This window comes from Papaver somniferum, chromosome 6, assembly GCF_003573695.1.
Source record: "Papaver somniferum cultivar HN1 chromosome 6, ASM357369v1, whole genome shotgun sequence".
Taxonomy (NCBI): Eukaryota; Viridiplantae; Streptophyta; class Magnoliopsida; order Ranunculales; family Papaveraceae; genus Papaver; species Papaver somniferum.
The window spans coordinates 47,452,083-47,524,171 of record NC_039363.1 but is presented as its reverse complement, the minus strand read 5'-3'; the positions used below and the strand labels follow the sequence as shown (position 1 = coordinate 47,524,171).

The 72,089-nt window shown below is 39.0% G+C and overlaps 3 protein-coding genes across 6 annotated transcripts; 2 read left to right on the top strand and 1 right to left on the bottom strand.

The window, feature by feature from the left end:
• Positions 1-7,750: 7,750 nt before the first annotated feature.
• LOC113287478 lies at positions 7,751-10,463 on the top strand. 2 transcript variants are annotated; one of them, XR_003330089.1, is made up of 3 exons: positions 7,751-8,448; positions 9,539-9,763; positions 10,148-10,463. XR_003330089.1 is itself a non-coding variant. In XM_026536248.1 (2 exons), the coding sequence occupies exons 1-2, from the start codon at positions 7,972-7,974 to the stop codon at positions 9,707-9,709; spliced, it is 648 nt and encodes a 215-aa protein (XP_026392033.1). In that variant the 5' UTR covers positions 7,751-7,971; the 3' UTR covers positions 9,710-10,463. The 2 variants fall into 2 exon arrangements, 1 of the variants encoding a protein (XP_026392033.1); XM_026536248.1 differs by having other exon boundaries at positions 9,539-10,463.
• Positions 10,464-54,410: 43,947 nt separating this feature from the next.
• Positions 54,411-56,730, top strand: LOC113287476 (GDSL esterase/lipase At5g45670-like). Its single transcript, XM_026536243.1, has 5 exons — positions 54,411-54,758; positions 55,364-55,488; positions 55,571-55,816; positions 55,960-56,215; positions 56,326-56,730. The coding sequence occupies exons 1-5, from the start codon at positions 54,491-54,493 to the stop codon at positions 56,547-56,549; spliced, it is 1,119 nt and encodes a 372-aa protein (XP_026392028.1). The 5' UTR covers positions 54,411-54,490; the 3' UTR covers positions 56,550-56,730.
• A 287-nt stretch (positions 56,731-57,017) lies between these two features.
• LOC113287477 (floral homeotic protein AGAMOUS-like) lies at positions 57,018-65,057 on the bottom strand. Of its 3 annotated transcripts, none has more exons than XM_026536247.1 (9): positions 64,643-65,034; positions 64,151-64,434; positions 60,413-60,494; positions 60,141-60,202; positions 59,953-60,058; positions 59,781-59,822; positions 59,157-59,198; positions 58,865-59,034; positions 57,018-57,367 (listed from the first exon to the last, which is right to left on the bottom strand). In XM_026536247.1, the coding sequence occupies exons 2-9, from the start codon at positions 64,330-64,332 to the stop codon at positions 57,364-57,366; spliced, it is 690 nt and encodes a 229-aa protein (XP_026392032.1). In that variant the 5' UTR covers positions 64,333-64,434; positions 64,643-65,034; the 3' UTR covers positions 57,018-57,363. The 3 variants fall into 3 exon arrangements, with proteins under 3 accessions (XP_026392032.1, XP_026392030.1, XP_026392031.1); XM_026536245.1 differs by lacking the exon at positions 57,018-57,367 and adding an exon at positions 57,466-57,800 and having other exon boundaries at positions 64,643-65,057; XM_026536246.1 differs by lacking the exon at positions 57,018-57,367 and adding an exon at positions 57,466-57,800 and having other exon boundaries at positions 59,953-60,052; positions 64,643-65,035.
• Between the last annotated feature and the right edge of the window lie 7,032 nt (positions 65,058-72,089).

The following is a 72,089-nucleotide window of genomic DNA, read 5'->3' as shown; positions in this document are numbered from 1 at the left end:
TTTTAAGGGGACCTAGTGTCCTTACTAAGGGGAGGTTAAAAGAAGGGCGATTTTACTTTAATACCGTTGAGCTAATTAAATCTTAAAAATAAAACAATTTCTTAATTTCATTAACCCTAAAATTAAAAAACTAAACAACTCTTAATATTCTCTTCTTCTTCATCTGCATCTTCCATCAACCAAAGCCATATAAAAATCTTCAACTTTGACTTTCCAAAAAAATTGTTGACTCTACCGGCGAAATCGAAAATTGTTGACTCTAAGGGGAGGTTAAAAAAATTGTTGACTCTAAGGGGAGGTTAAAAAAATTGTGTTGTGTGATTTACTTGTTATATTAGGTTAAAAATCGAAAATTGTGATTTCTGTGTTTTTAGTCGGCAAGGTCGTAACATGTATATCTTGCCGACTTTTCATAACAACCATGGCGACTGTAAATTTTTTCAACAGCCGGAAGGGTATTTTTTGAAGATCTTGCCGACTAACAAATTTTTTCAATATCCGGCAGGGTATTTTTTGAAGACCTTGCCGACTAATAAAAAATTTCAACAGCCGGCAGGGTATTTTTTGAAGACCTTGCCGACTAATACATTTTTCTCAACAGTACGCAGGGTATTTTCAACAGCCGACAGGGTATTTTCAACAACCGGCAGGGTATTTTTTGATGACGTTGTCGACTAATAAATTTTTTATGTCGTCTCTTGTGTGTCAAAAAAATAAAATCGGCATGATCTTCATTCGTCGACCTTGCCGACTTTTCATACTTTCAGAACTGAAAGTGTTGATTTTTGATCTAATTTTGAGTATTATTTCATATAACAGCTTTGCAATCCCCTTTTTAGAAATGTTTGGGTAGGGTGATTTCATTTCCGTTCCAAAAGATTTTTTCAAAACAATTTTTTTTTCATCAAGAAACTTCCCAAAGTTCAATCAAAAACGAAATTTCATTACTCAAATTCATAATTTGAGAAGTTTTAATCTACTCAATTAATTAACCTAATCATATTTTTAGTGTTAATTAAACAAGAGTATATTAGCCATTTAGAAAAATATGGTTAAGGGGTGTGTTGTTTTACTTCAAAATGACCCAAGTTTTGTCTCATTAGGTATACCCCAATCCAGCCAGGGTTATTATTTGACATGCGGTTTTTATGGAACGCGCGATTGGGGGATACTAAAACTAATTAGGAGATATAAATTACTTCCCCCAACCAATAGTGTTGGTTAAGGGGTGTTTTGGGGGGCAAAAATACGAAACTACCCTTTAAAACAATAAAAGCTAAATCAAACATAAGAATACCATACTCCCTTTTAAATTCGAAACATTTCTCACTCCCTTTCAAATTCCCTTCTCTTTCTCTACCGGCTCCTCACTTTGAATTTTTCTTTTTACATTCGGTAGGGATGAAGACCATACTGGTAGTGATGAAGACCATGCCGGTACTGAGTGCCGACATGGTTATTTAGGATGAAGACCATGCCGGTATTGAGTGTCGGCATGGTTATTTAGGATGAAGACCATGTCGATACTGGGTTCCTCAGTACCGGCATGGTTATTTAGGATGAATACCATGCCGATACTTGCTATTTCAGACAAATTTTTTCTGTATGTTTTTGTCCTCAAACCGGCATGGTTCATTTGAGAATCGACCATGCCGGCACCACTACCGGCATGCTCGATAATACTTTTACCATGCCGACACTGAGTTTTTCAGGCGTAACCATGCCGGATTCAATGAAAAAAAATAATCAAATTTCAATACATTAATACCTATGCATGGGTAATTGGAGTACTTGTATGTTCAACTTGTTTACTTTCCTGGGTTGGTTCTTCACATAAAGCTTCATGATCATAAATATCTTGATTTAATGTTGTTGCATCAACAAATTCAACATTAGTGATTTATACTTATCAAACGAACCTATTAACTTAACTAATTATAACATGATTAGTGAGGGACAGATTAGGAATTAGTTAAAATACATGGATAGGGTGACCTTGATTTTACTATGTGAAAAATACTAGAACCCCCTACTATATGGGTTCAATATATAGAAGCCCCACAAAATGGATCCTTCACTATCAACTCCATACTTTAGGAAAATGATATTGCTAGGCCCAAAAAATCAAAATTTTTTCAGATCTGGCCCATAATTAATTATTATGAATTTTAATAATGACAACACTACCCTTTACTATATATACAAGAGGAATCTCAGTAGATATTTTCATTTATCTGTTCTTTTTCTCTCTCTCTTCTCCTTTCATTTTCTCTTTCAGCTCCGGCGGAAAAACCCTAGAAAACTTCTTCGTCGTCTCCAAATTTCACCGATCTTCATTTTTTCATCGATTTCATCTCCGTAATCTCATATTTCGAAATTATTCATCGATTTATCATCATTTTAAGCTTAGATTCATCCATTTCGTAATCCAAAACCTATAAAAATTCAGTGAAATGTCTGTGAAATTAACTCATAATGCGATTTCTGCTATTCTTAGAGGCGATTCAAACTTAAAACCTCTAGTTTGAGTATTTAGATAGAAAATCTACTGGTAAATCACAAGATCGGCTTCAATTACTTGTTTCTGACTCAGTTTCGTCTCAATATGCTGTTTTAGCAACTCAGTTGAATGAGAAAGTGTTCAATGGCGATATTCGTAAAGGATTTGTGGTTCAATTGATTGACTACATGTGTAATATTAAGTTTTCTCTTAATTCCGATCTAATTTTAGGCTTGATTTCAATTTTTTGGTGTTACGAATCTTTGAAATGATTCTTAGTAGGTTTAAACTAATACAGGTGTTGCTTAAACTAGAACTTTATACCGTGTTTTGTTGTGTTTGAATGATTTTATGATTGTGTTTTGTGTTGGATGTGGAATTGTTGCAGGGAAGGTGATACAAAGAGGCTCAAAAATTACTGGAAAAGTTGTTTATCCATTAACAAAGACAGTACACATCGTATATTTGAGAAAATGCATGAATGAGCTCTTCTTCACTATTTCAAGCTCATCTGATTCTTGTTGAGTCTCTATGCAAGTGTTATTCCTGCAATTGTTTTTCCATGAGTTATTGGATTGGATTTGTTTAATCTTAAATTAATAAAATGAACTCAAGCGACAATAACATCTTCAATCATTTACATTTTGTTGGAACAAGAAGCTTGAGAGCCTTGAGGTAAACTAATTCCTCATGATGTATTAATATTTCCTCCTGATTTTATGATTCTTATAACTTTGACTTGCCGTACGTGTTTCGGTGATTGACACTCTAAGCATCATCCTTGACAGGCACTAAAGAACACATTTAAGAAATTGGACCATGACGTAAATATACAAGAGTTTTTTGGCACAAGGTATGTATGACTTTAAGCATTGTCGAGAGACACTCTGTAGACTTACCATCAAGTATCTTTTTTAACACCATTCACCATTTTTTCTTTACCAGACCAAAAACCAGATATCACCCTTTTAATAGGAAAACAAGAGAGAAGGGTCCATTTTTGCAGTACTCAAGCTGTTGAGGTATGCCTCACGAATGACAGTAACTATATCATTCATTTTTATTTTATTTTATGGAATTCAATATGTACTCCATGTTGTCATAAGTAAATGTAATACTGACAGGTGCTGACAAATCAGTCGAGACTCTTGCAAGCTCAACTATCGGAAATGCGTAATAGACTGAGGTGCCACTCCATAAATATTTCTCATCTCAATTATTTGGTTGTTGTTTGTATTAGCGGTCATGTACTTAATTATTTGAATTTCACTTACCTCATTGCACTAGCCCCCAAACTGATGTTTAAATGAATGTAGGGCCCTCTGCCTTCTTGAACTATAAAATTATCCGTTTGTGTCAGCCAACACTGTTTACTTGTTGCAGCTTGCTATACAAATTCAAAATTTGGATAATTATATGATTAAGTTTGCGGTCGGCTGCACTGTTTCGGCTGTTGGAAGGATCCAAATAAGATAAACAATATAGAGGATCTAACAATAATGGAAAATTCTATCAAGGAATCACTTGCTCGGGTCAGATTACATAAGGTATGGTTATATTTTTGATTGATTATGTTTCCTTCACTTAGTTATTTTGTGGTATTATCAGCTATTCATGGTCTAACTGTATTGATATTGACATTTTTTATGTGAAAGGAAAATTTTGGGAAGCAACTACTTACGCCAGTAGATTGTGACCAGGTAGCAATGTGTCGTCAATTTTATTTCTGATCTTAAAAGTATAAATACAGATATGGTTTAATCTTGTTAAGTTATTCCATTTTGTAGCTCCCGAATGGAATGAATCTTCCACCTTGTAGTTACATACTTTCCTTTGGAATTGTTTTAAGCTAGGCATGTAGTTATTGGATTGGATCCAGACGTGGCTTGTGCAGATTCGAATGACTTACATATGTAACTAACAATTACACATGCCATATGCATGTGTAACTGCTGATTACATATGAATTTTTGTATGTATAAGGGTCTTAGAGCAATACTGCTGGTATGTCCTTTTATCAGTTTTCAATAAAAAAATTTCATTGATTGGTTGGTACATTTCATAGTTCATGTTGTTTAGGAACAATGTTAGCATCTTTCATCTGTTTTACTAGTGTATGATCAGTTAGTGGCGGTATGCTGTTGTAACTTTTAAATCCATTGCAGATACCATGGTGTGCGCTTGATGAGATTAATGCTGGAGTTTATAATGGACGTATGCGTGATTCTAACTTGGCAAGCTAAGATTGATCTGTTTTTTACATATCAATTGCTGAGTGTGTTAACTTGGAATTTAAAAGTATGTGTAGCTACTAGTTACACATGCTAATTAGATGTGTAACTTTTAGGTACACTAACTAAATGGATGTGTAGCTACTAGTTACACATGCTAACTGATAGACATTAAGAAGCTTCAAGAAGCAGGAGTTTACACCTGCAATAGATTGACGATGCATACCAAAAAGATAAAACTCACTTTTTGATTTTGAATCTTAAGTTCTTGAGAATGTCATGGTTTTGTCAAAATTTTAAATGATTTTCTCTTATTTTTTGTAGAGTTTAAATGGTCTTTAAAGGATTATTAAAAGCCAAAGTCGATAAAATCTGTGAAGCAGCCGAGAAAATAGTTGTAAGTATTTAAATCATCTTCCTAAACTACTCTGGATTTTGGATTTGTTGATTGTGTGATTTTCTTTTCATTTTTGTTCATTTCTTAATATTGCATATGTAACTCCCAGTTACACATTTCATATCATGTGTAACTCCAAATTACACATGCATTTTATGTGTACCAGCTGATTATACATGCTTGTTTTAAGAGTGTTTAGTTAGTGAATTTCATTTTAGATTGGTAGATGTAATAGCAGCCTAATGATGGATTTGTTACTTTGGTCTTACTATAATGCAGTCCTTGAGCCAAATCCAAATGACCCTGTGTCTGCCTATATGCAAGTAATGGAAATGGTAAATTGTTAGTCATTCTAGTTTTGTTAATAAGAGCTATGTTCGTGGATTTCAGGTGACACGTTTTGTCGGTGATGTTGTCTCTCCGGTAAATCTCGTGACCTGCGTCCTTTCTACTTTGCTTTCTGTATCCTGTCTTAAATGAAGTCCATTGTATTTAGCTCGTATGCTTTCCTTAGTAATTAGGAAACATTTATAGCTCGTATTCGATTTAGATGTTTCCTAGTAGACCTTGTGATATACACAAGTTATTTATATATGTAACTCATGTTATTTATATGTGTAACTTCTGGTTACACATGTTATATGCTTGTGTAACTCCTAATTACACAATTAGGATGCATGTTTAACTGCACATCACACAAGCCATATGCATGACAATTTGCACGTTTAACTAGCATTGGCAGACTATGGATGTGTAACTAGTAGTTACACATGCTAATTAAATATGTAACTTCTAGGTACACAAGCCAAATAAATGTGTATCTACTAGTTACACATGCAAATTAGATGTGTAACTTATAGTTACACATGCTAATTTGATGGGATATGCATATGTAACTTATAGTTACACATGCTAATTTGATGGGATATGTTATAGTGGTTATATTTATGAAATTGAGAAAAGAACATCAAGTCCTATAGTGGAGTAGTAGTGGATGCAAATTAGACTAATTAGATGCAGGTTATACTTATAGTTAACATAATAATTAGATGTGTAATTTCTAGTTACACATGATGATTGTATGTGTAACTTATGCTAATATGCATGTGTAACTATTGTTTACATGTGTAACTACTGATTACACTGCATTGTTTTCCTGGGTTCATATCTATACCCTGTTGAATCAGTTGTGTGATCATTTTTTGCGATATTAATGTGCTAGCACAAGGTTCCCAGGTGTTTGCATTATTCTGCCAGTATAATTACTGTCTGAAGCTTTACTTTCTGTTGCTTAAAATGTCCTTCGTCATCGATAATATGAAAATGGCTTAGGTACATCTAGACTAGCGCTGTAAAACTTCTTTCTGTTAATACAGTGCTAACAACGTCTTTCTGCTGAAGCAGTGATATCTTAATTAAGAGCTTCTCATTCACTTGCAAGGTTAACTGTATTATTTTATGACTGGTAATTGCTTGATAGTCACCTCTCGTTTTTGCTAGTGTTATTCATTTAGAGATGGATTTGCTGATTTTATGTTGACATATCTAAGTCAGATGCATGTGTAACTCCTAGTTACATAATTCAGATGCATGTGTATCTGCAAGTTACACATGTTAATTAAATGTGTAACTTTTACTTACACATACTGATTTTGGGTACACATATCAATATGTTGTGTAACTCCTAGTTACACTAGTCATATGCATGTGTAACTGCTAGCTACACTAGCCAGATGAATGTGTATCTCCTAGTTACACATGTTATTGCATGTGTAACTCTCAGTTACACAATTCAGATGCATGTGTAACCGCTAGCTACACTAGTCAGATGCTTGTGAAACTGAAATATACATTGTTTTATGTACTGTTCATTTTAATCGTATAAATACTGATTGCTTGTTGTTATATTTCAGGTTTTAGAAAACTTCATAAAAGCTAATTGCTTAAACGTGGTAATGGTCTCGCTGGAACTGGAGTTGACGCTGAATACACAAGTCAGATGCATGTGTAACTCTCAGTTACACTAGATAGACACATATGTAACTCTCAATTACACTAAACAGATGCGTATGTAACTTCTAGTTACACATGCTAAGAATTATTGTAAATGAATATTAAAGTAATAACTTTTTTTTTGTGTTTTTTTTTTGATGTCTATTTTTTGCATATATATACAAGTGTAACTTTGCATTACACATATCATAAGGATGTGTAACTTCTGGTTACACATGCCATATGCATGTGTAACTTCTGTTTACACCTTCGCACTGTATTTTAATAATTTCGGGCCTAGATTTAATAATTTTGGGCCTAGATTTAAATTTTATTTAATTATGGGCTTGACAATATGCATAAGGATATCAAGGTCTTTTAAAAACTCGGGGCCTAGATTTAAACTTTTTTTAATTAAGGGCCTCATATTATGGGTTATCCATGAGTTGGGCCTGAGCCTAATTTCCCCTTTTACTATTTAAATCCCGTTTTTATCTTTTTCCTCTATTATCCAATTAATTTTAGCATCCCAATAGCACACGTTTTTTTTGTCCCACTTTCTAACGAAAATGTTTTATTATTAAAAATAATATGACTAGAATTGTTCTGCCACAAAGCCTAGGTGTTTCGTCACTAGTTTCGTTTCCGCAAGCAATTTGTACCCGTAATAGTAATCTTGAATTTCCCAAGCATCCCCTTCATCGTTCTCTTTCCTTCTTTACTAAGAAAAAGAAAACCGCCGAAGCTTTCCGCGGACATTGTCATCAATTAATTATTAAAATCGTTACTTCCTTAAAACCCTAACATTTTCTCAATTCAACTGAAGAAGAACCCAAAATCTTACAATTATCATGTCTCGTTTAAACACAACCTCACCTCGTTTATTTCTTGTACTCTGTCTAATTCTCTCAACTTCATTACTACCTGCCGAAGCCGTTTCCTTTGTACAATTAAGAACCCTAATTTCACTAAGCAAGTCACTGATGAATAGAGTGTCAAATCTTCGAGCTTCTAGAGGGGATTATCCAGGATCACAAAGAGCTAAAAAGATAGCTGATCAATTAAAAGGAGGAGGATTAGGGCTTTATAAAGGAATGTGGTCAATGGGTATTGACTATTTGAAGAACTATGCTTGGGGAGATGTGGGTTCATCAACGGACATGTTTAGAGCCATTTCTGAAATCAAAGAAATTTTGATGGGTTTGAATGAGTTGACTCGGTTGAACTCGGATCAAGAGAGAGCTGCTTGGGTTGTTAGAAATTATCAGAAATTGTTTAGTATCTCTAAATCAATCTTGTGGAAACTCCTTCAAGTGTTTCGCCGATCGGTATGTATAATATTTCATCTCTGTAAAAGCATATTTGTTATCAAAATTAGTAGGTGTAGTATAATTACCGCATTTATAACCCAACTTAGAATAATATCTGTTGATTTAGAGAAAATGATATGGAAAGCTAGGGTATGAGGTTGCAACATTAGGAAGCCCCTGACTTGCAAAAATCGATTTGAAGTGGTGCAACTATGGTAATTGAGGTCAAAACTAACTATAAAGAAGTATCAGAGCATTATTTAAGCTGCACAATCACTGTTGACTGGCTTCTGTTAATCAAATTCGTTCTCCTTATATGTGTGTACAATGTGCGTTGTTTCTGTACCAGTGGTGGGTTAGTTAGTGTCCAGAAACTAAGAAAATTTGTTGAGTAAGATATACTAATAGGAATGTCACCAGTGTGTTAGCATCACCTTTTGGCTAGTCGATCACCAAAACTATATGTGGCATCAATATAGAGAAGGACCTATAGTCTATAAAGGATCGAAGTTGTCACCAGTAATGGTGCTTGCTTGACTAAACAGTTTCCATTAGTATGTAACGAACTTACCGAATAGAAGGAATTCGACTTCAAGTACAAAGTTTTTATTACTTCAATATTGCAATTTATAGAATAGGGAAGAAGAGATATGCCAACCATGTTAATTTTCAGTCTGTCATACGATGGTCTTCTGGTCAAAACTAACTATTAAGTATCATCATTTAAGCTGCTCAATAACTGTTGACTGGCTTCTGTTAATCAAATTCATTCTCATTGTATGTGTGTTGTTTCTGTATAAGTGGTGGGTTAGTCAGAGTCTAGAAAGTTAAGAGAATTTGCTGAGTAAAATATGCTAATTGGAATGGCACCAATGTGTTAGCATCGCCTTTTGGTTAGTCAAAACACCAAACTATATGTGGAATCAACATAGAGAAGGACCTAGTATCCTTCATTTCTTTTCCGTGAAATGGTGTAATTATCTGGTCGTAACTTTCAAAATAAATGTTGTACTTGATACAAGTAAGAGTTCTTTTTTTGTGTCAATCCTCTGTATTGCATGGTTGTGAAACTTTGTTTTTGTTTTGCTAATCTGTTGATGGTCTTTAGGGTCCTTTGAGAGAGGTTGTACTGATATTGCAAGAAGAGATCGAAGGGGGCTTGTTGAAGGACTGCCTTGAATTGGGAGCAAATGACTTGAAAGGATTGGTTCAAATAGTAAAAGATCTCGCGTTACAGTATTCTACTGCTTCTTCCAGTAGCAGTCGGGCCGATCTGTAGTTGAATATGAATCACATTGTATCCTCCCGAAAGCGTCTGGGAGGAGCACATATGGTAAGTTTGAACTTCACTTTAGTCAGTTATTGGTTTGACTGTTTTGCCTAGGTGGAAACTATCTTAAAAATGCTTTTTGAGTGGATGCTCCCCAATGGTGAAGATCCGATCCTTGTAATTTTCTGGAAATCTGTAATTTGGCGACCTGTCCTGAATGAGCAATAATTCCACATATCCTCTTGATTGTCGTTCCCGTGAAAACAACACCCTTGATTATTTTGGTTGTGGGGCTCAAATTGATGTAAAATGATCCAGCCTGCCCCCAGTTTATTGGTGCACACAATAGTATAAGTTTTGTTGAGGTGGCACATTGTGAGGGAGAGTGACCAGAAGACTTTAAAGATTTCTGCATTTGCTTCTTGGCTTACTTTTACATATTGTCAGATTTTTGCTCCACCCATTGACGGGAAACTGCGGATGAATGATACATAACTGAGCAACTCAAAACGAGAAGCCATGCAATGAGTGAGGATTTTCATCAAACATCAAGAGGTTTTGGCCCCTTCCGACCCATATAATCAAGTGTAGATTATTTTGTTTGGAATCCTGAATACGAATTATCAGGAACTGTGAATTTGGACCTCAAATCAGTTAACATAATTGGATATTGTATGTGATAGTATTCAATAAATTGAATATCTACATGATTACTGAGAACGGTTTGAATCAATTGATTGATAAAAGAAAGATGAATTGTTTACAGAGATCTCTCCAGGTTATATAGTCGACTCTCATTCTCTAACTCTCTATAAACCACGCGTGCACATGGCACGCCTACACTAACATTCACTCTGCAGCACACACACACTTCATATGCTATTAGTATGAATCCATAACTGGAACTGAAATCAGTTAACTTCATGATGTATATATTAGTTTGATATTTTTATTATGATAATTGATTAGTGATAACAGTTGGGGGTTTATCTACTTGGGGATCTTGGTAGAACCAAGTTCCTGGCATATATTTTGGATTATTTTCAATGTTAATTGTCATTTAAGCATCTCCGGGGAAAAGAAAAAAGTTCCCTGGAAACCGGTCGATGGGTTTTCTACGCGATATCTGATATATTTATGATAAAATTTGCTTAACAAAATGTCTTGGGAGTCGGAATGGCTACTGGTCTATCCAGTTAAGCCACTGTTTACACCCACTACGGACATTTTCTGGATGAAAGTATGGAATTCAATAATCATGACAGCGTTCAAGCAGAATTGTGTCTTCTCAGACCAAAGCCGCTTTAGTGATGTATTTTTCCGATGTCCATACTAATTCCAGTTAGAAAACTTAGTACGTACATCAGTTTATCAGTGAGTTTTGTAATATCAGAGAAGCCTACCTTGAGGAGTAGGTAGAGGCTGGATGAATTGATGGAAGTTGTCTGGAGTTGGGTGAAGAAACATTAGTGTCTAAAAACCACATTGTCAAGATTACAAGCTGTTATCGAATAATCGAAGTGCAAGCTGCGGTGTTGGACTTCTTCTATACATGTTACTCTCGGTAGTAATAAATGACGAGGTGGTAGTTCATGAAAGACGACTAGGGTGGCAAGTGGCATCTATTATAGTTGGTAGTTAAAAACAAGGTCACTTGTCTAGGATTGAAAAATGTGGAGGATCATAAATGACAATGTCATTATGGAATCATTCTGTTTCCCACTCTTGCAGAATATACATGTTCCTTTACATTGTAGGCGAGGCAGGACAATCAACAAAGTAGTAAAAAAACCATCAAGTATTTCTTCGTGTAGGTGAGCAAATCTTGCTTAATTTCCTCTACGTGGGTTTTAAAAAAAATTAGGTGCTAGACAATCATGTGGATGTTGTAACCATTTATGATTCAGAAGGAAATTCTTTTTTTCAGCCCACAGAAATCTTAATCTATACTCTATTTTCCAGCCATGCTAATTCTTGAAAATTTCAAATTAGGGTAATAGTACATAATGGATCAAGTGAGTTAGGGTTTGGTTTGAGTTTTTTATTTATTTAAAAGTTTACTTAATTTCTATTCAAACTTTTTATTGTTTATTTTCATTTATTCAAATTTATATGCTTATTTTGTTATCTTAAAAATCTTCAAACATCAAAAAGTTCAATCAAGGTCAAACATTCAAATTAAAACAAGATCACAATTAAAACAAGATCACAACACTTAATAAGAATTAAAACCGGAAAAACAAGATCAGGGTAGTTGAATTTTGAAGAATTATAATACTTTTTTTTTATAGGTCAAAATGGTTTATTAAAGCAAAAAAACGTAATTACAAGTATTACAAAAAAAGAGGCTTTAGGCCTCCCCACCCCCATAAACTAAGGGGCATAAAACTCTAAAAAGAACTCATAGAATAAGCTCATAAACACTAAAATAAAAGTATAAAGAAGAAAAATAGAAAATTAAAAATGTTTTCGCCCCTTTCCAACTCTAAAATTCTTCTTCTTGGGAATGAGACTAGCAATTATTTGAGTCAAATCATAGTCTTCATAAGTCTCCTTGTATTCATCTTCATAATCATCATAGCCATAATCCTCTTCATTTTCATCTGAAGCATAATTACCACCCGGAACAAGCTTAATAGGAGATTGAGCTTTCTTCTTAGTTGACATTCTATCCATTTGCTCCTTTTTTTCCTTGAAATAGTCTTGTCTAAAAGCTGGATCTCTAATGAAATTAGCACACACTTCATCAATCCGAATAGTACTTGCCTCCTCTAGTTCCTCTTTAGACAAAATATTATCCATATCAGAAATATGTTCCTCCAACCCGGCTTGAATATTCTTGTTATGCTCATGGCTTGGAGTTTCCTCATTGGACTTTGAATTCGTAGCCATGATTTTGGCAGCTTTCTTGGCCACTTTTCTAGCTTGTTTCCTTGCTAGAATATCTGTATCAGCTTCACTCCAATCTTTCGAACCCATACTACCATCTGAGGCACTTGAATCATCTTGTTCCTCCACCTCCACCATAACCTCAGTAGAATTATTATCAAGGCTTAACTCAGAAGCTAGGACGTCATACTTGTTATTCACCACCACTTATGTTTTTAAAAACTCATCCACAAAAGGAGTTTCAAAAGATTTAAATTTAAAAGGAGTACCTTTGTTAGGAGAGTTCTTACCCTTTACTTTTGTCCAATCCTCTTTAGAAATATTATCAGAACCTATCTTGGAATTAGAAGATTCCAAAACTGAGCTAGGTTCGGACATAACTAGATTTGGATTTATATTCAAACCCTGATGAATATTCACTCCCTGAATTCCAGTAGTTTGTTTAGACATATTCTTGGTCACGGACGTTGGCAGAATAGTTGCCAAATTATGCACAGACTGCTTGCCTAATTCAGCACATACTACATGATCTGCAAAACCAACTTTATTCACGGACGTTTGCTTGGGTATTTCCTTTTCCAAATCAGAGTTTGGGCTGGACTTGTCTTCCCTAACTTTTACCGCAACAGTGTTGGCACCGTAATTGTTTGGATTTGCATTCAAACCCTGAGAAGTCACGACTTGAATATTACTATTATGCTTGGATATAAACATGATCTCGGAGTTGTTTTTGAGCACGAATGTTGGCTGAACTTCCACGAGCTGATCAACGGAGTTTTCCATAGTCCCGACTGCTTGCTTCTCTGACCGAACTGCATGATCAGAATTCTTACGTGCATCAAGGTCTTTTTTTGCTGCAATAACATGTTTGCAGCGAATTAATTTGAGCTTAGCTTCTCTATATTCAACAAAAGGGTTATTAAGCTCCTCTTCCAATAGTGTATCATCAACACACTCCTCCAACTGTTTATCATCAGCAAACTCACTACCATTACCATTATTCACCATATATCCTTGAACATTGTCTACTGCAGTATTTGTAACTCTTTTACCATTAGAATTATCACACCTAACTGTAGGAGTTTGTTTACTTTTCTCTTGATTTGAAGAAACCCAAACTCCTGAAGAGGAAACATCCTTGCCCTTATTAGCATCAACATCAACATCAGCTAACCGATCAGATGTAATCACTTTCCCGGACTTAAAACCAACTCTTGCTGCAATATCTTCCTTACTGACGTTATCTGCATGGTCTTCATGGGAAACAATAACGCCAGCATTAGGTTTTTTTAGCTTGCCACTCTTTTTTGCTTTTGGGATTGTTAATTGCAGTATCTTTCAAAACCCGTTTCCCATCCATAACTGAACACCCTAAAATCTTATGAGCTGCCAGACAGTTCTCAAATTTATGACCCATAAGTTTACAATGAGAACAAAACTTAATATTTTTCATATCTTGAACTTCCACATATTGCCAGAACTCCTTACCATTGGCTTTAAGAGGTATTCTCTTAGGAATTTCTTTTGCAAAATCAATGTCAATAAGAACAGTAGCATAATTATCAACGTCATGATCCAATGTTTTCTGGTATATAGCAATTGGCTTACCAAGAATTCTTGCAATAGATAAAAGAATTTTTTTTGTCTGTTAGGACAACTGTTTGAGTATGTGCACACACTGTTTTACGTATGTGCACATGATGTGCACACTGTTAGAGCTTTCCATTCTTGAGTATATTTGCATATATTCTGTTATTAACCTTAGAAGATTCTTTCCTATAATGTAGCTTGTAACCCTAATGTACATGAATAAAAAGAATTCATTTTGGTGTTTCTCATTATCGATTGAGAACCCATCTAAAGCTGTGCTCCAATTGGTATCAGCCTCTCCTCGATCCAATGGCCACTTCTTCCACTTCTGACTCCATTTCCTTATCTACAACCGTTTCTCAACTCTTCTTTCAAAACGGCCATGACAGTCTTGCAGAATGCTATCACCATTAAGCTTGACTCTATGAATCTGTGCTTTGGAAAGCACAGTTTGAACCCTATCTTCAGGGTATGCTCTTGAACACTATTTTACGGGATCTCAAGCGTCTCCACCGGAAGTTCTAAACAATGCTCCTAACCCTGCCTATATCAGCTGGGTACGTGAAGATAAGATTCTTCTTGGATGGCTGTTCTCCTCTCTTTCACCAGCTATTCTTGCTAAAGTGCGTGTCTGCACCACATGTGCTGCTGCGTGGACAAATTGATGAACTTCTTGCCTCAAAATCTGAGGCCAATGTTTAGCAATACGCCGTGAACTTCAGCACCTTCAAAAAGGGAATCGCTCTATGACTGATTATTTAGCCCATGCAAATCGTCTTGCTGACTCTCTTGCTGCAGCCGGACATCCTGTGTCTGATATGGAGCTTCGTCATATCCTCCTTGATGGACTTGATTCCTCTTTTGAAACGATTTATGCATCTCTTCAAACTTCCATGGATCGTTTTACTGTTCAACTTTTGAGACTCACCTTTTATCTTATGAACGTCGTGTTGAAAAACAGAATCAGTCCATCGTGTTACCTCAAGCAAACGCTGTGAAGTCGACTCAAAAATCATGGAAAGGGCTCTTCTTCAGTTGCTGATGTTATCTGTCAGCTGTGTGGTAAGTCTGGTCATGTTGCTCAAGACTGCTTCAAGCGTTTTGATAGAACCTACAAGCCTCCTCGAAAGCAACCATTCCTTAGAAACTCGCGGCCTAATTCTCAAGGATCTACACCAGCAGCTTATGCTGCCACTCCTTCCAGCACATATACATATGACTGGCTTCCTGACAGTGGTGCATCACACCACATGACCAATGCTATATCCAATCTTCATGCTCCTACTGAGTATACCGGACCAGATCAGGTAAAGGTGGCTAGTGGTTCACATCTTGGTATTTCTCATACAGGTTCGGCTCTCTTGCCTACTCCAACTCGAAATTTTCGTCTCTCTAATACCTTATATGTTCCTCATCTTTCACACAATCTTTTATCTGTCTCTCAGTTCTGTCGGGACAATAAAGTTCTGTTTGAGTTTAATGACTCTTGTTGTCTTGTGAAGGATCTGCGAACGGGGAAGGTAGTTCTTCAGGGCATACTTAAGGATGGTTTATATACGCTGAGTCATGTTTTCTCAGTTACTGCTCTAGTAGGGGAACGGACGACCCTACAGTGTTGGCATAATCGTTTAGGACATCCCATGTTAAGAACTGTCAAGTCTGTTCTATCTCGCCATAAGCTTCCAGTATTAAATTCTCGTATTTCTTTTTGTCAATCTTGTCTAGAAAATAAGAGTCATAAACTCCCCTTTCATTCTAGTACCACTGTTTACTCCAAACCTTTGGATTTGGTTATCTCTGATGTTTGGGGGCCTTCACCCTCTCTTTCTAATGAAGGTTATCGATATTATGTTCTTTTTGTGGATGCCTTTAGCCGTTTTACATGGATATATCCCATGCATTCAAAAACAGATGTTGTTTCTATATTCATTTCCTTCTCTAAACATGTGGAAAATCTTTTCAACACTAAAATCAAAATGTTTCAAACTGATAACGGAACCGAGTATCACCGTATTAAACCACTACTTCGTGAAATTGGAACTCTTCATCGGTTATCTTGCCCACACACATCTCCTCAAAATGGCCTAGTAGAGCGACGCCATCGCCACATTGTGGAAACTGGTCTAACCTTGTTATCCATGGCATCTGTTCCGGTGAAATTTTGGTATGATGCATTTTTTACGGCTTTTTTTCTCATGAATAGAGTTCCGTCCTCATCAACAGGGTCTCACTCTCCATATGAGCTGCTTTTTAATAAGGTTCCGGATTACTTATCCCTAAAAACCTTTGGGTGTTTGTGTTTTCCTCACTTACGGGATTACCGCTCCAATAAACTTGAGTCGCGTTCTTCCGCATGTGTCTTTCTTGGGTATGACTCTGCTAGAAAGGGTTACAAATGTTTTCATGTATCTACTGGTCGAATCTATTGGTCTCGACATGTTGTGTTTGTGGAGGACTCGTTTCCTTATGCTGCCACTGAACTACCTTCCTCTTCTCGACCGGACCAGGTACAGTCTTCTATCCCACACTTTGTACCTTTACCTTCTCCGTCCAGCACCATACTTAATCATAGTCCTCCCATAGAACACAGTCTCACAGATGCTCGTCATGGCTCTCCGCTGCATCAGACCGTTTCTTCCAATCCATCCATTGACTCAAATATGCCTGCTGTCATACCTAGTTCAACATCTCCTTCTGATAACTCTTCTGCCTCCTCACCACCCTCACTCCGTTCTACTGCAGACTCCAGTAACTCCCGTTCTGTTCAACCAGTTAATGTCTCACCCTCTACTACCACTTTGCCACCACCTGCTGTTCTCAATAACCATGGCATGGTTACCCGAGCCAAAGATGGTATCTTTAAACCCAAGGTTCTCCTAGCCTCCAAACATGCAAAACTTACTGATGATCTTTTTGAACCTAGCTGTTATACACAGGCTAAAGCGGATCCCAAATGGTGCAGCGCAATGGATGATCAATACAATTCTTTGATGAAAAATGGAACATGGACCAAGGTTCCTTACTCTCCTGGCATGAATGTGGTTGGCAGCAAATGGGTTTTCCGCATAAAGCGCAAAGCAGACGGCACCATTGAACGACGCAAAGCTCGTTTAGTTGCTCAGGGCTTTAAACAACAGTTTGGCATTGATTATGGGGAGACCTTCAGCCCAGTAACTAAACCATGCACCATTCATGTTGTTCTCACACTTGCCTTGACATACAACTGGCCAGTGCAGCAGCTCGACATTCAAGATGCTTTCTTAAATGGCTTTCTTGATGAAGAAGTCTATATGAAGCAGCCACCGGGATATACTGACCCTCTTTTTCCAAAACATGTATGCAAGCTACATCGATCTATTTATGGCTTAAAACAAGCTCCGAGGGCGTGGTACCATCGTTTCAGCTTGTTTTTGCAGAAATTAGGGTTTGTAATCTCTAAAGCTGATACATCTTTGTTTATCCGACACTCTTCTGGGGAAACTGCTTTTCTCCTGGTCTACGTCGATGATATCATTCTTACAGGTTCGAATATCTCTTGTTTAGACAAACTCAAATCATAGCTTCATCAGGAATTTGCTCTAAAGGATTTTGGTCAGCTGTCTTTCTTTCTTGGTGTCGAAGCTACCTGGACTTCCACAGGCTTATTTCTCTCTCAAAGGCGTTACATTGAGGATCTTCTTCAACGTGCAAATATGCATGGTGCTAAGCCTGTTGTGACTCCTCTCAGTACCTCTACTAATCTACATCCAACTGATGGCTCTACTCTCACTGATCCGACATATTACCGTAGTCTTGTTGGCGGTCTGCAATATTTACTCCTTACACGGCCTGAAATTGCCTTTGCCGTAAACAAAGTGTGTCAATTTATGCACGCCCCTACGACTGCACATCTCCTTCTTGTGAAAATAATTCTTCGATACCTGCAGGATACGTCTACTCATGGTATATTTCTTCGACGAGGTTCCTCTTTGCAACTCAACTTCTCAGCTTATACTGATGCGGACTGGGCAGGTGATCCTACGGATCGACGTTCTACAAGTGTCTACTGTGTCTTCCTTGGCCCTAACATCATCTCCTGGAGTTCACGAAAACAGAAGACGGTGTCTAAATCCAGCACGGAATCTGAGTACCGTGGACTGGCAACTGCTACAGCTGAACTCATGTGGGTTGAGTCTCTTCTTCACGAATTACAGACTCCCATTCGTACTCCTCTGGTTCTGTGGTGTGACAACTTAGGTGCAAACTACTTAACTATGAACCCTATTTTTCATGGCAGAACCAAACATATTGAGATAGACTACCATTTCGTTCGAGAACGTGTTCAGAAGGGACAACTTATCGTTCGCTTTGTTTCTTCGACGAACCAGCTTGCTGATATATTCACTAAGGCTCTGCCTAAAGATCGTTTTCTATCCTTGCGTTCCTTGCTTACTGTTTGCCAACACCCGCATGGAACGAGGGGGAATGTTAGGACAACTGTTTGAGTATGTGCACACACTGTTTTACGTATGTGCACATGATGTGCACACTGTTAGAGCTTTCCATTCTTGAGTATATTTGCATATATTCTGTTATTAACCTTAGAAGATTCTTTCCTATAATGTAGCCTGTAACCCTAATGTACATGAATAAAAAGAATTCATTTTGGTGTTTCTCATTATCGATTGAGAACCCATCTAAAGTTGTGCTCCAACTTTGTCCATAATACAATGTATAAGCCAGGGAAGCTCACCCAAACTGTAGCATGAAACGTATTTTGCTTTTCAGGATCAAAGTTAGGGTAAAAGTTCATACCCCTAAGAGTTTGATTCTGTACCTTCCATGAATCACCATGCCATACACGCTCTTTATCTTCCACAGAAATTAATTTGATGATGAAGAACCCCTTAGTCATAGGAACAAGCTTGCATCTTCCATCACCGAAACCCCATTGTTCTTCCAAGATTTTTTGGACCTCATTAAGTTTAGAACCTTTAAAGTTCAGTCTACCAATAAGACTAAACTGGAAAATATCCCGCCTTTCTTTGGTGAATTCAATAGGTAAAACTAGCGCTGGTTCATCAAGATATGAAGACGCCTCTGGAAGGGATAACAAATTAGAATCTGTTATCATATAAGGTTTTTTACCCTTAACTAAATCTGCAAACGTAGCCTTTTGAACCCCATTAGGTTTCATGGAAGAAACAACATTTTCCCCCATCCTAAATCACCAAAAGATGATCCAGGATGAAGGAAATCACGTGAGAAAATTTGAAACCCTAAGAAAAACGCCAATTTTTTTTTTTGTAATCAATTTTGAGATGCCCAATACTGTAGGCAAGAATTATAATACATACACTCTCACATGAACTGCTAACATATACAACCACCCCTAAGTGATATACTAACAATTACAATCCCCTATGTGAATGTTAACATTTATGATAGCCCCACATGTGTCTTAGCAAAATGTTCATTTTCTTTTGCAGATTTAAGATGCATCACTTAACCTTGGCTACTAAATCAAATAATACAAATGATACCATTCAAGAAACTATAGAATATCCTCTAATAGGTGGTTGGATATACTTCCAGAAGTTGCTTTTCAATTTAATTAAGTCGAAAATTTCGGAAGTTAGTTTGGCGATACAATTTCTATATAAATTTTAGAAGAAAAATAATTTACTTATTGTGAAGCGGACTATATTTTCTTATGACTACCGGGTTCGACTTTTGCTTCTGATATCTAGACATGCTGTAAAAGTTATAAGGTTTGACCTAAAACTGATTAATATAGAAAACGACAAAAATAAGCTCGAAAGTTCAGACAGACAAACAATATTTTATTTCATATTTTTGTATGAACTTTAGGATCATTTTTAGTCATTTTCTCATATGAATTAACATTAGTTTAAAACTAAAAAGTTTTAGAGAATCTTCTCCCGTTTCATTCGCATAATTTGTACTAGTCAACGATAGATGATTACTTGCATGATGTGTCTCAAATTTAAATAATAAATTGAATGTCTGCTAAAAATATAAGCAGTGTATGTAGACGTGTACATTATCTAGAAATTTGAGATGACATTCGCATTTCATGCAATGCATTGTTTTTACATGTATGTGAGAATAAATCAACCGCACAAGTAATTTGATCAACGAATCATCAATTGCAACTATATGAGATATACCCTCAATGAGATCCAACAATACTCTCTCCATCTCGAAATAATTGATATCTTTTTCCTCGGTCCCCAAAAAAAGTTTAATTTTTATTTTTATATATGATATATTTTCGAGCAATCTTTTATAACAATTAGTGCTGTGAGATATTGTTCAGGTAAAAAAGATTCTTTTATAATTATTAGTGTTGTGAGATCTTATTCCAGTAAAGATAAATAATTTGATATTCATGTCTCCACTCGTTCTGTAAAGCTTATGTCTGTTACTTTGAAAGACTTGTCACTTTTAAGTTTTGTTATGTTGATACACGTAAGTGTGCATATACAATGAAAAGAAAAAATCATCATTTCTCATATTTCCATGAATATCGCTCAAATAGTTATAAAAGTAATATGGTTGATAATTGCTTGTACCACGAAGTTTTCTACACGGAAAGTGGGTCAAGCAGGTCTCCATCTCAGTGAATCCTAGTCTAACTGGGACAAAACAGATAAAAGGACCCTGGGATATATCTACAAAATATTAGTAGCTCGATCGGATAATGTATTTCCAAAAAGGCCAGATATATTATATCTTCAAGATAAGATTTATATGGATGATAAGTGCATCACGTACTTGCTCAAACTTAAACATATGAATGAACTTCTCCGATTACTAGTCTAGGTACATAGTCATAACATAATTATCATAATATATAGGTTAAATTTTGTTAGTTTCCGATCCAGATACAAAATATTTATTTAATTATCTTTAAATTGAGGATGAACTTGGAAGACAGCTGGTTCAGGTGCATAATCAAAACGAATCCATAAAATTATAAGTATGGATACATATCCTCTACAACCTATAAATGGGGATGAAATCCCATCTTAAAAGATGCACATTTTCTAATCATTTTCTCGTCACAATACCTGAATTGAGCTTTTACTCACTTAAGCATCGGAGAGTCCTTGCAGCCCTCCCCACCCCCCCCCCCCCCACCCCCCACCCAAAAAAAAAAATAAAAAAATCTTCATTCTCCTGCAACCGTTAGAGAGTTAAAGTCACCAATTATTTATGAAAAGTGAAGAAGCATCACCAAATCAAACAAAATCTCGAAGATTTGTAACAATATTTTTTTCAATAAGATCTTTGACGCCCAACATGGGGTAGAATATTCAGGCAAAAAATAGGAATCGAATGATTATATCATAAGAAAGTCTGAGAACTAAAATAAAAATGTAAGAATATGAGGAACTCGAAACACTATTGATCATCCACCTCGATAAGTAGTTGAAACTGAGCATCACTCAGTCGAACTCGGTAGTATCGATATCTCAAGTTTGTTGTTAATGTTAGATGTACAAAACTATATCTTGATTTCTAGTCTACTAAAGTCAAGTCTCGGACTAGGACTAGAGCATGCTAGTTGAGTATCAGATATCACTGAATACACTTGAAGTTTGAAAACTCAAAACAAACAGAGGCATTTGGGAGAACTTCATCAACAAAGAGGTATGTGAAAGACCTATCCTATTTATTCATGGCATCCACCATTACATGTTATGAGAGTATGTCGTATGATCTTAGTAGATTTAATATTGCAAAGAAAAAATTTCGAGCTCAAACTTATCTTGGTTAAACTCTCGAAATATGACTCGGGAAATAATTGTTCATAGATTCTTATCAATTTTAATTAGAACAATTTATTGTTCACAAGTTTTTTGTTTGAGTTGATCATTTGAAAATTTTCTAAGCAAACAATGCAAATTGTCAATGGCCATTGGAAATGATTCAAATTAAGCATGAGAGAATTACAGAACTGCTTGGCGCAAGGGATACATACCCAGTGTGCATACTTATTCGATTAAAATTTCGTGAGCCTGTATAAGTGTTCATACTAGTATGCATTTACATCTGAGTTTGGGAATGAAGGAAAGTACGTATACTCGATATGCATACTGAAAAAACGGGGGTATAACAACCAAACCAATCTGTATGGACTATAGTCCAACTTAATTCCGAGAGTTCCAACTTAAAAGCGAGACTCAATCAAGAATTAATTTAAAGAGTTTATATCTCTTTCTCAATACAATCAGCAAATCAAACAAATAGAAATCTGCGAGCCTGATTGATATGAGAAATAACTTGGACAATACCAAAGACCAACTCCCAAGTGTCAATCAAGTTCTATCCAACAAACAAGGTCGAATTTATCAACAGATTGAACTACGCACAACCTGTGATATTTCAATTTTATAAGAATATGATGCGGAAAAGAAATAACACAGACACCAGAAATTTTGTTAACGAGGAAACCGCAAATGCAGAAAAACCCCGAGACCTAGTCTAGATTTGAACACCACACTGTATTAAGCCGCTACAGAGTCTAGCCTACAAGTTAACTTTGGACTGGAATGTAGTTGAGCCCTAACCAAGTCTCACACCAATTAAGGTACAATTGCGTTCCTTACGCTTCTAGAACCATGCCGGATTCGACGCACTTGATTTCCTTAGATGATCTCACCAACAACGAAGAGTTTCTACGACCCAAAGTCGAAGATTTATAAACAAATCTTTCTCCCACAGATATGTCTATTCTTTAGAGAAGATAAAACTCAATACGATAGAACAAGTAAGATCAGAATACGCAAATATAGAGAAAATAGTTGGATCTGGCTTCATGAATCCCAATAAAGTCTTCAAGTCATTAACCTATAATGGTTTTTGAAAAAACCTATAGGTTAAAGGAGAATCGACTCTAGTACGCAACAAGGAACACACAGAAGTGTGGGGATTAGGTTTTGTAGTTGCTAAAGTTCTCCCTTATATAGTCTTTCAAATCAGGGTTGCGTTCAATCAAATCTAAGATAGCTTAGTAACACCATTCAATATATATTCACCGTTAGATGAAAACTTGATTTAAGATTCAAGCTAAGTCTGCTTAAAAATAAAGCAATCAATATCCACCGTTAAATGGTCTTAGCTTGTTACACACAAATGAAATATACTTTCATTTAGATATGGGTTACCGTACCTAAACGTGTATATTAAGTTGGCTCAATAACAGTTAACCGAAGTTAGGCATATGAACACTTTTGTCTTAACCATATTCATCTAACACTTCTAGGTCAAATATGAATATCAATCAATCATGAAAGATAATCAAATGAATCTAATTGTGTTTCAAATAGAGTTGTTCAATTGTTCACTATCTCGTAGAAATATATATGAATAAATTGAATCGAAATCTGTTTGATTCGTAATCGTACAAAGTACTTATACAAGAATCAATTCATGAACATTAAGCCAGGGTTTGCAAATATTTCATTCCTTAGATCATAAATTTTTTAGTTCATGAGTATGAGAATCATACACGACCGATTCTAGAACTTTACCACTGTGTTCGCCAACCAAGTACGCGAACAACAGCTCCGGACCTTGGCCTATTCAAGCCGTTCGCAAACCCGGTTCACGAACAACTGTTCCGGACCCAACTCAGGTAAACTCGTTCGCATACTAGGTATGAAAACAATAGTTCCGGACCTGAATCATCACAATACAGTTCGCATACTAGGTATGCATACCGTGTTTTATCCAAACATGGGTAATTGTTCTAAACTCTCATTTCAATCATTGAAACATCCTTGGAAGACGACAATGGTTGTCTCACAAAAACCATTAGATTCAAGTATTTTCAAGTGATCGAATGATAAATACGAAACTTCCCAAGCTAACATCAAATGACTGCCTCACACAAATCATATAAGATGTTCAAGGTGATTTTCACATGATCGTCTTTTGACATTATATTTGGTTTCCAACAAATAGATTGTTTCCAACTAAACTTGTCAAGAATATGATGAACATAGCTAAAGCGAAAATCTTCCAACACATATTTCGAGAAATAGATAAGCGAGATAAACTCGGCTTGAAATATCAAATGTGTATAATACAAAAGTAGCTATATGACTTAGTATCATTAGAAGATAGAATAGAATATACTTCTGAGTGATAGATAAGTTTTAGTCTCCACATACCTTTTGTTGATGAAGTTCCTCCAAGCTTCTCAGTAGATCTGCGTCTTCAATTGGTGAACGTCGTGAAATCTAAAACTCAATTACACATTCTATCCTAATACGATACATAGCTATAAGTAGACTAGAAATCAAGTATATAGTTTTGATCAACTAAACTTGATAAACAAGATTGAGATAGCAACGCTTGTGAGCTCGACCGAGAAGTGCTCTAACATATACCCTTCTGATCTGACTTCGCGAACTGCCAGAGGTATGCATACCCGGTAAGCATACCTATTGATCCTGACATCGAGAACTTCCTAGAGATATGCATACCTAGTTTGCAATACCTACCCATTTCCAGATGGCAAAAGCTCATGAACTTCATTGACGATGGATAACTCATGTTTGCTATATCCCTCATAGATACTCCTGAAAAAAATTTGTTCACAAAATCTTATAGGGATTTTGGATTATTGTTTAGGTATTAAGTGTTATTGAACATCGTTATTTCTTGTAGGTTCAAATGCTTACTTAGCCTCTATGGGCTATAATTGTGCATGGTTCAAATTATCTGGACCATAGTGCATATTCTTCTATGTAATTTCAAGGTAAGCTTTTCATATTCTTACATGAATTATCAACAAGGAATTTCATCTAAATTGGGAAAGTGTTTGCTTGAATCTCAAGTAACCTTGGCTTGAATTCAAAGCTATATGTAGCCTTGAAAATCTATAAATAAGAAGACTCTTGCAGCTGGATTTCTCAATTCCTGGCACTCTTGTGTCTAAGTTGCGTAGCTAGAGTCCTCTATAACCTTGGCTTTTATGCGTAACTGTATGAGGTTACTTTGAAGATTTTCACTTAGGGATTTTTGAATCCTGGTCAAACTATATTTTTACGTGATAGTTCTTGTACCCGGATCTTGTTCTACTGGTTATTGAAGCTCACAAATTTCAGAATCAGGAATAAGATAGGTAGAAATTACAAATTTATTTTCGTCTCAGGCTTTGTGATTCCTCAAGATAGATATCTAAAATATTTACTGATTTGTTTGGATTGTTCTTGAGAGGTGTTTCGTGATCTAGGCATCTCTTTGATAAGAGTTTAACTGTTCTGGATCCGTGAGGTTTGCTAGATTTATCTACTACAAATATATTTTCAAATCTTGAAGATATCAAAATAGAGGTTAAATGGGCTTATCTGTTAGAAGAAGATAGGTAACAAATGTATTCACTGAGGATGAAACAACTCTTGTGCTGTAAAGAACTCAACTAAGGGAATCAAGTGTGCAAGAGACATAGAAGAGCATGACTACTGCTAAATTGCTTAGAGGTTTAATTCGGATTCAACTACAGTCTAATCTGAGGTCTGATAGTAGTCTAGTGTCTGTAGTGGTTTAATAAGTATGGTGTTCCAAGCTGGACAAGGTCCCTAGATTTTTCTTCCAAGCGCAGTTTCCCCGTTAACAAAATTATGGTGTTTTATATACTTTCCTTTTCCGCATTTTATTATTTATCTTTGTAATAAGAATATCACAAGTACTGCTAAATTAATCGATAGTTTAAGTCTTTAATGTTTAAGATCAAACTAAGACTTGTTCTTGTTAAATTCATATCTTGAAAGACAAAATACAAGTTTCGTACTTGGTAGAACTTGGATGTTGATATTTGGATACAACTAGCTAGTTTGATTTTGTATATTGATTTTTGAGATCGTCCAAGAACTATTTTACACAATCAGGTACTCGTTCCTTTGATCTATACATATTAATTGTGAAAGAAAAAGACTCTGTATATAATCTAATTCAACGTTTTTTACTATTGACCTACTTGTGATTGTATTAGCTAGGTTTTCCCATGCATTTAGCCTTAAGAAAAAGTTGATGATGTACTTGGTACCCTCTCCTTTTCAGATGTCACCTGAAAAGATAACATCAAGATCTCTTTATGTGAGAACTTATCCCCGTTGGGTAAATAAAGGAAAACATAAGGTTTGTATTACAACTTCTCTTTTAACTGAAGGTGCAGATTTGTACAATCTCTAAGAGTCTTTGATCCACATAAATATGTTGAACTCGAGCCCATACTCCCTTGCCGATGAAGGTTTTCGTTTAGCCTAGTGTATTATGGAAGGGGACAGGACATGAATGACGCCCGTAAATTTAAGCCTATGAAAAATATTTCAAGAAATGGAAAAAGAAAATAGGCTATAGATAATGATGCAAACATATGATGCCCAATCCTATGAAAATGTCATACCAAATCAGCGCGCACACCCTCACCTACGAGTTGGTGGTCGCAACAAGTACGAATTGGTCACAATGGAAGGTATAATTCGTCCAAAAAGCAAGATCTTGAAACAAGTGACTGGAAATAGGGTTGCTGATTTTGTCTTCCGAATATTTATCTTAATTCGCATCCACCTCAATCTCCTCAGTGGATAAAATGTGTACCACATATTAGGCACCACCCATTGAGTCATCTGATATAGTTTAATTTAAGAAAAAGTGAAATACTAATACCCAGTGTGTAGCCGCACATGGTTCAGTATGGATTGACTCCGTTACGTGGTAGGCCAGTTTGTCTGCCACCTGGTTGAATAATGGATGGTCAATCAACCAAACCTTTCATGTGGAAGTGGTTTATGCACGTTCTCCCACTTTTCCATTCTTCCACTCTCTTCAAATGTCACCCTCGCTATCAAAAAGGCTTCAACGAAAGTCCTATAGTTATGTTGTATTTTTTTCTTTTATGAGGATCACATCCTTTGCTTGATATAAATGATCAATGCCATTGAGGTATCAAGGTTGTTTCGTGTTAGAAGTGATAAACAAAACTAGGCTTACCGGATCAGTTTCGCTGTTGATGTGACCGTCGTAATTGTAATTGCTCCATCCATCTCCCTCATTAATGAAGTGAGTTGCAGTGATTATCTGTAATGGTTGTGTGATTGATGTAACTGTACATCGTTGCCGAGGATTCTCCGCAGTGACGAAACTAGAGGTGCCCTTAAAACATATTTTTTCGGAGGTAATTTGTGGCATATATAGAGACCCGCTTAAATTTTGATTGTTAACTCAATATATTGTTTTATCCCACTTATGTTTTTAATCCTACTTCCGCAGTTGATACTCTGCATATGAGACCCGCTCACTCCAACATATATTTGATCTCCTTAGTCGCTCAATCCTTAGTAGCCAAGAACGTTCAAACACATCATGAATCTCCCTGAGAATCGTGATTTTGCGCTCCTCAGTGAGGTTCGTGATGGGAACACGCTCCTATCATGCGAGATCCGCGCTCCTATCATGGGAGAAACGTTTCTACTCAGATCACATAGGAAAAATAGAGAAAAAGAAGGGGGAAAACAACAGAGAAAAAAAAAGGGAAAGAAAGCAGAGAAGAAAAGGAAGAAGATAGCAGAGAAAAGAAAAACGGGGAAAAATATTACAGAAGAAGAAAGGGAAGAAACTGCTGCTCAACACATGGAGAAGAAAAAGAATGTTGTATTAAAACCCTAGGGTCATTTAGTTTTTAATCAAAAACGTCTTGTGTTAATACATGTAAAATAGTACCCCTTAATGGGTGTAGGGTACCCTCAAGGAGGTGGCTATGTCAAGTAGAAAACATGGGGACTAAGCCCAAGTCCAACAAGAAAGAGGTTAATGAATAAGGAATAGGTTATATTAAGAAAGGAAGGACAAGGAAGGGATTAATGAATAAAGAAGAGGTTATATTAAGGAAGAAATGTCATTAAAGGTAATTAAAGGGGTTTAGGACATATGGCATGATGTCATAAAAGGAAGGGGCTTTTGGAAAGTCTATATAAAGAAGGACAAGGTAAAATGGAAAGACAACTCTCTCTCTTACTATTCTTGGAAAAGTGAGGTCACTTGGCTAGTTAGGACGGGTAGAACCTCAAACCTAAATTCACCCTTCAACATTTGGCGACCACACCCGGAGGCTCGTGCCTAGCTAACCATGACACACTTAGGAGGCGCTAACTCAAGCGCAACAGAGAGTCTATCGAACATCCCTACACTCAACACAGAATAAGAAAGATTAGGGATAGTATCAGAGCCCATTATGCAAGCGAGAAAGCCATACGACGCACGCGAGAAAGACAAGCAACAAGAAGTCGAGGAAACACCACTCGTTCAGACTTCCCTCAAAGAGATGCAAAAGGAGTTGGAAGACCACGTGTGTAGAGAGAAAGAGTTGAGAAAACTCATGAAGGCGGTGAGCGCCGGGAAGAATGCTAAAGAGGCGGCGAAAGTTACAGAAGAAAAGGAAGGACCCGTAACTATGACGCAAGAAGCGATGGATAAGTACTTGGAGAGGACTATAGGGTTGTCAAGCAAGATAATTACGATTTCATGGCTAGCCCTTACTCCTCGGAAATCACAGAGTATCAATACCCGGAGGATTATACTTCACCAAAATTCAAGGTCAAAAACGGCCAAGGAAATGCGAGGGAACACCTTAGCCGATTTATGTCTACCATGAATGATCGTCCAACCGACGGGAAGCTATGTCTGAGGGAGTTCCCAAAGTCGCTAACTGATACATCGTTTACCTGGTACGACAACCTAAAGTCAGGAAGCATTAGCTCATGGTCAACTATGTCCACTCTCTTCCTCAGAAAGTCTTATTCGGCAAAAAGAAAGGTTACAACTATAGATCTGAGCAAATGCAACCAGCGCCCAGGCGAGGAAATAGGAAAATATATCACCAGTTTCCGACTACTCATTCTAGATTTCCATGAGAACGTTAAAGAGGAAGCGTAGTAGAAATCTGTGTGCGGGGAATGACTCTGTCCTTTAAGAAAATCCTGGTCAATTTCCGTTTCCCAACGTTCTTTGAGCTAGAAGAAGCGGCGGCAAGGATCACTGATTGTATTGAGGAACACAATTCAGATTATATCTGGCGCAACACAGTTAACACCGTATCAACTATACCAAGAAACACCCGCGCCAATAATAACCAAGAATCCTGGAGCACCCAATCGCCTCCTCCGCTCCTACCTTGTAGCAAAGAACAGATCGTGGGTCTGTTGGAGTAGTGGATAGCAAATCAAGAAACTCAACTGCCACCAACAAAGACGGATGCCAACACCATTGACAAGAACGATGCTAGGTACTGTCACTTCCACCGAAGGATACAACACCCTATAATCGACTGCTACAATCTGCGGAGACTGTTCCATAAGAAGATGGAGATAGGAGATATTGAGATGGGCAATCCGTAGAATGGCAAAGCAGTCCAGCACCAAGTCACGATGCTCTCCCATGATCCAAGCGGGGATGTTTGGAGTCCTTGGGAAGATAACAAGGAGGAGGCATGTGAAGCCGAGGCGGAGAAACCAGCATTCGCGAATACAGAGGGCGTAACTAGTCAGTTTGCCAAAACAGTGTTGGCTCAACAGTTATTTGACTCCCTCGGTTTCAGCGAAAATCAAATCAAAGAATAAGCATCCAAAGGTATAGAGGTTATTGCAGCAGGAAGACCCTGTGGCTTCCTCTCCAAGGAGGCGATCGTGTTCACAGATGAAGATATCTGCTACCCATGGGAACACCTTAGACCGTTATACCTGACGGAGTACATTAAAAAGCAACCGCTAAAGAGAGATTTATAGATGGAGGCGCGTCCCTGAACCTAATCTCTATGCATACACTAGACATTCTAGGTGTACAAAGGTCCACAATCAGAACATGAGTCACAACGGTAAAAGGATTCGTAGGGCATGCTCAGACATCTATTGGAATCGTCAACCTGGTCGTGAAGATCGGCCCTATCTGAGCGCCCAGTCCATTTTATGTGCTGGAAGATGACACCACATTCCATGTATTACTAGGTCGAGGATGGCTACTCCACCACAAGGTGGTGGCGTCAACATACCACCAATGCGTCAAGACTAACATAGTATGTAAGCAATACCGGATTCCATCCACTAGCAATCCTTTTGACCCAGAGGAAGCTTACTTGGCGGACGTGATCTTCTACGATAAACAAAGGAAGCAGACGAAGTGCCCGAAGCACAACTCATCTCGCTACCTAAATGGGGAGAAGAATAAGATTCGAATCCAGCCAAGTCTGTGTTTAGCCCATACAGGATGGTATTCCCCACGGAAAGAAAAACGAAGCAAGAAGAGCATCTCAGGTTCCAGCGCTTCTCTAAGCCGGATGGGGGATACATGTATCGAATATAGAAATTAACCGAGGGGGTGTCCGCAGACGAACAAGACTACGCAGAAGTATCAAGAAACGAAATAGAGAATCCCTATGAAAGCGTCGAGCAAAGTTTGGTTGAGCTACCCTATAGCGCGATTGATGACGAGGAGTTGCGAGATCAGCTCGCAGATGCAACAACTAGAACCACAGAAGACCCCGAGACCTCACTATGGACGGAATAGAAGAAATTGACATAGGAACAGAAGGATACAGGCGCCCTATCATGATAAGCAAGAGCCTGGACAAAGAAGAGGGGGAAGCGCTAATTTCTCTACTAAGAGACTACAAGGATGTCTTCCCTTTCGACTATGATGAGATGTCAGGACTCGATAGCGAGCTCGTAGCTCACACCCTCGGAGTGTCACCTGAGTTCAAACCAGTAAAGCAGAGGAGTAGGGAATTCCCCAGGGCCACAACCCTTGCAATAAAGGAAAAGGTGTGGCGATTGTTGAAGGTCAAATTTATCAAACCTATCCACCATCCGACCTGGTTAGCCAATATTGTGCCTGTGAAGAAGAAAAATGGAAAGATCGGGTGATGTGTCGACTATACGGACCTAAACCGAGCATGCCCAAAAGACGACTTCCCCTTGCCTAATATCGATATGACGCTAGACGTGACAGGAGGAAAGTGGCGATTCTCCTTCATGGACGGCTTCAGTGGGTATAACCAGATAAAAATGGTCCCATCGGACGCGAAGAAGACTGCGTTCCAAACTCCATATGGGAATTTCTACTACGTAGTAATGTCGTTTGGTCTAAAAAATGCGGGCGCCACGTATCGACGCGCTATGACCTCCATATTCCATGATTTTCCGCATCAAACAGTAGAAGTATACGTCGATGACATTATGGTCAAAACTCAAGCGACCGAAGACCACATCTTCCAACTAAAGACGGCTTTCGAAAGGTGCAGAAAGTTCAAGCTTAAAATGAATCCCCTCAAGTGCGCCTTCGGCGTGGAATCAGGAAAATTCTTAGGCTTCGTGGTAACCAACGAAGGAATCCAGGTAGATCCGAGTAAGGTCGAGGCAATCATAACCATTGCGCCCCCAGAAAACGCGAAGGAATTACAAACCTTCATTCAGCGGATATCATACATACGACGCTTCGTACCTGGCTTAGCGCAACTAATGACCGCGTTCCTTCCCTTACTAAAGAAGGGGGTGGCCTTCGTATGGGGTGAGATGCAGTGCGCCGCATTTGAAAAATTGAAGCAATGCCTTATCAGCCCCAAGGTTCTCAAGCCATCGGTTAAATGGGTCCCCCTCTATCTTTAAACGTCCTTTACCAATTCAGTGATAGGCGCAGTCCTTGCGCAAGACATGGGAGGGGAGGAGCTATCGCCTATTTATTACGTCAGCCGAGTCTTAAGAGATGCACAGTTGAGATATCCGCGCGTGGAACAGGCATGCTTAGCCTTTATCTACGCAACACAGAAGCTGCGACCCTATCTCTTAGCACATGAGACCATCGTGGTAGCCGCGGCAAACCTCATATCTTATCTGGCGTCCAAACCTGTCCTGACCGGAAGGACTGCTCGATGGCTGCTACAGTTGTCTGAATTCGAACTTAAATATCAACGAACAAACACAGTAAGAGGACAAGCAATCACCGACTTAATGGCTATGTTTCAAGGAGAAGGGTATGATGAGGTGCACGGATACCTACCCGGAGAAGTGGAAGTCGCGGATGCTGATAAACCTTGGAACATGTTCTTTGATATGTCATCATATGGCACCATCGGAGGAGCCGGAGTAGTGTTTGAATCCCTACAAGGCGAGTTACTCTCGTTCTCGTTTAAACTGGATTTCTCGTGCAGTAATAACGTTGATGAGTACGAAACGTTAATCCTAGGACTCCGAATGGCAAAGGAACTTAACCCAGGGAGCCTGCAAGTCAAAGGCGATTCAAAGCTTGTGACAAACCAAGTGAATGACGATTTTTACGTCAAAGAACCACACCTAGCACCTTACCGGGCAGAGGATCAAAGGTTGATGAACCAAACAGGGTCAACACTGGACCATACTGGAAGAGGCGGGAATAAACACGTGGACGACTTAGCAACCTTACCAAGAAAAGTGTAATTAAATGGTGAAGAAGAGGGTACGGTCACAATACGGAGAAAATAGCTACCCAGCACATGGAAAGAAAAATTGGCATTCGAAGAAGCCGACGGCTGGAGGCGAGTATATATTGAAGACCTTACCCGGATGGACGAAGATCGGGTAATGCCCACCCAAGCCTTGAAATAGTTTGTGATAATCCAAGGTGCGTTGCACTATAGGGATGCCGGAAGATCACTCGCATGATGTGTGAATAAAAGGGAGGAAGAGAAATTACTCCAAGAGCTGCACACAGAGACTTGTGGACAAACCGCGATGTTCACCTCTACCGCAAACTTCAGAGATTGGGGGTATACTGTCCAAGCATGTCCGCACAAGCAGCGTCCCTCCAAGATAGTTGCGCCGACTGTCAGTCTCCACCACAACCCGCGGAAGTTTGTACAGCCGAGGGAGTAGATTGGAGACAGCCTTACATAGATTTCATCCAACATGGAAAGTCGCTCGGTGAAAGGCAAGCGGCTCTGAAAATCCAGAAGAAATCTGCACGTTTCTTCGTACATGACGGTATCCTTTATCGCAGAAGCTACAACGGGGTTATATTATGATGCCTGTCAGATCAAGAAGAAGCACAGGTAATGACGCGGTCATATGACGCCGAGCATCATGGAATGAAGAAGTTGTTCCTCCAGCTTTATGAAGGTGGATTTTACTGGCACCATGGAAAACGATACCGCAGAACATGTCCGAAATTGCTTAAGTTGCCAAACGCACGGAAATCTGATCCAAATTCCTCACACACAGCTACACAGCATAGCGACACCATGGCCGTATCATAGCTGGGGGATTGACCTTATAGGCCCAATCAACCTGACGTCATCAAAGCTCCATAAATACATAATAACGACCACCAAGTAAGCATCGAAATGGGTAGAAGCAATACTGTGAATACCAATATTCTGTGGAGCACGTGTCACGATCTTAGTGGCCGCATACAAATTCAACTGTGCAGCCTTCGCTAGACAAAGAAGCCTGAGCAGCAAAGGACACCTCCGCAGATCTACTTTATCTCATCCCAAGAAAGAATTCCTAAACGGTTAAGATGAGAAGAGTAAAAGCCTATTCTACAAAGAGGAAGTTGGCGAAGGGACAGAGGTAGATGACGCATCTAATCATCATTAAATGCACAAATCTCTTATCTACACGCATGAACCAAGGCACGTGGAGAGAGAAGGCGTGGCAGAACCCGATTGGCAGAAGCTGGTGGTGAGCGAAGGTATAACCTGTACTAAGGTTGGGTAGTTCCCTAAAGAACGTGGGCCATCTGAGGTGGCGGAATACGACTGGAGAAGGTACGTGGTGGACGAAGGTACCATTGGTACGAAAGGTATATCAGCAGACGATGGACCCAGAGGCAGCAAAGAGATACCTGGAGAAGAAGGGGCTATAAATACCAAGCCTCACCAACAAACTAAAGGCATTCAATATCTAGGAGAGAAGATCTAGGAGAGAAGATCAAGTCTTAAGCTTATACCCCTTTAATGTTTAGAACTTAAGTATTTACTTCAACTTGAGTTCTATTTATTACTTTGGGAAGCAATTAAGATCTCTTGTAACCACCACAACTTAATACAAAACAATCACTCATTACCCCGTGGACGTAGACAAATGTGGAACCACGTAATCTCTTGTGTCTTATGATAACTTAGAAGCTTTTACATTATATTTGTGTTCTTCGTTATTATTGTGATCTTGAATATCTTTTATTACTTTACTATTATCAGTTCAACAGAGGTATCGATACTACTTAGCATCAGATCCTCTGAGTTGTATACATTACGTAGACTACGGAAAAACGAGTAGTCACAGTTTGGCGCCCACCGTGTTTGGCTCACGAGCTTGAGTTTAGATATAGTTTTACTTTTAACTTACGCATCTTCTATAACGAAGGGATATGTTCTTTTTAACGATGAATCTCACTCTCTAGCGATTTGTTCATCCGTTATGTGTATATGTTTTTTGAGTTCATAGCCTCCAAAAACGTATATTGTTACAGATCTACAAAAATTTCACAAAAATGCGTGCAACGCCAAAATCTTTGTTTTATATTAAAACAACCCTTTTTTAACAAAGCATATTTCAGATCTGAGAACCTTTGACTGACAGAGGAATCTCAGTGAGATTTTAAGGAAGAAAATTCTTCTAAAGCATTTAATAACCTTGTTTTTCACGAGATCTGACACCCTTTTTTATTGGTTTTCAACGTCTAAGGTTGTCTTTTCCAAGGGTGTCATAAACATTTAATACCTGTCTTTCAAAGACATTATTTCAGTCCTTTCTCTGAAAAAACTGTTTAGCCGCCTTCTGTGTCAGAGCATTAATTGCTACTTTTAACGAAGGTACCCAAGTAGCAGATTTCTTCGCTTTTTCTGTGACCACAGGATAACAAAAGCTGAAGGCATGCAGAAACCAAATGACGTACCAACAAGCTCACGACCAGCAATCACCAGAGGAATATCCCAAAAGCCGTCTCAAGCAAATCAAAAGAATGAAGCAGAGGACGGACAATGCGAAATAGCAAGAAGAACAATTTCTAACAAATCACCTATTCCGACTGAAGGGATGGGGAAAACATCAGGAGATCAACCACTTTAAGACATGTCGTTACCGGAGCATCCTACCACTACAAATCCACCTGCGACCAACGCAGGGTTACCCAAAACCTTAGCTCCTACGGGACGAGGGTTGGGAAACTTAACCCCAATTCACATAGATCTAGACGCACCAATCGTAGATGAAGGAGTGGAAAACTCTGAAGATCCATCCGAAGCACCCCTCAAGGAGGTGGAGCCCACAACGAAGATCAAATGGCGACACAAATAGCATCTTTGTTACTCCGTAACAAGGAGAACGAGGACGCAATACACGAAATGGCCCAAGAGAACCAGAACCTCAAAGGTTTGCTAGACATACATATCGAACGTTCCCAAACTCATCATTCACCAAAGAGGCGTGATAACAGAGCTATCTCAAGAAGAAGAAGGGTGGATCTCAACCCATCAAAGGTCAATAAACCTAAGGGAACCAGGAGAGCGCATTACGATCCAGACGAGATGGACTCGACATACAAGCCCTCTCAATCGGAGAAAATGCGGAAGGAGATACAAGACCTAAAAACTGGCCACGCAGGCGCAATACTAGAAGAAGTGCTCCAAGAAGCAAACGTCCCCACTATCTTTTCACATTCTAAGGGAACCCATCCCTCCGAAATGCCTGGTACCTACGTTCCCAGCATACAACGGTACCTCAGATCCCGCAGCCCACCTACGGTATTACACTCGTGTCCTTGCCCATTGGGAAAGAGATGAGGTAGTACTCTGTAGGTACTTCCCTGCAAGATTGGCGGGATCACCACTAGCCTGGTATGACAACTTACCAGCAAACTCAATTGACTCCTTCGAGAAATTGTCTACGGTGTTTTTGGAGACATACATGTACAACAAATCAACAAAGACAGGGTTAGATATGCTATTTTCTTTAGCTATCGGACCCGGGAGACATTGATGCAGTACACAGAGAGGCGGCAAAAGACGTGCCAAGCAATCGGAAAAGTCAATCCAGAAATTAGCATTAACTGCTATAAGTATGGATTTGATAGAACCTCATCTATCTTCGTGGAGCTTCACAACAGAGCCCTCGATTTCGAAGGCGAGCCCAGGGTTGTCCAAGACCGCTACATCAGACTCGAAGAAATCCATAAGGACAACCCCAGGGCAAAAGCAAAGACGACAACAGCTCCGCAGCGAACCAACTCTCTAAAACCAATCCTGGAGATACCTAAGCGACAAAATGAAGCCGGGGGAAGAACTAGATCTCGAGACAAACGATCCAAGTACAGAGACGGAAAAAGAGGAAAAGAAAGAGAAGAATCTATGGATAAAATCTACACGAAGCTAAATACAACTTTCTCTCACATCCTAAGTAAGAAGGGAGCAAAGCTGGGCTTTCCTTACCCTAATACTAGGGGAAAGCAACCAGAAAAAACGAAGGAGACCAAGGAGTATTGTGCATACCACCAATACTATGGGCATACAACTGATACGTGCTACCACTTACGCAATGTGATCCAAAGATTCATCGACAAAGGCAAATTCATGGATTACGTACAGCTACAACCAGCGGAAACTGAGGAGACCCCAAAGAAAAGGGTAGAACTACCTCAGGACGGCAAATACATCAACATGATCACCTTCTCCAACGGAGGCCAAGAAGAAATGCTCGAAGATATCCTCGAGTTAAATCGAAATAGAAAGAAGATAGAATCCCATGAGGTGTTCAAGCTAAGTGAACCACCTACTAGAACTTGGGAGGAATGGATGGACACTTCCATTAACCTTTTCAACAAAGGACGTCAACCAGGAGGTTGGAATGCACAATGATCCATTAGTAATCACTCTTCCAATACACAGATGAAATGTTACGAAGGTATTCGTTGATGGGGGCAGTTCGTTAAATGTGCTATTTTACGAACCCTACCTACGCACGGGTTTGACAGCGGAGCAAATGGATTCTTCCACTTGCACAATATACGGTTTCAATGGAGCAGTCTCTAGACCAAAAGGAGAAGTTGTCTTGCAGGTACACGCATGACCTTTAGTAACCAATACACGGTTCTGCATAGTGGAAGAACCTTCGCCCTACAATGTCATCATGGGCAGGATATGAGTCCATAGATTGCGAGGAACAGCTTCGGCATATCACCAATACCTACGCTTTCCCATACCTATGGGTGAAATGGAAATCAAAGGTGACCAACAAGACGCAAGGCTGTGCAATCTAGCGTAAATCAGACTCAACGAAGAAAGAACTGCTGCTCAACAACACGAAAGAAAAAGATGCAAGGCAAACACCAAGGAAGTACAGGACGGAGCCTCCTTAGTGCCCAAAGCCGTCTCAACACCGGAGAAAAGTACCTCCGCCACTCCAGGCGCAGATGTCTCCGCCAAATGACAATCATAGAAAGTCACTCCTCAACAACCTCAGCAACAAATCTGCTCACCGGTGGAACCAACGAAGAAAATCAACACCGGGACGGAGGCAGAACCAAAGATGCTCAACATCGGAAATTTACTTGAAGAGGAAGAGGAGGTGAAACTACAAAGGTTGCTAAAAGAGTACGCGGACGTCTTTGCATGGTCAATGGAGGACATGCCAGGAATTGATCCAAATTTGGTCTCACACCACCTTCGGCTCAGACCGGAAATACCACCGTTCAAGCAACGCATACGTAAAGTAGCGGACATCTACCACGAAGGGGTAGAAAAAGAGTTGCAAAAGCTACTTACAGCTGGGTTCATACGAGAAGTCAAATACCCCACGTGGGTATCCAAAATGGTCGTTGTTCCTAAGAAGAACGGAGGCGTACACATTTGCATCGACTTTAGCAATCTCAACAAAGCATGCCCCAAAGACGGCTATCCACTGCCAAATATTGACCAACTGGTCAACGCAACCGAAGGCCACCAAAGACTATCCTTCATGGATGGATACTCAGGCTACAACCAAATATCCCTTGCAGAAGAAGATCAGGAGCATACTGCGTTCTTTACCCCCACGAGGCCTATATTGCTATACAAGGATGCCTTGTGGACTAAAGAACGCGGGGGCAACATACCAACGATTAGTAGACAAAATCTTTAAACCATGGATAAGCAAAATACCGGAGTTCTACGTGGACGACATGCTCGTCAAAAGCAAAGAAGCAAAAAACCATCTCTCAGACCTAAGGGAGATATTCGAAGCCATGAGGAACTTTCACATGAAGGTGAACCCGGAGAAATGCACGTTCGGAGTTACCTCAGGAAAATTCCTGGGATATATGGTGACTAAGCGAGGAATTGAAGTAGACCCCGAAAGGGTCAGAGCAATAATGGAGATGGCATCTCCACAAACCCTAAAATGAGTACAAAAGCTAAATGGAATTTTAGCTTCCATGGGAAGATTCATAGCAAGATCTTCAGATAAATGCAAAGCATTTTTCGACACGCTAAGGAAATGAAACAGGTTCATGTGGACCGTAGAGTGCGAGCAAGCCTTTCACAAAATCAAAGAGTACTTAGCATCAGTACCCATTCTGCAGAAGCCGGATCCAGGTGAGATACTCACCATATACCTAGCAGCAACAAGATACGCTGTGAGCCAGTGTTGGTACGAGACCAAGGGCAGGGAGAAAAGCCTGTATACTACATCAGCAAGACACTCAGTTCAGCGGAGCGTAATTACACCAAAATGGAGCAACTCATATATGCCTTAGTAGTGGCAACACAGAAACTAAGGATACTTTTTGATGCACACACCATTCGAGTTTTCACAAAAGCTCAAATAAGTCAAATCCTCGACAGCATGAAGAAAATTGGAAGAGTGGCAAAATGGAATGCCATGATCAAACAATTTCACACAATCTTCAAAACAAGGAAAGCTGAGAAATCACAAATCTTAGCAGACTTCCTAGCGGACCTACCTCTGAACGACGAAGCGGAGATAGATGACATCCCAGGAATGGAGGAAGATAAGCCAGAATCATAAGATCTCCTCGAACCGCAAAATTGATGAAGGTGGGAAATTTTCGTAGATGGCTCCTCAAACGGAGAAGGAGTAGGCATAGGGATTGTGATAACAACCCCTACCGGAGACCGACTCATCTATGCATTCAGATTAGAATTCTGACAATACACTAACAACATCACGGAGTATGAGGCGGTCATACATGGTCTACGTTTAGCACAAGAGCTGGGCTTATCGGATGTTCGTTTAACTAGTGACTCACAATTGGTCATTAGACAAATCAAGCTCAAATATAAAACTCTGGATCCAATACTGTCTTCGTACCTAAAGTTAACACATGAGCATGCATCAAAGATCAACAAGGTCACATTCAGACATGTCTGTCGAAAAGACAACAGACACGCAGATGCCTTAGCATTCATATCATCAATGCTGAGAGACAGGAATACCACCTCAGTCCAAATTGGGAAAATTTATGAACCTTCGATAGAAGTACTAACCTCATCAGTTGAGGAAACCCTGGCCGTCCAGACCAGGGCCATGAGAGAGCAGAGAAAGAGAAAGAAGATGAAGGAATGAAAGAACCAGATAACGAAGCAGACGGGTCTGACAAAGATCAATCCATGTCAGATGGAAGCAACGAAGACGAAGGGGAAGAATATTGGATAATCCCAATTCACCAGTATCTTGACAAAGGTACCCTACCCGCGGATATCAAAGAAGCTCGAAAACTCGAGTCAAAGGCAGCAATGTACAACCTACGAGATGGAATACTGTATAAAAGGTCATTTCTTGGACCTATGATGCGGTGCCTCTCACAAACCGAAGGAAGAAAAATACTGCATGATATACACAATAGAGAAGCTGGAAATCATAGCGGAATAAGGTCTTTGGCAATCAAAGCTAAAATGCAAGGATACTGTTGGCTAATCATGGAAGAAGATACAAAGAACGTAGCAAGGCGTTGCGAAAGATGCCAACGCTTTTCCAAGAAGATTAAAGCACCAGCAACGGAGCTTAACTCGGTCATCAGCCCATGGCCATTCGCCAAATAGGGAGATGACATTGTTGGACCCTTGATAGAGGGGACACCGAAAAGAAGATACCTTATAGTAGCTACAGATTATTTCACCAAATGGGTGGAAGCAAGGGCTTTGGCAAGAATTAGGGACACGAATGTCTTTAAATTCTTGTTTGAGCAAATCATCTGCAGGTTCGGGATACCAGCCGCCATAGTCTCTAACAATGGCAAACAGTTGGAAGGAAAAAACATAGACATGCTATTGAACGCTTTCAACATTCAGAAAAACAAGTCTACTCCAATATATCCTAAGAGCAATGGAAAAGCGGAGGCCACTAACAAGACGATAGCAATGAACTTAAATAACAAGCTGGGGGCATACAAGAAAAGATGGTGCGAGCAGCTGCTCAATGTCTTATGGGCCTACCGTACTACGAGAAGGACGACCATGGTAGAAACTCCGTTTTTGTTAACCTACGGAGCCGAAGCAGTTATCCCAACGGAGATAATACTGCCAACAACCAAAACAGAGGCATGGGAAAAGAACCTGACAACGGATCTTATGCTAGAAAATCTTGATGACCTTGAAGAAAGGCGGGAAGTGGCTTTCCAAAGGATGGTGAACTACCAACGAAGGATGGCTCGTGAATACAGCAAACGGGTAATTCCTAGAAACTTTGTGGTTGAAGAGTACGTACTACGTCAAATACCACCATATCAAAGGAAGAAAGAGTGGGGGAAAATTAGCTCCGACATGGGACGGACCCTACATCATACACGATATTGCCGGGAAGGGTTCATACTACCTAAGGAACCTCAAAGGGGAAGTATTGCAACACCCTTGGAATGCAATGTACCTAAAAAAGTACTACCCGTAAGTGAATGGTTATTACTCAGGAGAATAAGGGAAGGGGCAATGGCCCACCATGTTCTATCCCTGATCAAAGGTATTATAAACCTAACTAATCAACGAAAGAAACTTTTTGCTAAGAAAAAGTGCACGTTGATTAAATAAAAACTGGGTTAGAATAGACACCCTCCGTCAGAAGTGACGATGAGGCAAGGCACGACATAACTGCGCATATGTCAATCTCGGATCCTAAGGGCAAATGAATCCCACTAAAAGGAAAATAATAAGAAATATATCCCACAAATAGAGATACCTTGTCGAAGTAAAGCATCCATCGCGCTGAACACGCAGGGTTACAGGAAAATTATTACCCACGTAGAAGCCCTCGCCACCACGGTACCTTCTGGCCAAAGTATACTTGGGTAGGATGATGAATGTTCCACCAAAGGTTAAATATACCTTAGCACCTTGTGATGACTCGAATGTGCAGATAATTAGACACAACACATCTACATATATTAATAAAGGTACCATAATAGTGCTACCAAAATACGACTAACACGTCTCAAAAGTTGCAGATAACAAAGGTTCAGAACATAACAAAGAGTTGTTTCAAGGAAAGGAGACAACAAAGGACCCTCAGCTGGAGGCATAATACAACAAAGAAGTTCAGTTGGAAACAAAGTCAGCATAACATGATCATGGATAAGGAAGACAACACCCTCAGCTTGAAGCTCAGCCTCCTTAAAATCATCGTTAATGTAGTCAATGGAAGAACGCTCGAGCTGCACCCTCATATGAGAAGCTTGTGCCTCTAGATCTGAAGCCGACTTCTGACGGAGCTCTGTGATCTGAGCACTAATCTGATCATTAGCTTGCTGAAGTGCCTCAGCTTTAAACTTAGCAGTAGCATCAAACTGGAGAGATATTTCCAACGCAGATATCTGACCCTCAAGGCGGCTAATCTTGGCGTTTGCACCCACCAACTGCTCCTGGAGACCTGCGCATACGAAGGGTATCAACAACAAGAAAAAACAGTTGAAGACACAAAGGATGCTACGAAAGAATAATTATCCTAAGCTACCTCCGGCATGGATATTTAAACTATATTGAGCCTCAGCAAGATCCACCTCAGCAGCATCGAGATATTCCACAAGGGTGTCCCTTTCCGTCCGAAGATCATCAACATCTATCCGGAGCGAAGCATTCGCAGAGGATAAATCTTGGTACACACTCTCTAACTCTTCAAACCTTTTTACTAAGGATGCATGAGACATGGAAGAAGGCACGAGGTTGGCATCGACAAGTTTGTTCTTAAGAGAAAAAACCTCAGAAGTTAAGACATTACGCTCCATAGTAACTTTAGCTAAGGAAGCACAAGCATCTTCAAAATCGGCATGATACTTCTTGCTAATAATTTCTTGAGCTGAGAGACGTTTCTCGACTAAGGCAATATCCTCCTTTTGCTTTAAAATGAGACTCTCCTTCCAGCTAAGGGCTTCGTCACACCCCTTACGAAGCAAAGCCATCTGCTTCACTAAGTCAGCATTATGGGAAGACTCTAAGGAAAGTTGGGCCTCATTATAGACGGTTACGTTCATCAGCCTATCAGATTTCTTTTGATAATACCAAACGTCGGAGGTTAACTTGGCCACTTGATCTTGGAGATATATAAGTTCACTAGAGCTACCGGCTGGAAGACGAAGGTTGTCTTAGGACTATGCAACCAAAAATGAAGAAAAATCTAAGGAGAAGAAGAAACAAACCTATGGCTTTAGAGGACTCAGCAGCTAAGGCAGAGTCGGCAACCTTGCGACCATCCTCAGCAACCTTGGAAGCATTATTGGCCCTCTGAAGAGCCAATAAACAATCTTTCTGAGACCTCTGACTCTTTCTTAGATCATCTTCCAACGAAGATATCTTAGCAACAGAAGCAGCATCACTCGACGAGGGTTGTTGTGCGGTAGCAAGCGCATATTCTTGACGAGCAAGTTCCAACAAGGCACTCAAATGAGTACACTTAGCTCTATAAATCTTGAATAAGTTATAGCCAACATCGATCTGCTTGCAAATCTGCAAAACAAAGGAGTGTATGAGCAGACAGGGGATCGAATTAAGAAAAAAATCAATAAGATGAGAATCACTTACTGAGAATGATGAAAGACGAGGGAGGAAATTGGCGTAGGTGTCCGTGAAAGCCTCCATCTCTTGGATGCTACCCCTGCGGATCTCACCAAAGCTCTGACTAGAGAGAAGAAAATCAGGGTCGAAAAACAATTCTTTAGCTGCACGATACTGGGAAGATAGCACATCCAGCTGCGAAGCTATCTCGAAAGAACTACCAAGATGATGATGATAAACTCCAATAGAAAAGGGACCCTTGGAGTCCCGCAGGATGGCTTCAAGAATAACATTTTAGAACTACCTAAGCTCAAGCTCTCCGATAGCTTACCTTGGCTAGATTCAGCAACAACTCCCTCGTTCGTTTGAGCACGAACATGGGGCACGACTGCTGAACCCTCACCACGAAGAGAAGACGACATGGTGGATGAGCTAGGAACAGAAGGAAGAGTTTGAGAACCGCCTAAATCCATGTCATCAGCAGAAGGAAGATTACCCAGTACGGTCCAGTCAGGTGACGAAGGTGGGTGTCCAATATCTTTGCTAACAGGGGCAGTAGAAACAGACTGAGCACTCCCTAGTGAAGCAGGAGCAGCTTTGAAGGAGAAGCTAGCTAGTGAAATCACAACCTTCTTCTTCTGCTGTGAATCTGAGCTACCAGCCCTCACCGTGGGGGTAACAACCTTAGCAAACGAACCACTTGATTTACGGGAGGTAGCAGGAGACGAAGGGAGACTCTTAGAAGCCACAACAGCAGCTCCAGCAGTGGCGGAAATAGCAGGAAAAGCTTTGCTAGGACCATAAAACGAAGACATCTTCAAAGGCAATGTAGGAGAAGTGTCTTGAACATTAACAGGCTCGACCAACTGAGCACCAGTACCAACAAGAAGGTTCTCACCCTCAACTGAGGCAGCTCGGACGGGACTAGGGTTATCTTTGGAAAAATCCTCCTGAATATCATCCAAATGAGGGCTGAGGCCAGTATCTTCGATATCCTCCATGTCCTCGTCACCTGGTACTTCGCCAGCTGCCTTAGGATCCTCATCCAAAACATCAAGATCAATAACGGTCTTCAATTTACCCTTCCTCTGGGAAGACTATAAAGAAACACATGCATCAGCTAAGAATCAGGGACAAGGCACTAAGGAACTTACAAGCGCAAAGGTATGGAAATGATCCTTACCTCCGCAGGTGTTTCAACCAAAGCCTTTATTTTCCTAGTCTTTATAGCCACATAGTTACCAGCAGAGCCTGGAGCAGTCCCAGCAGAAGAAGCAGGGGCAGACTGCGAAAGAAAACCATCAGAAAAATAGCCAAAGACGCCTAAGCAGCCAAAGACACCTAAGAAGACAAATATATCAAAGAAGACGAATATATTAAAATCAAATGTACCTCATGAGAAGCAACATGATTAAAAATCCAAGGCCGATACCCATCATACTTCTCGGGCAAAGAACGAGCTGAACGAGGGACAGAGGGATTTGCGGTGGTGAAACCATAGGCCCAAGGACCAACTACACGAAGAGGAGTACGATCCCAACGGTCATCATGATCAAGACGGATGCGGTCAGACTTCGACAAAAGTAGCCTAGCAGAATAAGGGATGGTAGTCAAACCAGTCTTATCAATCTCCTCCAGCAAGCGAAGGCTGTTACCCTCCCTAATCTGCCTAGCAGTAACATGAATGCGACGAGGGCCAACACTCCAAGGAAGAAGGTTACTTTTATGAATGGTATCTGCATATGTAGCGTTGAAGTTGGCGGAGGTATAATCCTCCTGCTTAGATCTCCCTTCAGCAAAGGGGTCATAGGAATTCAAAGTAGTCTTTCCCTTGCTATGATACCAACTCTCATGAAGGGCACCCAGTAATTACCAGTATACTGCATGATTCCTCGGACCTGAGTCTTATTTTCCGGGTCATCCCTGGTAGACAAGACGTTGTAGTAGAAAGGATCTTTTCTACTAAACAAAGGGAGGAGCATACCTACGGCCAATCGGCCAACACTAATCAGAAGATTATTCTCATCATAAGGAAAATCTCTAATAAGAGACTCAGTGAGAACATCAGGGCCGTTGACAAATGAAATCTCAAATTTGTGAAGACGAAAAGACTTAGCAATCTCATCCAAAGTTAGATGGGAATAGATATCCTTGTCACGAAGTGTCATCCTTTGCAGTTCATAATGAGGAGGAGGAGGTGGAAGATCCTCGATAACAAATCCTCCAACATCAGGGTCCACAACATCCTCAGAGACCGTAGCCACCTCAGTACAGCAGGCACCTCTGAGTCCTCAGGAGGAGGGGATGGCGTAGCATCAGGATGATCCATTCGCGGAGGAGGATCCGTCGACGAGGATATCTTTGGACCTTTATGCATAGGCTTCTTTGGGATCCTCATAATTCCTAACATCAACAGGAAGAACATCTTCATCAACAATGGCAGAAGAAAATCACAGTTCATTCCAAAAGCAGAAAAGGGGCAAAAACCGACATACTTTGGGTTTGAACACATCATAAGGAGAATATGAATATCATACATCAAGAAAATCAAGATTGCAGACAAGGACCGTTCATGGCGAAATCATCATCAGAAATCAAAATGGAACAAAACCCAAGTTCCCATACAACGTGAGCAAGTAAAAGAGAACGATAATTCTCACATGCAATTATAACATCAACATCAGTAATCCCCAATTCAAAGAAAGAGACACAGGGCCAAGCATGAAGAAAATCAAAACTAAAAGACGAGTATCACTTACTTGTACGACCAACTATGGAGCCAAAGCACTCGAAGAATCAAAAGAAAGAAGGAGCAGTTAGCAACCGGAGAAGAATATCAATGAAAGAGATAGAGAGCGACAGTTCGAAGAAGAAGAAAGGGAATTAATAAAAATTCCTTCTCTTCGTTCCCCTCTTATAGGCGGCTGGAGAATTCAAAAATTTAGACGTCCCAAAATTCAAGGGGAAGTTATTGCATGAAAGGACATGTAGGGACCACCCAATCGGTACGTGCAAAAATGGCGGCGTAACAGAAGTTTTTCTCCCACATCTACCAAACAGTAGAATATGAAAGAAAAGGGGAAAAATGTGAATACCAATATTCTGTGGAGCACGTGTCACGATCTTAGTGGACGCATACAAATTCAACTGTGCAGCCTTCGCTATACAAAGAAGCTTGAGTAGCAAAGGATACCTCCGCAGATCTACTTTATCTCATCCCAAGAAAGAAGGCCTAAACGGTTAAGATGAGAAGAGTAAAAGCCTAGTCTACAAAGAGGCAGCTGGCGAAGGGACAGAGGTAGATGACGCATCTAATCAACATTAAATGCACAAATCTATTATCTACACGCATGAACCAAGGCACGTGGAGAGATAAGGCGTGGCAGAACCCGATTGGCAGAAGCTGGCGGTGAGCTAAGGTACAACCTGTACTAAGGTTGGGTAGTTCCCGAAGGAACGTGGGCCATCTGAGGTGGTGGAATACGACTAGAGAAGGTACGTGGTGGACGAAGGTACCATTGGTAAGAAAGGTATATCAACAGACCATGGACCCAGAGGAAACAAAGAGATACCTGGAGCAGAAGGGGCTATAAATACCAAGCCTCACCAACAAACTAAAGGCATTCAATATCTAGGAGAGAAGATCTAGTCTTAAGCTTATACCTATTTAATGTTCAGAACTTAAGTATTTACTTCAACTTGAGTTCTCTCTATTACTTTGGGAAGCAATTAAGATCTCTTGTAACCACCACAACTTAATACAAAACAATCACTCATTACCCCGTGGACGTAGACAAATGTTGAACCACGTAATCTCTTGTGTCTCATGATAACTTAGAAGATTTTACATTATATTTGTGTTCTTCATTATTATTGTGATCTTGAATATCTTTTATTACTTAGCATTATCAGTTCAACAGAGGTATCGATACTATTTAGCATCAGATCCTCTGAGCTGTATACATTACGTAGACTACGGGAAAACGAGTAGTCACAAATACCTCTCAAAGACTACGCTGGAGTAACTGTAGCCGCGTTCATCAAAGAACATATCATTTATAGGTTCGGCGCGCCCATGATAATTAGAGCGGATAATGCCAAGTCTTTTGTAAACAAGGTTGTACTCGATCTGCTCCGCGAATACAACATAAGACGTCATACATCGACCCCTTACTACCAAAAGTGAAATGGGAAAGCTGAGGCGACAAACAAGATGCTCATCCGAATCCTCAGCAGGACAGTGCATGATCACCACAGAGAGTGGCACGAACAGTTTCCATTGGCACTCTGGGCATACATAATCTCGAAGCATAGCTCCACCGGAGCATCACCCTATTCACTAGTCTACGGAGAAGACGCGATACTGCCGGCAGAGATAGCGATTCAATCGGTAATAGTAGCGATGGCCAGCCACAACACGCCAGATGAGATAAGTCGTTTCGCCCACCTGGATACAATAGAAGAACGGAGAGCACGAGCGGAACGATTGGCAGGATCTTACAGGAAGCGTGCAACCAATTATTATAACCATAGCACAAAGAAATGGCAGCGCCGGTAAGTTTCCCGCAAACTGGGAAGGCCCGTTCAAAATAAGAAAAGTAGCAGAAAGCGAATACCATAAGCTTAAGCGCATGGATGGACCAAGGTAAAAACACCCATCAACAGTAAATGGTTGAAAAAGTTTCACGCCTGAACCCCTCAATGTATAAACATCTGCTTCAAGCAATAAAAGTAAGTTATCAAAAGTGGTGTGAATCTAACAAAGGTCTCAGGTCAGCCAAAGGCGCCTGATCGACTGAAAAATCTACAAAAGGTCTCAGGTCAGCCAAAGGCGCCTGATCGACTGATAAATCTACAAAAGGTCTCAGGTCAGCCAAAGGCGCCTGATCGACTGACAAATCTATAAAAGGTCTCAGGTCAGCCAAAGGCGCCTGATCGACTGACAAATCTACAAAAGGTCTCAGGTCGGCCAAAGGCGTCTGATCGACTGACAAATCTACAAAAGGTCTCAGGTCGGTCAAAGGCGTCTGATCGACTGACAAATCTACAAAAGGTCTCAGGTCGGTCAAAGGCGCATGATCGACTGACAAATCTACAAAAGGTCTCAGGTCGGCCAAAGGCACATGATCGACTGACAAATCTACAAAAGGTCTCAGGTCTGCCAAAGGCACCTGATTGACTGACAAATCTACAAAAGGTCTCAGGTCTGCCAAAGGCACCTGATTGACTGACAAATCTACAAAAGGTCTCAGGTCAGCCAAAGGCGCCTGATTGACTGAAAAATCTACAAAAGGTCCCAGGTCTGCCAGAGGCGCTCTATCGACTGACAAATCCAAGAAGAGGATGCTAAGGGTAATCCTAAAGAGAGGGGGGGAGTAAGCGTGTTTCATTAATGCCCACCCTACCCAACACCTTCTCAATAAAAAGGGGGAGTAGGCGCGTTTCACTAACGCCCACCCCATCCAACACCCTTTCAATAAAAAGAGGGGGGAGTAGGTGCGTTTCACTAACGCCCACCCACCCGATACCCTTTGAATAAAAAGAGGGGGGAATAAGCGCGTTTCATAACGCCCACCCTACCCAACACCCTTTCAATAAAAAGAGTAGGGAGTAGGCGAGATTCACTAACGCCCACCCCACCCAACACCCTTTCAATAAAAAGAGGGAGGAGTAGGCGCGTTTCACTAACGCCCACCCGTCCCAATACCCGTTCAATAAAAAGAAGGGGGAGTAGGCGCGTTTCACCAACGCCCACCCCATACAACACCCTTTCAATAAAAATAGGGGGAGTAAGCGCGTTTCACTAACGCCCACCCCACCCAACACCATTTCAATAAAAAGAGAGGGAATAAGCGTGTTTCACTAACGCCCACCCAACCCAACACCCTTTCAATAAAAAGAGTGGGGAGTAGGTGCGTTTCACTAACGCCTACCCAAATCAACACCCTTTCAATAAAAAGAGGGGGAGTAGGTGCGTTTCATTAACGACCGCCCCACCCAACACCCTCTCAATAAATAAAAAAGAGAGGAGAGTAGGCGCGTTTTACTAGGGCGTTAACCTTCTTTTATCAGTGGTAACCCCCTCATAAAAGAGGGAGGGAGTACACATACCCTTCTCAGAAGAAAAAAAGGGGGGAAACGTGAGAGGGACGGAGTAAGCGCATTCAACAAACAAACAAAAAAGAGAGAAGGGGAAGAGTACAATACTTCAACTTAAAAGCAAAAACTATTCATACTGATTCAGAACAAACACAAAAGGAAACAGAGGAACCAAGCGTCAAAAAAAAACCCTGCAGAGGGATACGCAACCTAATCATCCATTAATGCCCAACAACGAGCAATATCCGCATCCAAAGCTTCCACCATCAAACGTCTGTCGTCACACTGGGAAGTAGCCAGACGAAGATCCTGGTCAGTCTCATGCACTAAATGATGGTTGTCTTGAATAACTTCACCCTCAACTCCGGCTTCACGAGCAAGCGAAAGAGTATCCTCATGTTCATCGTACTCTTTACGAGTTTTATCCTGATGAATCAACCGAAGCGTCCACAACAAACCCGCTTCTTATTTTAGAACCAATAAACGCGCCAATTCATCAAAAAGGTAGGGGTGAGGTACGAGCGTAGAAGCAGCCGCCAAGGTCAGAATATGCCCAAGAAGCGGTAAGGCTATCTGATCGTAAATCCAGAGATGGAAATCAGAAACGGTGTGATCTATAATAGCCGTCAGCATCACAGAATCTGCGAATAATTGATTGGATGCATCACGAGCAGTAACATCCTCGTCCAACGCTCGCCGGACCTCTAATGGCGCACGACCTGATGATTCAGGTTACCGAGCAGTCTGGTACACCTCGTGTTGTAACCTAAAGTTCTCGCGCTTGGCATATCTATTCACCTTCCTCTGCTTTCGAAGATCCTCGATTTCAGACTTCACAAGCAGAATCAGTTCACAACGTTTGAATCTCGTAGAAACCAACATGGGAACAAGCGCCAAGGATAACACATATCCTTGAAGAGAGTTGACCATGCATGCAATATATTGACCAAGAGAAGGAGAAAAGAAAATAAAAAAGAAACTAATAAGCATACCAGGGAGAAGAACTGTATATAAAGATAAAGGGCGTAATTCATGACGCAGTTACCGTTCACACCCCTCCCTTTTTCCTTTACACGTGGAGACACATGTCGATTCACATTAACGATGAAGTGCGGAAGATAGTGCTTCCAGGGCATTCCTGGGGCACCTCCCAGAGAGAAGGTAAGCTCGAAACAAGCCCTGGGGGATCAGGAACTAAAGACCAACATGGCAACGTCCACAAGACAAAGCGGTAGGGAAAGTAACAACAAGGAAGAAAAACCTAGCAACAATCTATAAATAATACCAAGGGAAATCCGCAAGAGACAAAGTCCCTAAAATAAATACAAAAAAAAAAACTAACAAACATAAGAACAATGATAAACCACAAGTAACCAGCAAGACAAGACACTCCTAAATGACACGCAACTCAGTCAATTATCAGCTCGCGACAACGGGCAATGTCCATGTCCACGACCTCCGCTATCAGACGCCCTTCATCACACTGAATGTCATCCTGGGACAATTCTCAGGTGGCTTCGCTTATCAACCTACAGATATCTCGTATGACTTTGCCTTTAACTCTTGCACTACGAGCGAGCGCTAGAGTGCCTTCGTGTTCGTCACATTCCCTATGCGCTTTGTCTTGGCGAATCTTCCTAAGAGTCCATAGCGCTTCCACCTCTGCTCTTAACACCAGTAAACGCACGAGTTCATCTCTGGGGTAGGGCAAGTTCACGAGCGCCGAAACGACCGCCAGGGACAGAGCATACCCAAGAAGCCGCGGGGTTGCCTGACCAGAGGCACATGAACGACAATCGGCGATGGCGTGATCTATCGTTGCCGTCATCGATGAAGACGACTCCATGAGAAGTGAATTAGCATCATACCAGCTGTGACAGCATCGTCTAAGGCATGCTGAATGGCATAGGTCATATGGCCGGCCCTCTGAGACGCTTGATGCACTTCATGACGTTCCGCGAACTAAGCACGCGTGAAGTCCCTATTTGCCAGCCTTTGCTCACAAAGCGCCTCAACCTCATCCTTCACCAACAGCAGGCGCCCCAATTCTGCCTCCTTGAACATCGAGACCAGCGTAAGGATAGGCGCTTAGGTCAAAACGTACCCATGAAGGGAATGATCCATCTAAGCAAGATATCCGACGGAGACAAGAATAGAAACAAGGGGGCTTGAAATGGATGATCGAATAGAAGGTATGATGCCTTTATATTGGGGGAATACCATCATGAACCGCCTCACCTCTCGCGACGTATGGTGATTAAAATGCAGAATGATTTGACTACCGGGTCACTTAACAGTTGACCCAATAGTCAGGGGACTAATAATGATACATGAAAAATAGTACCCCTTAATGGGTGTAGGTTGGGGTGTGCAGAAAAACCGAAACCGCGGATTTCACTCGCAACCGTCCCCAAAATTGCTGGTGAAAACCAATCCACAAGAGTGTATGGGCCGGTCACGGTTGAGTTTTCAAATCCGCAAGATTTAGCGGTTTGGTTGCGGTTGGTTTCGTAAATCCGCAGATTCACCCGCACCGTAGGGTAGTAAGGGAATTTAATAAAATATAGGTTATCCTTCCGGTGTTATTTAGCCTTGTAGTTTTCTTTCCTGTTTGTTGCAAGTTTGTCTCTAGAATTTTGGATGTGTTGAATTTATCATCCCTTTCAAGTATGGTCACAGTATAACAAAAATCCAGATTCCTAGTATGAATCAAGTTTAAAGCACTATAAATACAGCCGTCAGAAGTTGTTTGTTAAAACTTCGTCAATCTCTTCCAGTTGTCCCGTTACACTAAAGGTATGCTCTACTGGAGTAAAATCTTGCTCGGTCTGTTTCATGTACATACATACTAATCTTCTCTCGTTATATGTATGCACTTGGAAGATATTGGATACACAATTAAGATCTAGCAGTCATTTTATCTATATAAAGAGCCCGCCCCGACCTTGTTTGAATCCCATACTATCACCAATCTACTCCTGTTTCAGCTTATTTTTGAATATACTTCTCCAGTGAGACCCAATCTTTTTTTTCCATGGGAACGGCGGATGAAATAAGTTTTAATGGCGAATATCTAGAAGAGAATAAAGTAAACGTTACCAATACTATCATAGAGGAAGAACCAGAGAATATGAGCGCCATTAAAGCATCCGTGAAGGTGTTACTGGAAGGATTAGGAGAGGATTCTAACAGAAAAGGTCTTATTAAGACTTCTCTTCGGGTTGCTAAAGCTCTCTTAGATGGCACCAGAGGTTTACACTATGAACTCATAATTAAGTACTTTCGTTTTGCTATTGCTATGAACTTCCCATTGATCATCAGTCTGCAAAATCCGAGTAGTCGGACAGAGAACCAACAATGGGTAAATTCGTGGTTAATCCGCAACCGACCCGTATCATCCGCTGATCCGCGGATGCGAAATCCGCGGGTGATTGGGCCGGACACGGTTTGATTTTCCAAATCCGCAACTTATACGGTTTGGACGCGGGTGATCTCTAATCCGCAACCCTCCGTCCGTTGCACACCCCTAGGTGTAGGGTACTCTCAAGGAGGTGGCTATGTCAAGTAGAAAACATGGGGACTAAGCCCAAGTCCAACAAGAAAGTGTCCATTGGAAGGAAGGACAAGGAAGGGATTCATGAATAAGGAAGAGGTTATATTAAAGAATTAAAGGGGTTTAGGACACATGGCATGATGTCATAAAAGGAATAGGCTTTTGGAAAGTCTATATAAAGAAGGACAAGGTACAATAGAAAGATAACTCTCTCTCTTACTATTCTTGGAAAAGTGAGGTCACTTGGCTAGCTAGGACGGGTAGAACCTCAAACCTAAATTCACCCTTCAACATCTTGCGTTTAGTCTGGTGCTAAGTTGGAGCTCAAGCCCACCATATTCCCCCACATATCCACACTAGTTTCCGAGGATAAAAAAGCATAAAAAGGAAGAAAAAAACTGAACGAGTGAGATACTGTAGGAAAATTAATAGTAACTACTCTATCTTTGAAACCTAATTTACGCTCCCGGCACGCTCCTCGAATTTCATTTTTTGAGAATTTCACGAATCTCGTTTCTGATTTCGTTCCCGTTCCCGAACCCGTTCCCGCTCCTGGATACTAAGGCTCAATCTAAGTTTGTCTATATCAATTTAACCTAGATTCAGGCGATCCAAGCCCACTGAAATTATTGTAATTGTATGAATGAAAAAAATTAGGTATATCATCCGAGGTAGAGGTGTAGAACGGACCGACACGACCCATTAAGATGCGAGCCCATCGTGGTGTATGCCGTGTTCTGTCGTGCCAGAGATCAAGGCACGCACGTGCTATAAGGCATCCTAGGCTAGACTCGAATGTTAACATGCTGTGTTGGGTTAGGCTGGACTCAAATTTTAATGTGTTATACTGGGTTAGGCTGGACTCAAATGCTAACTTGTTGTGCTGGATTGTGCTGGCACGACCCAATTTACATCTCTTATTTGATGCATGTATGCAATTATGGTGGCAGTACTCTGTTTTTCCCATGTGAGTTCATGTTATAGTTGGCAGTGAAATTTTCACAATAGTTGCCGCTTGCTCTGGTTTTCGGTAATATGTGGGCTAGCAGCAAGTGTTGGTGTATTTGGTCTGGATTTTGGATGATGCACTAACCTCTGTTGAAACGTGTCTTGGAAAACTGTAGTACTAGATTGTATATTCTTAAAAATTGTATCTAATTAACTGGGGCATACGGTAATGTTTGATAATTTTTGTTTTTTTTGAAAAAATAATTAAGCAGCTTAATCGAGGGAGTATAACACTAGAGTCCATAAAGGCAGCAGGATTTCTTTTGAGTTTCAGATTGAAGTTCTCACACCAAATAAAATATCTCAAAGAGTCGGAGCCTACACAGAACTCAATCCCACGTTCTTTGTCTTGCGCGTACAATTTAATGCCAACGACCAACTGCCATCCGATTGCAAAAGGGTGAAAACATGGCACCCACTGGCCTGGTCTCCCCCATCCCTCTCCCTTTGACCACTCTCACCCTATCTCTAAGTGAATAGTGAGTCAACTTTATATCATTTGATATCTATATATATTCTCCTCGTTTTGCCATTAACTTCCTCACACATTACCCATTTTTCTCAGCACTAGCCTTTTCATTCCCTCTGTTTGTTTCTCTCGGTTTAGGAACTCCAGCTACTTTCTCATTCTTTCTACATAATGATGATGAGGGATAGTGAGGTTAAGATAATGTGGGTAGTGGGTGCAATAGCAGCAGTATTCTTGGTGTGTATGAGTAGTATAGATGAAGTAGAAGCTCAACCTCAAGTACCATGTTACTTCATATTTGGAGATTCCTTAGTTGATAATGGAAACAACAATAGAATGGCTTCACTTGCTAGAGCAAATTATTTACCTTATGGAATTGATTTCGCTGGCGGACCTACCGGAAGGTTTTGTAATGGAAAGACTACCACTGATGTTATTGGTAAGTTAGTTATGTCACCAAATTTCTCTTCTTTTATTTTTCTCTCACTAATCGTCATGATTCAGCAAATCTGAGTTTTTTTTAATGAGACTAGAGAAAACTACTCTTTGGATTGTTTTATTTTCTATAAACTGCATGCAGGATAGTAGTAGTTTTTAATCCTCTAATTGTGCAGTGTAATTGGGAAAAACTGACGAGCTAGCTTTTAATCCATTAGGTTCAGAACTATAAAGATATATACATACCGGAGTAGTTTTTTTTTTTTTTTCGTTTCCCCCGATTGAAAGATAATCTATTCATTGAATCATCCTCGGTTCTCACAGGATACATGAGAGAAGATAAAATTAAATGAGAGTATGACAATAACACCTAAAACTAATGGCCACTGCATGGGTCTTCTTCATGACCAATTTGTTTAGGTTGGCAGTACATATTACCTATCATTGACCGGCCTAAAGTTATGTGATGGTAAATTCAACCATTAAATGATTCGGTGGCTTATTTTCAAAGTGACAAGTCAAACCAAATGACTGCAAGTTTCTCATTTACAACAATTAAAAATGTTGAGAGCCAATGTAAAAGATTCTTGGTTGTTTTGGTTGCAGCTGAATTGCTAGGATTTGATGATTACATTCCACCATATGCAAGCACAAGAGGCCGAGCTATTCTCGGTGGACTTAATTATGCATCCGCAGCTGCTGGTATAAGGGATGAAACTGGTCAACAACTGGTACAGATCACTCTGAAATACTTAAATGTTTGTATAGGTATAATCGCTAGAAACTTCTCCTCACATTCCTTTGATCTCGCAGGGTGGCCGAACAAGTATGAATGGTCAAGTAAATAACTACAAAAATACAGTCTCACAGATTGTAAATATACTTGGAGATGAGGATTCAGCAGCAGATTACCTAAGTAGGTGTATCTATACGGTTGGAATGGGAAGCAATGATTACCTCAACAACTACTTCATGACTGCCTATTACACAACAAGTCGTCGTTACACCCCTCAACAATATGCTGATGTTCTTGCTCAACAATATTCACAGCAACTCAGGGTATATTTTGCAAACATTTCAATGAAACCGTTGATAAATATACCATTAATATATCTGACATGATTCAGGGATAACATTACAATTTAAGTGTTGTTAAAATCAAGTAGGTTTTTTCTAATTTTTCTGTTTCTTTTATTGGGCAGACTTTGTACAATTATGGAGCAAGAAAGGTGGCAGTGATCGGTGTGGGTCATGTAGGTTGTAGTCCAAATGAATTAGCTCAAAACAGTGCTAATGGTGTCCAGTGTGTCCAAAAAATCAACGATGCGAATGACATGTTCAATGCAAGACTGAGATCTCTCGTCGATGACTTTAACCGTAACCTGGCTGGTGCTAAGTTTATTTACATAAATGCTGCTGGAGTTTTCAACGACATACTGACGAATCCCTCGCGTTATGGTATGTGCACATGAACAGAACCCACATTTGTCTGACATTTTTTTCCCCACATATCGGTCTGTTAACTGTGCGGGTTTCCTAATAGATTTATCATCTGATTCTGCCTGCAGGTTTTACTAATACAAATTCAGGGTGTTGTGGGGTTGGGAGGAACAACGGTCAAATTACTTGTCTACCTTATCAAACTCCTTGCCAGAATAGGGATGAATATGTGTTCTGGGATGCTTTCCATCCGAGTGAGGCTGCAAACTTGATCATTGGAAAACGAGCTTACGCTGCTGAAACTCCATCTGATGCTTATCCATATGACATTAGGCAATTAGCGCAGGTCTAAGCTGGGGATGATCATAATAATGATGCCGACTAGCAAATATTTTACAACCATGCAATATTTCAGATTGTTATCTATATATCTACATTACTGCTTTTGTTATGTCAATTCTTTTTTATGTACGCCATCATTGTAAAGGATGCGAAGTTATCAATGGAAAGAAGTTTAACTATTGTATCCATAAGAGAAGAGTACAATAAGCGAAAACACAGAGCTGGTAAAGAAGCTTAAAATGATGGACAGACAAACGGAAAGCCTATTTGCTCCCATCTAAACACAAAATCCATTGAAGATCTGACTCAGTTCTAGGAGAATGAAATAATTTTGCTAACCTATAAAACTGCGTCAGGGAGAGCCAATTTGGGTACTTGGCCTTGGCATTAACCTAATCTTACTGATACGTTGGCATGTCTGAATTAGGAAAAAAAAAGTGTTAATTTGACCCTAGATTTTAACACAATCACATCAAGCTAAATAAGAATAAAAGTCACATTAGAGAAACATACATGTTCCACATGCATGTATCTTATTTTATGACAGTAAAATAGAATTTTGGCGTGTCATCAACATAGAATAGACTCAGCTAAAACACAAGTCCTGATGTCACAACATAAATGATTATGAATCGGTCTTATACATAAATCTACTAGGAGGCTAGAGAGCAGAGAGAATGCCGAATATTATGATATTTCTAGCTTGAAGAGGTAGTAGTAGTGATGGTACTAGAATAGGTAGTAGCGATATCTTCATATTTATGAATGAGGGATAATGAACCATTCAGAGATAGTACTCTGGTTCTTGAAAGAGAATGCCATCATCAACTGCAAACAATTCCAATAAACAAAACATATATCAACTAGAATAATAAGTACTTCAGAAAGCTACAAGCATTTTCTTAGTATCAGAAAAGAACTAGGTGGTAACTGGTAACTCAATAATATCATCGGAATCTGTCAAACTGCAAATCTAAGAAACCCACATTTGCAAACAGAATATAATGAAACTTGCAACTTCACCGACCAAAAATATCTAAGTAATGTAGTCAAATCCAGATGTTTTAAGGGATATCAAAGTAGAATAATTCCAGTTCAATTAAAAGATGAAGTCTAGTTAATTTGGCCCCCTCTCTTTGTCAGACAACACAAAACACACTTTAAAACAAATCTTCACGCATGAGTCTAACTTCCATAAGCCTCCTCGCCTCCAAAACCGTAGCTACTGTATTGCAATGGTTTGATGTCTTCTATCTTTGCTCTGAAAAACATTTTGGATAAACTAAGCTTACAACTTGGGTTACTAATGTATGGAAGTTGCTACATCATAAAGAGTTATGATATGAGTGCCTCCAGTTCCATAAAGAGTTACAATAGGAGCACCACAAGGTGCACCACTCTACTGTTACTTGTCTCACAGGTAAGCAAACAGATGCCAGTACCAAACAAGTTTCTAATCAGCACAAGTGACGCATCCATTTGCTGGTCTAGGTAGATGGAGGACCACGGTTCTTAGCACATCCCTATACTTTACATAATTTGGTCTGAGAACTAGTCTGAAGAGACTTCGATCACTAAGGATTTTGATGTTAGCAAAGCTAACTAATGATTTGAAATCGTGTTATACTTGAGGCCTCTCATCATTCTAGACTGAAACTTGTCATCTATTTGATCATAATAAATTTAGCCCAGTCAAGAAAAATCATAAAAGACCTCAAGCCTCACTTTACGAGCATTATGCAAATGCATTATGAAGAAGGCCAATTGATATATGAACTATGTATATACCCCGCGTAGAAGAGCCCTAATATTCCTAAACAGGATCTCCTATGGGTATTAACAACCTAAGGAGTTTATTCTCATTATTAGGTGAGATGTCTTATTTTCTACAGTGTTAAGAATTAAACATTTGAATTCCCAATCATGAATTGCGTACTTTAGGCAGAATCAAATTCTTAACAACTTTCTCATATACAAGTCTAGCCAGGTGCTGGTTTGCACTTATCATCAAGCATCAGCCCTTGAGTGACAAATTCACAGGCACTTTTATAATCTCTTCTAGAGTTTATTTATAAAACAGCCTACTAATTTGTATCCCTAACTTCTGTAGAAAGTGAAAATGGTGGCATGACAAAAGATCTGTGTTTTTCACTCAAGAAAGAAAAAGAACAACTGATGTTTGAATGTGTTATGTTCTGTTTTCCATTTCTTTACTAACAAAATTATGGTTAGTACCTCTCTGTTCTTAGATGGGTGCATGAAGTGGTGGATGTGAAAATTGCTTGTGAATGCCAGAAAGGTATGGTGATGAAGTAAAGTTCTTACCCAAGCTGAAGTGCTGTCTGCTCTTGGCGGGAGTAATGGTGATTGGCTGATTCGAGTAAATTATTTACTTGGAGAAAGTTCCGAGAGTCATAAGCAGAAGAAGTCATGACATCATACTCATTTCCAGGCATCAAATTCATCTGCTGTCCAGCTCTTTCATTGTCTGCTATCTGTATATGTTTAACAATCACAAAGCAAACCTTTCTTGTTATTATCATGCATTTATCGAACAATATTAAACTGCTCATATATTATAAGTAAACATGGAGAAAAAGAGAGAGCATGAACTTACCTTTGCTCGGAGATACATGTTATCATTCTGCAAGTCAAGTTCCTGCAAAAATTATAGGTTCGTTTGTGATATTCAGTTGGTGAGAAATTTAAGAAACAGTTAAATATGTTAAAATAAGATTTCGTTCAGATAAAGATAGATATTACCATTGTAGTAGTCCGCATATATTCTAAGTGATAACTTTAAAATTATAAGTGCTTTTATAGAACTTTCATATCAATTATTAACGGTTGTTGGGAAGTTTAACAAGCCAACCATGACGGAAATTTTTTTAAGTCGATGCCCAAGATTATTTCGAAGACTCCTAGTACTTTATGATCTAATGAGGAAGAAAAATAGATAGCTTTCATTGGTTAAATCAATCAAAAGCAGTTCTATTGAAAACCACCATAGAAATTTTTCTTGGATAAGGCAAGATCTTTTTGAAAGAAAATAGTCATTGTCATTAATCATAAGAACACAAGAACGGTCTCAATTTTCTGCTATAAATGCAGTTTCAGTTGAGCTATGGTGAGTCTATCCAGAACAATCATTCTACAATTGTTTTGTGCTTCATAATCTTCTACTGCTGCTGAGATAATTAAGATGTTGAGAACATGTTACGGGAGATAGGAATGTAGTTACCCTCTTCTGCATGTACTCAATTTCGGCGAACAATAACTCATTCTGGTAAAACCAACCGAAAAGAAATTCAAAAAGTAGTTAGTGAAAGAACTACATATAATGGACATAGACTGTCTAAAACGAACAAATGGATCAGCTTATACTATCGTACGAGGAAACAATTTCTCTCTACCTTCTTTGACCGAATTCTGCTTATGCCTTTCTCTAATCTACCTTCCAGCTGCTTGAGTTCTTTAACACTCATTGAACTAAGAGCTTCTCCCATCAGATGCCTGAGACTATAAGTGTGTTATTAGTATATGTAAATGAGTTATACGATTACCCCACACATGTATGAGCTAATTTTGTTTGCCATATCACCTGTTGGAGTTCTGTAAAATCCCAATTTGCTGACGGAGTTTCGTAGCTTCTTGCTGGTAAAACTGAATCAATGGGGATAAAACAAATCAAAGGTTAAGAAAGTCTTACGATATCCCACAAGCAAAACCCTACAATGTACATATTCTTAATTTTGCAAGACCTTTTATAACTACATTTTAGAAGGTAAGCTCTTGTTAGATTCTCATTTCAAATTCTTAGAGAAACACAAAAGACCTGAAGCAACGAAACAAAGTAAAAAGACCCTGACTTACTTGAGTATTGGCTTCTGAAGCACATATGGTACTGGAGGGATCTGCACACGTCTTCTTGTACCTGTCAATTGTTGACTTTACACTGCACACACAGTAAATTAAGTTCATGCACAATTTGTAATTTTAGTTTAATACTGAACGTAAAACTAATAGCGAGTGTAATCACAAATATAAAATGTAGCAGAAATGAAATACAACAATCATCAACATTTCAATGTAAAGTCTATATTGTTTGGTTCAGTTTTGAGAGATGTAGTTTTTATTACAGTTTATTTGGTCATCAGATCTAACCTCGGGAAGTTACTCAATATATAGTAACAAATCCCACCTACGCATGTATATATATAGTTACACTATATAATCTATCAGATCATTAACTCGAGAACTGATATCTTAGGCCAGGCTAGTGGAAAATCATTAATGAATCTGAAACTGCCTTAAAACGACATAGATTCATGTATTTAATGAACCAACCTGTACAAGTATGCTTGATTGCATCATTACTCTTAGCTCCAAGGTTTTTTTTTTTTTTTGTTACTTGTAGAACACGTTATCTCTACTCTACAAAGGCTTAGGTCGGCTCAAGTTCATAGACGAAGAGTTGCAAGTAACTAAGCTGTATAGATAATTCATCAGCGAAAGTGTTAAGAAAGTTGAACATGCCAGACATGGAAGCAATTCCTGCTTCTCTAGTACTAACGTTGTCCAAAACCTTTTAACTTCACTTTTGCTCTCTTTGACTCTTTCTCAAAGGCTTCTTTTGGTGTTTCCAAGAATTACACAAAACAAGACTTCCTAAAAGTTTTTTCACATAAGCTATCTTCAACATTCTTTCAACCATTACCCTTGAAATATCACTAACACTAAGTTCCGTCTATGGAAACTAAATGCAAAAAAAAATCTATGCACATACACATCTGCAAACAGGGAAAATATCGCGCTGGTTCTATATGAGTAATCCTGCGTCTTGACAACAAATGCTATGCAGCTACATTTTGCTGTCAGTATCCCTCTAGACTGGACTGGTCGGAATTTACAAGTATGGCATATTTAATAAATTTAGTATCAAACTAAAAGGGGCTACATTCCTATACTCTCACTATTGCTGTTATGTCATTATTTTCCCCTCCTTTTTGCTACTAATAATTCTTCTATTGTATGCTTTGAGAGCTAATTTGTTTTATACATACAGACACCAGTCAAACATGGATCATTGTGTTGCAGAAATTAGATATACATTATAAATTCATAAGAAGAATAAAAATAGTACTAAATCACATTAATGTTGCCAACAATATTATCATATTTCACACACAGGAATTATGAAAACAGAATAGCCGAAGTTAAAACTTAAAGACAAAACGAAGCATTTGAGCTTAACCTAGAGTCTTGTACTGACATTGTACTCATTATGTTAAAATTGGGTGTACTCACTAAATAAAGATACAATTTAATTGTTTGTGCAAACATAAAAATACAATACAAAAGGCATTGCTAAAAACCAAATGTCCGGTAGAAGCCTTTTATACCTTTATGGACACAAACTGCCTTATTATATGATGAAAATGTCCAGCTAAATACATTACTAGTAAGTAAAAGTGAAAACATTTTTTTGATTTTCCTTTCAACTGATTTGAAAATCTATAAATGGTTCCCAGAACAATATCTTACACTAATAACTGAAATTAAACAAATATAACCCAGAGAAAAGAGAACTCAAGCACCATTGTGTGGGTAATCAAAGATGGACGGCTGAGATTGGATGATCAAATCACTCTACTATTACTCCTAAAACCTAGCTAGGGTTTCATTTTTGGATTACACGACAACCCATGAAATATTAGTATCCTCTCCAATAACAAAAGGACACGAGTACACCTAACCGTATATTCCCGACATTTAAGAATTCTACTATCACTACAGTGTATTCGTGTGTATTAAAACATAAAGTAATGGAAAAAAACTTCAATTTCCGAAAAGATGCTACCTTAACATTATCGAGCTAGTGATTGGTTCTTCACTGCCACGCTGGCGTTATTCCGACATTATGATTGGTTATAGGATATCTACCGTTAGATATTCGACACGTATTATTCATCTATTACCCAGTGTGTAAAAACCAACGAATTCAATCTTTTATCCCAAAAAAACCCTAATTTATTTAATCTGTCACCATTTGTACGGATCTTCATGCATGTAAGCTTAAAAGTACAGTAACCTAATTGGTTTGCAGTCGTCGTACCTTCTGTTCTCTGTCGACACCCCTTTTCTCTCTCACCCTACAAACCCTATTCTATCTCTCTTTCTATCTAGAAAACAACAAAAAAAATAAAATATGAAGTTCTGAATTTGTGCACAGTGAGGTGACGTTGTTGGTTTAACCTAATTGGTTCAAATTTCTTTTCTTTTTTTGTATTTCATTTTGTTCTTCTCTAAAAATGGGATCCTCAGAAGAAAAAAAACATACTCAGAGGAGATTTACAGAAGAGATCCGTCCAATCATGGATGAAGAAGAAGAATAAGGAAGAAATGAAATTTAAGGGAGTAAAGTGAAGATTTGATTTTGAAAAGTATGCGAAAAGTAAATCACAAATGAAGAAACCGTGATCTAAGCTTTTTTATTTTATTTGTCAGAACAAAATTTATAAACAAGAACTGTAAAATCCTGTATGACGCAACAAAAGATTCTGGAAAAAAATTTCATTGGAAAAAACTAACCAGAAAACGGAGAAACGAAAAATAGATTTAAACCCTAGCTCTATATAGATCCATAAGGGCAAAACAGTCCAGAAAAGAAGCTAATCTTAATTTAGCTGTTTTGATGATCAGAACTACTTTATGACATGTTTCAATTAAACCCTAATTAGGAAGAAGTTGGGATTTTCAAAGAGGAAAGAAAAAGAGAAAAAGCCTATTAGTGAAATATGTAACCCTAAGTTAGTTTTGATTTAACAGTATCTTTTTCAAGAAATAATCATGATGATGAGAACTGACATAACATATTACTGAGGAAGTGTTAAAAGAGAAAGGAAATTGGACTACTAATAAGAGAACGACAGCTTTTTAACATTTCTAGGGTTATCAACACTCAGAGAAAGAGAGAGAGATTTGATGGTTTGAGGCGACAGAGTAGAGGAATAACCGGAACTTATACAAAAGAAGAAGAGAAACAGCAAAGCCAAAGAAAGAGTTTGAGAGAGAGAAACTGGTAAAAGATTGATTTCTATTAACCTTATTTCATATAACAAACACAACTACCACTACTCCTTTTCTATTCTAGAAAGAGAGTCTCTTAACAGATCTATCTATATGTCCATCAAACTATCACCCAAACTAGAGCACTGATAAAACTCAAGTCTATAAACAAAAGAAAAGGAAACTCTATCCCAAGGAGAAAAACAAAACAGAAAGGCGACTCAATCTTTGCTACAACAAAATATATTTTTATGCATGATTAATGATGATTATACTAGTATAACATAAAATAATGTAAAATTTTTATTCTTTAAGATCTAACAGAGAAGAACAGAAACAAAACAAAATGAAATCACCAAACAGAAAAAAGCTCCGAGGTGTCTAACTAAATTAGTCCATAATAATTAGTACTTCTAGAAACCACAAAAAACGAGAAATCAGTTCAGTCTTTTGTAAGAATCTCTATTAAACAAAGTAAGTAAAGCAGGCAGCAGGACTAATTCTTTTTTACTTTAAGAGAATGTATGCATCGTTTCGTTATACCTATTGTTGGCGTACTCATAGAGGCGTCCACGATTGGAGAAGACAATAAGAGCAACTTCAGCATCACAGAGCACAGATAATTCATAAGCTTTCTTAAGAAGACCATTGCGACGCTTACAGAACGTAACTTGGCGATTTGTTGTGTTTTCGATCCTTTTGATTTCAATCTTTCCTCTTCCCATTCTTCTACTACAACTTCCGATATTGAAATTGTTTGGAGATACCTCCTCCTCCTCCACCTCCTCGGCCTCCGTTACTTGATTTAGGAAATCCGTGATGATAATCTGATCATACATCATCACCAAACAAACAAACAAACAAACATTAATCCCATGCCCCGAATAAATTTCATTTCTTTCCAAAGAATATAGATACATGATCATATCTATTCGAGATTTTAGTCTCAATTAAATAGAAGACTCAGAATCCTTAGAATAAGAATAGATCCGAAAGAAGTGAAGCAACAGAAAAGAGATAGAGAGAATTGTTTACCTGTGAAAGTGAAGAGAAAAGAGGTTAAGATTGATTGACGGGTAGAAGGAAAAGAAAGAAAAAAGGCAAAGGAATGTAGTAATCAAACTGGGTATTTATAAAAATTGTTATGTTTTAACAAAAACAATATCCATGAACAGTAGTAACCTTACTGATTGGTGGTGATCTAACTTTGTGTTTGTGATTCTTTTGAAGTTATATAAGATGGTGTAGAAAGAGCTAGCAGCTATGTCTGATGATATATTACTCTCTCTTTATTAAATAGTAGTTGGTGTATAAGCTATTAGAACAAAGGAGGAGGGGGTAAGACAACAGAGAGAGGGACTTATTACTCGCACTTCACACACACACACACGCAGAGATAGAGGGAGTTTATTGAGAGAGAGATAGAAAGTAACAAAGAGAGGCCATTAGAGTCCAATTTGGATGTGTGTGTGTGACGGGGCAGTGAAGAGGGAGAGAAAAAAGGATGGGGACTTTGTTTGGGAGAGGAGGAGAGAGATATTAATGGGTGAATATGACATTTGGGGGGAGTTGCACTCAAGCTAATACAATAGATAGATAGAGGTTTAATGATTCATCCTCCCACTCTCTCTAGATCCCTCTGTTTTCATCTCTCTCTCTCTTTTATTTTTTACATATGGTTCTTCTTGTCTTTAGAGAGAGTTGGGATGATGCTTAAGAGATTTGATTAGAGAGTTAAGAGTTTTGCTTAAGATTTTTATTCCTTCCTCTAATGATGATGATCATCATCATGATTTCATTCCCTTCTACTATATTATATACCTATGGGCTATGGCTATACATGATATAATGGAAGTTTTGACTTGGAGCACTCTGCAAACAACAGTTATGCTACTCCAAATTGCCAATTTACATACCCTTTTCATAACGAAAACAAATGAAATGTAGAAAGGGAAACACCAAAATGCTTATTCAAATTCGAGGAAGAAGTATACTTGAAACAACAATATTTTTGTACCTACCAATACTACTAGCTTTTTTCTCAAAAATAAATAAATGCGCATCAGCCTTTATTTCACAACAAAAATGCCCTCCTTAACAAGTAAGGGACATCAATAACCTTACAAAACTGTCATATGCAATGCTTTGAAAATCTGCTCAGTTTCTACCAATATTTTCTTATTATGCATATACCTCTAGGTGGAATTTGAATTTTAGTACATGGATTTAACTACACTAGTTAATATGCTTTACCAATTTGCCATTTGTTACATTAATATAAACCCCTTTTTCCTTTTTCTTAAATCGGTAACATCTGCCCTGGTTGTTGCGCGCTCTTATATCGTTTTAGGTGGATTGATCTCTATATATTTACAAGCATACCGGAGAAGGGAACTGTTTTCAGCTTCACGTGCTCGTAGAAACGTTTTTTGCAAACATTAAAGAAAGAAATCAATCGGAGTCCTCTTATGGATCAATGAAAAAACTTCAATTCATCTGCATAATAGTGTATATTCAGCTGGAAATTGATGCAGGGCATACTACAATTCCAGAAGATTCCGCTTAGAGGTTTGGCTTACATGGTTTCCTAGTTTCAGTCTTTCTTATTTTTAGGATTCTTTTAGATTTCCTTTTAGTTTTATGTTTCCTAGTTTAGTTATTCTTCAAACCTATATAAAGGCTAGATTAAGTCTTGTAAGAGCTATCTATTACTCAATCAAATTATTAAACACAAAACTTATCTTTCTCTTCTTGCTTGAATTCTCTTCTCTTCTTGCTTATAGCAATCTAGTATTGCTTTCTTTTACCTTGTTCCACATTAGTTGGTATCAACCGCTTAGTTTTAGGTTTTCATCCTATAACTTGATCCTTTACATCGCTTCCGCAACACCTTTCAGTCCTTGTTTTAGTTCCTTTTCGTATACAAAAAAAAAAAAAAAAATGACTGCTCAACCAGTTACTCTAGCAGTAATCGAAGCTCTCATCAAATCTCATACCGAGATTTTGGCAAAAAACATTACTGAAGCTCTTGAGAAGTCCATGGAGGACAAATTAGGGTTAAGAGATACCAAGCTTGAAACCATGCAGAATCAACTTTTGAAGGTTGTAAAACATATAAATCTAGATTTGGATATGCCTGAGCTTGTAGACTTAGAAGGAAAAACTAAAGAAGATATACTTCAGTTTTTACAGAATGATGAAGTACCTGAAGATGTATTGCGTACTTTAAACATTAAGAAACCGTATGAAGGTTTCATAGGTCATTCAAAGAAGAAGATAGTTTCTCCTGCACTTGACAGTGATGATGAAGATGAACGTGAGAACGATCTAGAGAAGAATTGGATTGAAGAACGACGTTTAAAAACTGGTCACAACCCTTACAGTTCTTTACCAGAATATAAACTAAAAGCTGATATTCCCAACTTCTCTGGAAATTTTCGTATTGAAGAACTAACTGATTGGTTCTTTGAGGTAGAAGCTTTTTTCGAATTCATGGAAGTCCCTGAAGATGCTAAGGTTAAACTTGTGACGTACAAACTCAAAGGAGGAGCTGCAGCTTGGTGGGATAAGATCTGTGATGATCGTAGAAACGCTAACAAACCGAAAATACGTACTTGGAAACGTATGAAAACTTTGATCAGGGATAAGTTCTTACCTAGAGACTTTATGCAGCAACTTTTCATCAAATTACAAACATTCAGCAGGGGGCACGAACTGTTGAAGAATATGTGTCAGATTTTTATAATTTGGTCGCACGAAATCAACTCAAAGAATCTGAAGAACAGTTAGTTGCAAGATTCATTGAGGGACTGAATAGATTAATACAAAATGGTATGACTCATTCAGTTTTTACTATGGTCGAAGCTGTGCAGCAAGCTATTAAGATAGAAAATCGTCTTATTCGTTCTTCTAGGATTTATCCATCCAGACAAGGGCGTTATCAAAATACTTACAGGGGTACCAATTCATCTCAAAACTTTTCTCCAGATACTGTTTTGAATATTCCCAGGCCTCCTTATGATGATGTTAGCCATTCACATCGACAACCTAGCCATATTGTGCCTTATACTCCACCTCTGGCTACACCTATCTTAGCCAATCCAGTTGATCTTCAGCCGGGTCAGCAGTCTCACTCTCTGCAACCAACTCCTCCTACTACAGGGAATCGGTTTCATAACAGGCAACAACAATTTCCACCGCAACAGCGAGCTAATAATGCTTATACAAAATTTCGTGGAGATAAGTGCAATAAATGTCAGCAATCGGGGCACACTTCTAGTGATTGTCGGAAATTCAATGCTTTGATTGGTGAACCTCAGTTCATTAATGAAGTCACTGGTGCGCTTAATGAGTTCGAAGATGAAGACTCACCTGGTGATGATGACGAGTTTGTTGGGATGATTCGTCCATTATTTCTTACTCAACAATGCAAGTCTCAGAGACACAGTATTTTAAATCAAGATGTTATATTGGGGGTAAAATCTGCAAGATGATAATTGATAGTGGCAGTGTGGATAATTATATTGCTGATCACGTAGTTAAGAAGCTTGAACTACCAGTAACTTCTCATCCAGAACCTTACACTGTAGGATGGGTTAATGCCTCTAGCACACAGAAGATTACTCTTCAGTGTTATGTGTCATTCTCTTTTGAGGGTTATGAAGACACAGTTCTATGTGATGTCATTAATATGACGGCAACCCATCTTCTTCTTGGCAGACCTTGGCAATACGATCTTCACGCGGTTCACAATGGATTCGAGAATACTTACACTTTTGTTCATAATGGGAAAACCAAGGTTCTTAGTCCATCCAATTCCACTTCAAACTCTTGTGCGCAGACTGATGCTGTCGTAGCCACTGTTATTCGTTCTTTGCACCCACAACATTCTTTACATTCCCATGAAGATTCTAAGCCTATGATTGAGTTGCCTGCAAAGGTGAAGCCCTTATTATTTCAATATAATGTTTTATTTCCAGATGAACTACCAACTGCATTACCTCCTTTACGGAATATTCAACACTGCATCGATTTTATTCCTGGAGCCTCTTTACCAAACCAAGCACACTATCGCTTGAGTCCTGCTGAGCATGAGATATTACAGGGACAGGTAAATGATTTGCTTACAAAGGGTTTGATACGACCTAGCAACAGTCCTTGTGCCAGTCCTGCCTTCTTGGTTAGTAAAAAAGACAATGGATGGAGGATGTGTATCGATTGCAGAGCATTAAATCGCATCACCATTCCTTATAGATTTCCGATCCCGCGTATTGATGATTGATTTACTGTCGGGCTCTATTATTTTTACTAAGTTGGATTTACGCAGTGGTTACCACCAAATACGCATTCGAGGTGGAGATGAGTGGAAAACAACATTCAAGACACGTGAAGGTTTATATGAATGGCTGGTCATGCCATTTGGGTTATCTAATGCACCTAGTACTTTTATGCGACTTATGAATCAGGTTCTCCAACCCTTTCTCAGTAAATTTGTTATTGTCTATTTTGATGACATACTAATTTTTAGTCGCAGTGAGCCAGAACACCTCCAACATCTTTCACAAGTGTTTCAAGTTCTTGCTGACAACTCTTTATATGTTAATTTGAAGAAGTGTACCTTCATGGCTTCTTCAGTAACATTTTTGGGATATGTGATTTCTACTGATGGTATTCATGTCGATCCTTCTAAAGTTCAAGCAATTGAAGATTGGCCAGTTCCTACTTCTATTCGTGATGTTCGTAGTTTTCATGGTTTGGCTTCTTTCTATCGAAGATTTGTGAAGAACTTTAGCTCTATTTCTGCACCTTTGACTGACTGTCTCAAGAAGGAGAAGTTTGAGTGGACGGAAGCAATGGATAAAAGCTTTATTCTTCTTAAAGAAAAGCTTTGTACGGCACCAATTCTTGCACTTCCGAATTTCAACAAGCCTTTTGAAATAGATTGTGATGCATCTGTTGTTGGTATTGGTGCAGTATTATCACAGGAGGGTCATCCAATTGCATATTACAGTGAGAAGAATTCAGATGCACAAAAAATGGTCTACATATGAATTAGAGTTATTGGCTCTTGTTCAATCTCTTAAGCAGTGGCATACTTATCTTATACATAGGGAATTTGTTGTCAACACTGACAACCATGCTTTGAAGTTTTTGAATACTTCTGCTAAAGTTAACAGAATGCATGATCGATGGCTTTCCACACTCAACAAATACACTTTCTCCGTGAGACATAAAAGTGGCAAATTGAATCAAGTTGCTGATGCCTTAAGTAGAAGAAGTCATCTATTAACTAAATTCGTAATGAGAGTTATGCATTTGACTATATCAAAGACATTTATCCAGAAGATGAAGATTTTGGCAAACTATGGGATCAATGCAGTTCTCAAACTCATGGGGTTGATGATTTTCTTATACAAGAAGGTTTTCTTTTTAAAGGGAATCGATTATGTATTCCTCAAGGGTCTTTACGTTTACATCTTATGCGAGAATTACATGGCAGTGGTCTTGGTGGTCATTTTGGGAGAGATAAAACCATTGCCCTGATTGAAGAAAGATATTTCTGGCCATCTTTGAAACGATGTACAAAAGTTCGTACAAAAATGCATGGTCTGTCAGAGAGCAAAGGGTACAATTCAAAATACCGGGTTGTATACTCCTTTACCAGTTCCTGATGCACCTTGGGTTGATATAAGTATGGATTTTATACTTGGTTTACCTCGTACTGCTAGAGGTAATGATTCTGTTATGGTCGTAGTTGATCGTTACTCTAAAATGGCTCACTTCGTGGCTTGTAAGAAATCAACTGACGCTTCTAATGTTGCTTCTTTGTTCTTTAAAGAAGTAGTAAGATTGCATGGGGTTCCAAAGTCTATCACTTCTGACAGAGATACCAAATTTTTGAGTTATTTCTGGAAAAGTTTATGGATGCGCTTAGGCACAGTTCTACAATTCAGCACAACTTCACATCCGCAAACTGATGGACAGACTGAGGTTGTTAATAGATCACTTGGGAATTTGATTAGAGCTAAGTGCCTGGATAATAGTAAGCAGTGGGATGTGTTATTGCCACATATGGAATTCGCTTTCAACACTTCTGTGAATCGTTCTACTGGGAAAACTCCATTTGAGATTGTGTACTCTAAAGTACCTAATCATACTCTTGATTTGGTAGCCTTACCCACCACACAGAGTACAAACACTGCAGCCGACTCTTTTGTAGACAAAGCAACTGAATTACATAATGAAGTAAAATCTAAACTGGAGAAGTCCAATTCTAAATATAAAGAGGATGCTGATAAACACAAGAGGTTTAAAACCTTCAAGGAAGGGGAGCTCGTGATGATACATCTAAGAAAAGAGAGATTTCCAGTGGGTACTTATAACAAAACCAAGATGAAGAAATATGGTCCTTTCAAGGTTTTAAAGAAGATCAATGATAATGCTTATGTTATTGATCTACCAAATGATTGGAATATCTCCAACACATTTAATGTTCAAGAGATTTTTACGTTTCATGGTGACAATGAACTTCTGGTTTGTTTGGACAACTCGAGGACGAGCTTTACTCTAGAAGGGGGGACTGATGCAGGGCATACTACAATTCCAGAAGATTCCGCTTAGAGGTTTGGCTTCCATGGTTTCCTAGTTTCAGTCTTTCTTATTTTTAGGATTCTTTTAGATTTCCTTTTAGTTTTCTGTTTCCTAGTTTAGTTATTCTTCAAGCCTATATAAAGGCTAGATTAAGTCTTGTAAGAGCTATCTATTACTCAATCAAATTATTAAACACAAAACTTATCTTTCTCTTCTTGCTTGAATTCTCTTCTCTTCTTGCTTATAGCAATCTAGTATTGCTTTCTTTTACCTTGTTCCACATTAGAAATTCAGCCTCATTTAGCAAGCTTTAAACCAAAATTGAAACATAATAAAAGGAGGTAGCTAGCATTTATCTCTTAATTCATAAATAAAATCCTCCTTTCGTATTAAAAAAAAAAAAAAAAAAAAAAAAAAACTAACTAGCATTTGGCATATATAATCAATGATCTAGGCCCTATGTAATGACTAATGAGATTAATTAATTAAACAAGCTTATTAACTCTCTTAATTGATATGACTTCTCGTTGTTGTGCAGCTAGCTCAGAGCTAACATCGTACCTAGATAGATTCAAGTAAGCCACAGCCATGCACCATAATTTGTTTTTTTAATCAACATAAGATATTTCACTCAAAGCAAAAGAGTGGTTATAATTGAGCCAAGTGCAAAAAGAAGTAATTAAGAGCGCAATACAAATTCGAAGGATGGAATGCGCTTATTTTCAAACTCTTTCAGAGATTTAGTTATGTTTTCAGACATTGTAGCTCTATATCCGGCTCGTATCCTTTCAGTCATTTTAAATTTCTAGAGAGTGGGATTAAAGGAGATATCCAAGACAAGCATCCCAACCATACGATAGCTCACGCAACATATAATTATTGACCAAGTTCC

Excerpts from the sequence above, each read along its gene's own strand:
- LOC113287478 (XM_026536248.1), top strand. The coding sequence starts at position 7,972 with ATGTCTCGTTTAAACACAACCTCACCTCGTTTATTTCTTGTACTCTGT. Across the intron at positions 8,449-9,538 it reads TTCAAGTGTTTCGCCGATCG|GGTCCTTTGAGAGAGGTTGT; the intron begins GTATGTATAATA and ends GATGGTCTTTAG.
- LOC113287476 (XM_026536243.1), top strand. The coding sequence starts at position 54,491 with ATGATGATGAGGGATAGTGAGGTTAAGATAATGTGGGTAGTGGGTGCA. Across the intron at positions 54,759-55,363 it reads GACTACCACTGATGTTATTG|CTGAATTGCTAGGATTTGAT; the intron begins GTAAGTTAGTTA and ends TTTTGGTTGCAG. Across the intron at positions 56,216-56,325 it reads GACGAATCCCTCGCGTTATG|GTTTTACTAATACAAATTCA; the intron begins GTATGTGCACAT and ends TTCTGCCTGCAG.
- LOC113287477 (XM_026536245.1), bottom strand. The coding sequence starts at position 64,332 with ATGGGAAGAGGAAAGATTGAAATCAAAAGGATCGAAAACACAACAAAT. Across the intron at positions 60,495-64,150 it reads TATGAGTACGCCAACAATAG|TGTAAAGTCAACAATTGACA; the intron begins GTATAACGAAAC and ends CTGTGTGTGCAG. Across the intron at positions 60,203-60,412 it reads CTTCAGAAGCCAATACTCAA|TTTTACCAGCAAGAAGCTAC; the intron begins GTAAGTCAGGGT and ends CCATTGATTCAG.